The 70,104-nt window shown below is 38.9% G+C and overlaps 8 protein-coding genes and 2 pseudogenes across 12 annotated transcripts; 4 read left to right on the plus strand and 6 right to left on the minus strand.

Moving 5' to 3' along the window:
* Positions 1–5,273: 5,273 nt before the first annotated feature.
* On the minus strand, positions 5,274–10,433 carry LOC135652544 (pectinesterase-like). The gene is made up of 3 exons (XM_065173541.1): positions 9,619–10,433; positions 6,204–6,578; positions 5,274–6,124 (listed from the first exon to the last, which is right to left on the minus strand). The coding sequence occupies exons 1-3, from the start codon at positions 10,343–10,345 to the stop codon at positions 5,433–5,435; spliced, it is 1,794 nt and encodes a 597-aa protein (XP_065029613.1). The 5' UTR covers positions 10,346–10,433; the 3' UTR covers positions 5,274–5,432.
* A 1,437-nt stretch (positions 10,434–11,870) lies between these two features.
* On the plus strand, positions 11,871–15,154 carry LOC135653073 (pectinesterase-like). The gene is made up of 2 exons (XM_065174529.1): positions 11,871–13,077; positions 14,270–15,154. The coding sequence occupies exons 1-2, from the start codon at positions 12,072–12,074 to the stop codon at positions 14,962–14,964; spliced, it is 1,701 nt and encodes a 566-aa protein (XP_065030601.1). The 5' UTR covers positions 11,871–12,071; the 3' UTR covers positions 14,965–15,154.
* Positions 15,155–17,554: 2,400 nt separating this feature from the next.
* Positions 17,555–20,646, plus strand: LOC135653074 (endoglucanase 3-like). The gene is made up of 8 exons (XM_065174530.1): positions 17,555–17,921; positions 18,005–18,211; positions 18,392–18,592; positions 18,677–18,769; positions 18,878–19,039; positions 19,128–19,239; positions 19,326–19,489; positions 19,606–20,646. Exons 1-8 carry the CDS (start codon positions 17,691–17,693, stop codon positions 19,936–19,938), a joined length of 1,503 nt encoding a protein of 500 aa, XP_065030602.1. The 5' UTR covers positions 17,555–17,690; the 3' UTR covers positions 19,939–20,646.
* A 2,318-nt stretch (positions 20,647–22,964) lies between these two features.
* On the minus strand, positions 22,965–24,583 carry LOC103970900 (sugar transport protein MST6-like; annotated as a pseudogene).
* A 6,359-nt stretch (positions 24,584–30,942) lies between these two features.
* LOC135653306 (ethylene-responsive transcription factor ERF071-like) lies at positions 30,943–32,233 on the plus strand. Its single transcript, XM_065175146.1, has 2 exons — positions 30,943–31,403; positions 31,484–32,233. Exons 1-2 carry the CDS (start codon positions 31,259–31,261, stop codon positions 32,032–32,034), a joined length of 696 nt encoding a protein of 231 aa, XP_065031218.1. The 5' UTR covers positions 30,943–31,258; the 3' UTR covers positions 32,035–32,233.
* A 2,309-nt stretch (positions 32,234–34,542) lies between these two features.
* On the minus strand, positions 34,543–37,472 carry LOC135653308 (large ribosomal subunit protein eL18x-like; annotated as a pseudogene).
* A 462-nt stretch (positions 37,473–37,934) lies between these two features.
* On the minus strand, positions 37,935–47,948 carry LOC135653307 (uncharacterized). Of its 2 annotated transcripts, XM_065175147.1 has the most exons (8): positions 47,811–47,948; positions 43,838–43,919; positions 43,624–43,691; positions 41,837–41,934; positions 40,234–40,370; positions 40,013–40,080; positions 38,928–38,991; positions 37,935–38,387 (listed from the first exon to the last, which is right to left on the minus strand). In XM_065175147.1, exons 1-8 carry the CDS (start codon positions 47,819–47,821, stop codon positions 38,370–38,372), a joined length of 546 nt encoding a protein of 181 aa, XP_065031219.1. In that variant the 5' UTR covers positions 47,822–47,948; the 3' UTR covers positions 37,935–38,369. The 2 variants fall into 2 exon arrangements, with proteins under 2 accessions (XP_065031219.1, XP_065031220.1); XM_065175148.1 differs by lacking the exon at positions 43,624–43,691 and having other exon boundaries at positions 41,837–41,930.
* Positions 47,949–52,614: 4,666 nt separating this feature from the next.
* LOC135652184 (bidirectional sugar transporter SWEET16-like) lies at positions 52,615–55,616 on the plus strand. Of its 2 annotated transcripts, XM_065172968.1 has the most exons (6): positions 52,615–52,714; positions 52,798–52,834; positions 52,930–53,140; positions 53,223–53,384; positions 54,626–54,748; positions 55,373–55,616. In XM_065172968.1, the coding sequence occupies exons 1-6, from the start codon at positions 52,681–52,683 to the stop codon at positions 55,526–55,528; spliced, it is 723 nt and encodes a 240-aa protein (XP_065029040.1). In that variant the 5' UTR covers positions 52,615–52,680; the 3' UTR covers positions 55,529–55,616. The 2 variants fall into 2 exon arrangements, with proteins under 2 accessions (XP_065029040.1, XP_065029041.1); XM_065172969.1 differs by lacking the exon at positions 54,626–54,748.
* A 2,290-nt stretch (positions 55,617–57,906) lies between these two features.
* On the minus strand, positions 57,907–59,647 carry LOC103970471 (dormancy-associated protein homolog 3-like). 2 transcript variants are annotated; one of them, XM_009384255.3, is made up of 3 exons: positions 59,462–59,647; positions 59,164–59,340; positions 57,907–58,300 (listed from the first exon to the last, which is right to left on the minus strand). In XM_009384255.3, exons 1-3 carry the CDS (start codon positions 59,577–59,579, stop codon positions 58,170–58,172), a joined length of 426 nt encoding a protein of 141 aa, XP_009382530.2. In that variant the 5' UTR covers positions 59,580–59,647; the 3' UTR covers positions 57,907–58,169. The 2 variants fall into 2 exon arrangements, with proteins under 2 accessions (XP_009382530.2, XP_009382529.2); XM_009384254.3 differs by having other exon boundaries at positions 59,164–59,343.
* A 1,376-nt stretch (positions 59,648–61,023) lies between these two features.
* LOC135581928 (uncharacterized) lies at positions 61,024–66,278 on the minus strand. 2 transcript variants are annotated; one of them, XM_065173764.1, is made up of 2 exons: positions 66,156–66,278; positions 61,024–61,727 (listed from the first exon to the last, which is right to left on the minus strand). In XM_065173764.1, the coding sequence occupies exon 2, from the start codon at positions 61,706–61,708 to the stop codon at positions 61,364–61,366; it is 345 nt and encodes a 114-aa protein (XP_065029836.1). In that variant the 5' UTR covers positions 61,709–61,727; positions 66,156–66,278; the 3' UTR covers positions 61,024–61,363. The 2 variants fall into 2 exon arrangements, with proteins under 2 accessions (XP_065029836.1, XP_065029837.1); XM_065173765.1 differs by having other exon boundaries at positions 66,152–66,264.
* Positions 66,279–70,104: the final 3,826 nt, after the last annotated feature.

Below are 70,104 nucleotides of genomic sequence, written 5' to 3' on the forward strand. Positions count from 1 at the left end.
ATCTATTTCATTGCTTGGTTGTGATGGATGGAATAGGGAATTAGCTGGGTGGTCCAAAACTCTTAATCTAACTTGATTCTGACCGGCCATGGGACTGTGTCCTTGTGGTGGACTTGACGCCCAAACCTGATATGGATTGACCAAAATATCTTAATTTTTGGCTTGCAAGGCTGGAATCCACCCTCGTTCTCTCTTTGCTCCATGAGGACTATGAATAGACAAAAGGACATAACTTGATGATGGCTAAAATATTTTAAGTTTTAGATATATATATTTAATTTTTTTTTTCTGAAAAATATGTTTTTTTAATTTTTTATTTGGTATTTTATTTTCCTCTAACACCCAAAATATCCTTCTTACGCTTTCAATAAATCAAATTCCATTTATAGTCTGTGCATTGGTCCAATATGATGAATTGATCTACACGTTATAAAATAATTTACTTGAGAAATGGTCCGAACAAGACAACTGTGCAGACCAATCTGTCGAGTTGGTCCATCGAGCGCGGACGAGAATTATTTTATTGAAAGATGAGAGAGCCATTTAGTGTATTAGAAAAAAAAAAGGTAGCAAATGAAAATTTTGAAATGGGAGATATCATTTGAAAACAAATATAAAAAGTTTTACTTAAACTTTATATATATATATATATATAATTATTGAAAAAGATTTTTAATTTTGAGAATTTCTCGTATAATGCATCAACTTTAAAAAATTTTTTCATAATACCCTTTTTCATCTAAACGACTATTTATCTTTAGTCCCGTTCATCTTATTGTCATCTTTATCCTATACAATTTTTATCGTGTTTATATATAATCTTCATGCGAGGAAGAAAGGGATTCGAGGGTCATTACCACCTTCATGAATCCTACAAAACGTTGTTGGATATGTCTTTATGCATGCGGAGGCGACGACGGGTCCGATGAGGTTCATAGAGATGGTGGCGATGGCAAGAGCCAATAGGTGGGCAAGAGAGGAGCGGCCTTATGCGAATTGGAGGGTGGCTAGGCTTAGGTTTAGGTTTGTAGGCCTCATGTGAGGGCTACAAGTGACAATGATAAGGGTTATATATAGCAGGCCCTCACGTAAGAGATATGGTGAGGCTAATGGAGGCGATGATTGGTCCAATGGATGGAGGCGATGATTGGTCCAATGGAAGTTTGAGACTTTTTAATATATATATTAAAAATTTTAAAATAATATTCAGAAATTCTTATAGAGTATCCATTTAAAAAAAAATAAGCATTCTACTTTTATCAACCATTAACCTTTGCCTAATTCTTGGTTACGCCTCCGCCCTATGCCCCTCACCTCCTCCTCCGCTCCTCCATCTTGAACAGTTGCCTATTGCTCGCATAGGTGTAGTTGTGCACAAATGCCTTACTAACCATAGATGTCTTGCAAGTTAATCATATGAGTGATGACACGTGTGACTTGACATGTAGTCTTTTTACTTATTATATATATATATATATATTGTGATATCCTTAGATTTTTGCAATGAGAATCAGATCATGATGAGATCATGATAATCAGACTGATTCGCCTTTAAACACAAATCTTAAATAATCCCGGTCATAGGGTACTCTAGAGGACATCGAGATAACTGGACAGACTAGTGTGTTGTATACTCGTCCATATGATGGATGTAACTGGTCTCATAGCTGCTCATGTGGGAACACTAGGGATACATTACAGGTCCTTATTGGGGAATGAGTTCACTGATTGATCCGCTTACGGAATACTGAATGGTTGATGATACCTTATTGTCAAACAATGATTTTGTAGTCCCAATGGTGTATCTGATCCTTAGACTTGAGACACCAAGGATATTCTGTATGAGTGCTCCACTCTTTGATACCGAACTTATAGGTTTGGATGTCCCTGATCTAGCACAATCAGTTATCAGGAGTGGTAGTCAACCTTACGAGGGCTATTGAGTGTCGATAGAGGATCATCCACTCTCGATATCATAAGAGGAATGTCTCATGTATTCTTGCTCAAACAAATCCATATCCAGGGTAATTCGGATTGAGAGAGAAAGACTTCTCCGGGAGAATCCAATCAGAGCGAGACTCAAGTAGAAATCGTATGGGTTTGATAGCACCATGCCCGGTATACAATTTTTGGGATATTAAATGGATGATGGACCATAGGTACACGGTAACTGAGAACAGACAAGTCCAATGGATTGGATTCCCTTATCTCATTTGGGGACTGCGGTATAGTGGCCTAGTACGTTCGTAGTCGATGAGTCGAGTGAATTATTATGGAGATAATAATTCACTAAGTGAGAAGGAGTTCTGACAGGTATAACTCACGACCAGCTCAATATTGAGCCTAGAGGGTCACACATATATAGTAGGCATTGCAATGAGTAGAGGTTCGGATATGAGATATCCGTCGGAGCCCCTATTTTATTGAATATCCAATAAGCTCCTGAATTATTGGATCCTATGGATGAAATCCAATAAGAGCCCATGAGAGATTATTGGATAGAGATCAACTAATATAAGAGGCTTGGGTAGTTGGATGAAGATCCAATACCCAAAAGGGGAGGATCCATTAGGGTTAAATTGACATGAGATCTCTATAAATAGGAGGAGTTTACTAGTTTATAGGCTAGAGCTTTTTGCTTCCTCTCATATTTCCCTCCCCCTCTCTACCTTAGAGCAGGCTTAGAGTTTTGAGGAGCGTCATCGCAGCCCTGCTGTGTGGATCACCGCTAGAGAGGAGGGAGCTAGACCTTTTCACCCTCTCCTAGAGATCTGCAGAGATTCAGGGATATACGATCTCCATATGTAACACAATCTATTTCACACATGATTTTCTATTTCATGGATTTTTACGTACCAATCTTCACACGACGACAAACATATCTTTGAGAATTGAGGATTTTGTTTTATGCTTTTCCGCTGTGTATACATATGTGATGTCGCCCTCAAGATTTCCCAACAGGCCTCACCCTCATTAGACCTTAGTAGTTGCTTCTATCACTTGTAGGTGAGGAGGAGGGTGAGGGGGAGTGGGGGGCAGCTCCTCGCCATCACAAGCCTCCTCACTATCGATGGTTGGTGAGGAGGGCGAGGGGGTGGCTGTGCACCCTTGCTATAGATCATAGGGGTCGAAGGAGGGAGGGAGAGTTGAACTTCTTCATCGTCACTCGTAGGCCCCCTCTCACACTATCAACCGCGAGTGCGAAAAGAGAAGGGGTGGCCTATGCAACCTCATCATCGCTCATAAGGGAGGAAGGAGAGGGACACCCTCATCATTGCTCGTAGGCTCCCCTCATCATCAATTATGGGTAAGAAAGGAGGGGGTGTGACTCATGCAGGGGGCATTACGATGAGGTGAGGGCGACTACGGATCTGACTGAGGCAAAGAAAAATAATCTTTTCACATGACCAATGATGCTCTACCATAATTTTTTAAAATTGGAGGGCTATGTGAGAATTTCTTAAGGATATAGATTTATTTTTTGAATTTACCCTCTATATCATGACCCGTTTAATTCGGATTAAGATATATTTCAAAGTGCTATTGTTGAACCCGAAGAGTAGGGCCACGGTGGTCATCGATGGCCTTTCGAATTAAGCGGAACCTAGATGGATCCATTGTCAGATATAAAACATGTCTAGTGATCAAAGAGTTTCATCAACAGCTAAGTGTTAATTTTAATATAATTTCTAAACTAATGATAATTCGACTTATCTTGAGTTTGGCTATCACCCAAGACCGGCATATATAACAACTAGATATTAATAATATTTTTTCATAAGAAATCTTAATTAAAGATGAATTTATGCAGTAACCTCCTAGGTTTATGCACTTATAGTATCCAAGCCATATTTAGATTACAAAAAGTTGTTTATGAACTTTATCAATCTCCAAGAGCTTAGTATACGCAACTTGGCTCAATTTTTATATTAGTCGGCTTCGATTTTAAGTTTGACACATATTTATTCCTATAATAATAAAAGAGATATATTATATATCTATTGATCTATATGGATCATATATAATAATTCTATAACGATCAAATAATTCCTTAAGCAATTGACAAATCGATTATCAGGTCTAAGAACCTTAAACTACTTTTTGTGAGTAGAAACAATATTTATGGACTTTTTCTATCTCAAAAATAGTACATTCAAGATTTATTATCAAATACGAATATGCATAATACCAAATAAGTCACCACCTCATTCCCTACCATTGAGCCACTCAAATTATATGATGGCAATACTAATTCGGAGGCCACACAATATTGACAAGTATTTAGTTCCTTGTAGTATTTATCTCTCATATGTCCAAATATTTCATTTGTAGTCAACAAATTATTATAATTCATCTATCAACCCTCCACGATACATTGGTCTATACTAAATGTGTTCTGTGATATCTTGAAGGAACTCTCAATCATGAATTTCTCTTTTATAAACACTTATCACTTCGTCTCCATGCTTTCATCGATGCTGATTGAGTAGGCAACACTGATGATAGAACATTTATGTCTGCTTACATTATCTTCTTTGATGTAAATCTGATTAGTTGGAGTTCTAAAAAATAAAATAAAATCATAAAATTAACCATTGAATCTGAATACTGAGCCATCACTACTACTACTGCAAAATTCATCTGGATCACCAATCTACTATACGAACTTGATATCAACTTCCAATCCACTCCTACAATATACTATGATAATATCGATACCACTTACTTGCGTGTCAACCCGATATTTCACTCATGCATGAAACACACTACTATTGACTTCCACATTATTAAAGATCAAGTTGTCAAATGTCAGGTATGTATTTCTCACATCTATACTTCTGACTAATTAGCAAACTCCCTTATAAAGTCTTTCGCCCATAGGATATTTCGATTGCATTGATCCAAAATTAACATCTTGATGAAAGTTCAATCTCGTAAGGTACGATAAAAGACCATGATATAGGTAAATATGAAATGATAACTTTACATTCTTTATATATTCTAATCCCCAATCAATCTATCATTTGAAGATCAACCACGTATTTGAGTGCATGATTTAAACACATAATTCAAGAAAGTCTCTCTATAAATATGTATTTTCCTTTTACAATAAATTCTTTACATATTTATTTACATAGTGATTTACATCTATTGAGACTCAAACCTTCTTCTCAAAAGAACATAATTCCTTCCTCTGTTTTCTCCCTCTCAGCGAGTTACATATATTGAGACACAAACCTTCTTCTCTAAAGAACAGAATACGCTGGGGTATGATGCAATTCTGCTAATATGTAGTACCGAATGCAGCTACATCTGGTTTCATAAGTATCTCAGGAGAAGAACCATTCAATATCTTTATTGAGCAGCAAATATAACAAATGGACGGAACCGTGAAAGAGTTCTACTTGGAGTCGATTCCAACCATAAGTCAATTAGAACAATCCACTGTCATAAGCTACCCCAGTATGCGGTAGCCAATTATCCCCTTGAATGAAGTTTCTGACAGTAAAATTCATGGCGTCGTCGCTGCTAATGACATGGTATCCTGGCCAGGTAACACGGTTGTCCGTGTCGGAACCCTTGCCGGTGTTGTTGTACTCTGCATAGTACAACGTATCCAACGCGAATTTGCCGTTCCATGGTAGCCAGCCCGCAGGATCGATCAACGAATCCATGAATGACTCCATGATCACCGTCCTCGAGTACTTCTTCCACGGCCGGCCGAGGTACGTCTTCGACGTCCCGTCGCTGGAGGTCAGGTCACCTGCGGCGAGGAACCTGCAGAACTGCATCGACGTGCCGGTGTTCTGGTTGGGGTCGGTCCGGCCTTGCGCCGTGATGGCGTTGCTCTGCCGGTGCAAGGGCAGCCGGGAGTAGACGTTGCAGCTCTGGAACACCACCGCCGCGTTGCCAAATATGTAGTCCACGGTGCCGTAGATGTCGCAGTCCCTATAGAATTGCCTCTTGGAGAGGGTGTACAGCGTGTCTTGGTAGCCTTCGATGCTGCAGCCGTAGAAGGTGGACAGATCTGCGCCGTTGAGGACCGCGACCGCTTGATGTTTGATTGGACCGGCGGTGTTTCGGAAGGTTAAGTTCATCGCCACGAATCCTTCTCCCATGACGGCTGCAGAGCGAGAATATTACATGGACAAAAGTTCATGAGAACCAAAGCAATTAGGAATCTTGAACGAGCGGCCGCAAACCGAAGGTGGAAGAGTGGAAGGTGGTCCAGCCATCAGCAACGCTATGGTTTCCGGTGATCACCGTCTGGTTGATCCCTTCGCCAATCATCATCAAGTACGTCGTATGGTTTGGGATGACGACGTACTCCTGGTAGACTCCGGCGGCGACGTATATCAAGTGGTAGCCATTGCTGCTTTTGAGATTTTTAGGGGCCGAGTTCACGGCGTCTCCGATCGTCGTGAAGTTCCCACTGCCATCTGGGCTAACAACCACCACGTCGTGCACAAGAACGGAGTCGGTGGTCTGAAGGAGCCGCCGGCCGCTCCACCTCTCGAACAACTCTCTCTTCGGGGCCGACATCCTCAGCGGCAGCTCGCCGTGCCGACCAACCCCGACTTCGTGGAACAACAGTGCCCTCATGTGGGGGGATCTTGAGTGAGCCTGGCCTTTGTGGCTGTTAGAGCTAGCCCCAGGATATTTACCAAAGGATAATTTTAGCAACACAACAAAGACAATAAAGCGGAAAGAATAAATCGACAAGAACAAACAAAACACTAGAACACCATATATACGTGGTTCGGTCAATTGACTTTGACCTACATCCACGGAAGAAAGAGGAGCAAATTACTACTATAAAAGAGGGACACTTACAAATGCCTTAGGAAATGTTCCTAGGCCATAAAACACCTTCAAACCATAAGTAGGTTTTCTTGTGATGCCTGCTGTACTTCTTGTGGTGTCTGTGGTACTTCTCGTGGTGTGTCTAACATCAAAGCTCAGGCCCTTATTTATAGTTCCAAGACGAGACAACAAATCTAATTTTCCCGATGTGGGACTATGGGACTTGCCAAACTAACAAATTTGCAACACAACAAAGACAATAAAGTGGAAAGAATAAAGCGACAAGAACAAACAAAACACCAGAACACCAGATATACGTGGTTCGGTCAATTGACTTTGACCTACATCCACGGAAGAAAGAGGAGCAAATTACTACTATAAAAGAGGGACACTTACAAATGCCTTAGGAAATGTTCCTAGGTCATAAAACACCTTCAGCTTCCTAAACAAGAAGACTTCAAACCATAAGCAGGTTTTCTTGTGATGCCTGCTGTACTTCTTGTGGTGTCTGTGGTACTTCTCGTGGTGTGTCTAACATCAAAGCTCAGGCCCTTATTTATATTCCAAGACGAGACAACAAGTCTGATTTTCCCGATGTGGGACTATGGGACTTGCCAAACTAACAAATCTCCACCTTGGCATGTCCCAACAAAACTTGCTCCACCTTCTTCACAAAAGACCCAACGGGCAATCACCAACAATGAATACCAACCAAGTCCAAGCACTGCTTGAACTTGTAAACCGGAACATGCTTCGTAAGCATATCAACTGGATTGTCCTTCGTATAAATTTTCTGAACAAGGACCTTTCCCTCAGCAATCAACCACTTAGCGGAATTATTAAAAGAAACTGCATCTGAATAGGTAGTAGGCTCACCAACTTCACTTGTTTCTTATGCAACAGACAAAGCATATGCAACCAAATTTGCATATCTTTGTGGTGGTCGAATATCTCTCATATGACCCAAACGCATATGCCATAATTTGGTGATGTCAGAATCAGACAATGATGATGACGAGACTGCAACTGAACCTGTGACAGTAGTTCCCTGCAGAATATACAAGCTACCAGACCTACAAGCTTTCATAACAATAAGAGCACTTCTAGAAACTTTCATAACTCCACCTTCAGCTGTGTATTTACACCCAAGGGCCTCTAGGGTGCCTAAAGAGATGAGATTCTTTTTCAAATCAGGAACATGTCTAACATTAGTGAGCGTCCTCACAATACCATCATGCATTTTAATTCGGATTGTTCCTCTACCAACAACATCACATGCGGCATTATTGCCCATCAAAACAATTCCACCATTACAAGATTCATATGTGGAAAACAAATCCCTATTGGGACACATGTGATAAGAACAACCTGAATCTAAAATCCATTCATTTTTAGACTTTGTCCTTTCATCAGTAGCAAAGAAAATATTTCCAAAATTCTCATCAGATGCTACACTAGCTTCAGCGGATTCAGTAGTTTTTTCAACAAATTTTTCCTTTTGCTTTAATTTATTTTTCAATTTAAAGCAATCAGATTTAATGTGCCCCATTTTATGACAATATCTGCATTCCAAATTTCTATGTTTGGATTTAGATCTAGATTTAGATCTACTACTGTCAAATTCTCTTTTATCCATTTTATCCCTGACAATCAGACCCTCAGCCTGATTTCCTCTACTTTCCCCAGTGATATCTCTGTCTATTTGCTCCTTAGATTTTAGTGCAGATTTAATTTCCTGATACGAAACTGTTTCTTTTCCATAAATCAAAGTATCACGGAAATGCTTAAAAGATTGGGGAAGAGAACACAAGAGCAACAAAGCCTTATCCTCATCATCAATTTTTGCATCTATATTCTCCAAATCCATAACCAAAGAATCAAACTTATCAAGATGCGAGAGTATAGATGTACCTTCAACCATCCGAAGCATATACAGACTCTGCTTCAAGTAGAGACGATTCTCCACTGTCCTCTTCATATACAAGGCTTTAAGTTTGTCCCACATGCTCTTAGCCGTAGTCTCCGTAGCTACCTCCCGTAAAACCTCGTCAGAGAGGTTTAGAATGTTCTTATCCATACCCGCAAGATCTTCCTTTGACGTACCATCTGGAATGTTCTCAGCACCCTGAAGTGTCAAATCAACTCCGTCTTGAACCAGAATGGCCTCCATCTTGAGTTGCTTATACCAGTTTGTTAGAGCTAGCCCCAGGATATTTACCAAAGGATAATTTTGGCAACACAACAAAGACAATAAAGCGGAAAGAATAAATCGACAAGAACAAACAAAACACTAGAACACCAGATATACGTGGTTCGGTCAATTGACTTTGACCTACATCCACGGAAGAAGGTGGAGCAAGTTTTGTTGGGACATGCCAAGGTGGAGATTTGTTAGTTTGGCAAGTCCCATAGTCCCACATCGGGAAAATTAGACTTGTTGTCTCGTCTTGGAACTATAAATAAGGGCCTGAGCTTTGATGTTAGACACACCACGAGAAGTACCACAGACACCACAAGAAGTACAGCAGGCATCACAAGAAAACCTGCTTATGGTTTGAAGTCTTCTTGTTTAGGAAGCTGAAGGTGTTTTATGGCCTAGGAACATTTCCTAAGGCATTTGTAAGTGTCCCTCTTTTATAGTAGTAATTTGCTCCTCTTTCTTCCGTGGATGTAGGTCAAAGTCAATTGACCGAACCACGTATATCTGGTGTTCTAGTGTTTTGTTTGTTCTTGTCAATTTATTCTTTCCGCTTTATTGTCTTTGTTGTGTTGCCAAAATTATCCTTTGGTAAATATCCTGGGGCTAGCTCTAACAGTGGCTACTACACGTTTGTTTTGGGATCCAGTTCTTGAAGAGCGAAAGGGAAAGACCATAGATCTTGCTGCAGACGGACAGAGGAACTGTGCCGAGGTTCCTGATGAACCACGCGGACGCCGCCACTTGCAGGCCATCATAGCAGGTCTGGTGGTTGGTAAGGATAGCTGAGAGGATGGCGTGCACCTTCTGGGCTTGGTGGTCGAGGAGGCAGTTGGTGTCGTTCAATGTATTTACGACCGCCGTCAGGAAGTCGACGTTAAGGCCCGACAGTAGCCTGCAGTCTTGGAGCGCCAAGATGGCGTTCGGCGGCAAGACCGAGGGGTGAGCGAGGAAGGTGTTGATCGAGTCAAGCATCTCTTTGGCAGTGGAGAGCGACTTCGCGAGGGATAAGCGACCGTAGTCGTAGAGGTTGTGGAAGCCTCGATGGGGGAGGACGGTGTTGCAGAAGTCGGGGTCGAGCGTCAAGTTGCATGCGGTGGAACGGTCGATGGGAACAGACGGGAGGATGTTGGAGCGAGTGGGACGAACGAAAAGGTGGGAGGAGGAGAACAGGAGGAAGAAGGCAAAGGTGTAGTAAGCCATGTTTCTTCCAAGTGTGATGCAGAGCTTCTGGATCTTCTTCGGATGATGGCGATGGTGAGAGCTTCCATGAGGTATATATAAGCGGCTTGTAGGAGCTTTACGGTCATTCACGCCCACATGAGATGTTGTACGGTGTTGCATTGTTCGGCAGCATAGGGATCAGATATCTGCAATCTTAATTGTGCCGCCATCCCATCTGCAGATTTGACCTCAGAAATCCGAGTGCTGATTCATCACATGAGCTGCAAATTAATGAGATCACACAGTAAACAGGATGTGGAGATTTCTTGCAACAAGTCGCGTAAAATATATTAAAATAATCAATTTTATTATATAGTATTTCATGTGCTTATTGTGTAATTTTATTGTGTATAATTAATTCCTCCCACATTTACAGGATTAAATCTAATTTTATTGTGTATCAATGACTATTCAATTTTGAAGTCATCCAAATGCTGTATTTATTAGTGTTGCACTAATAAATAATAAATGGATAATAGGCGATTCTATGTTTTGATTTCTTTTTTACTCCTAACATTATTATCAAACCTGTAGAGGTTTAAATTAGAGTTTATTCAATAAAAATAATTATTTTATGTAATAGAGAGGTCATGTCATTTGTATTAGAGCTAATCCTAGAAAATTTACCAAGGGATAATTTTGGTAACCGAACAAAAACAATAAAGCGGAAAAGACTTTAACCTACATTCACTACTATAAAAGAGACAATTACAAAATGTTCTTAGGCCATAAAACATCCGAAAATACTAAACAAGAAAAAAATTTAAAGTATAAGCCCAAACTATTTAACTCAAAGCCCAGACCCTTATTTATAGGTTAAATCGGAGATACCAAACTGCATTTTCCCGACGTAGGACTATGGAACTTGTCAAACTAACAATTTAAAATCGTGTTATCCACTTAATGCTCTCTCTCTCTCTCTCTCTCTCAACTTTGTCTTAGGTACAAAACATGCGATGGGAAATGAAAATGTGGCCTCTTCGACTTGACAACTCTCTGAGATATTTGACCAGACAAGTATTCCATCTCCATGTTGTTAATTTGGCTGGACATATGTACATCTGTGTGGAGAATCCTCTGTGATCTGAGTAGAGTTGAGGAGCGACACTTCTAGAGAGATGGATTTAGTAGCTTGTTCTTCGAGTGCCATCATCATCACTCTATAGATTAAATGTAGGCCCAAGGAATTCAAGAGTTTTCTTTTTGGAATATTCAGAACTTATAATTGATACCTATTAAACTTTTATTACTTTTTTTTCTTATTTGATTGTTGTTCTCTCTAATTAATTTAATGGGATAAATTGCTTAATCAATATCCCAAGTCGAACAATCTTCTTAAAATGTATATTTGCTGTAAAGGCCTCCCCAAGTATGATTCAGAGTCCCTAATTAAGAATAGTTGCTTTTCTAATTTCCTTTTGAGAGACAAATATGAGATGATTTTTGAGAAATATGGATTCTATTTCACACTACTTAAGAAGTGGCTATAAATGAACTTTTAACGTCTACAGGGATCTCCTTCATCTCCGGGTGAGACAGCCCAACCTACTGTTGTACGCATCCCTTCTTCCTTGATGTGTTTGTCTGCAAGAGGAATCAATGAGAACACGTGAATGGCCCCTTTACTCCCCCTCTCTCATCCCCTCTTTCACTCCCGACGCAAACAGCCCTTCCCCACCTACTGCAGATGAGATGAGATCTCCATTACTTTCCAACAAGAATAATACACCGTAGTATGACGCGCCGACAGGTCTGTAGATATGGATCGTAGCGCTCGCAGTCCTACTTAAGTTGCCTGCCTTCGCCCCTCTTTCTCAACTCTGTACTTCCACTCTCCATCGTCAAGATGATCACCGTGCCGACACTCCGCACGACTAGCAGCAGCAGGAGCAAACTCCTCCTTTCGTGCGTCGCCTTCTCCTCTCTGTTTCTCCTGCTTCTAACGTTGTCCAATGTGTCAAAGCCAGTGCCTTACCACCACCGACTCCATGTACATTCACACCTCCAAGACGCCACAGACCACTGTGACGGCACCCTGTACCCCGATCTGTGCGCCTCCACACTCTCCACCATTCCGGATTTGCATTCCAAGTCCCTCCCTGAGGTCATCTGCGCCACCATCAATGCCACCGAAGCCGCCGTTATCAAGTCCGCCAAGAACTGTACCAAATACCTCCACCACCACAACTACACCCTCGACACCCGCCAACGCTACGCCCTCACCGACTGTCTCGATCTCTTTTCGCAAACTCTCGACGAGCTGCTCGACGCCACCTCCGACCTCACCGCCAACCCCGGCTCCCACGTCGACCATGTCCAGACACTGCTCTCCGCCGCCATCACCAACCAGTATACCTGTCTTGACGGCTTCGCCTACGTCGGCAAAGATGGCGGGTACCGTTCGGTCATTGAACAGCCGCTCTACCACGTGTCCCACCTCGTCAGCAACTCCCTCGCCATGATGAAGAAGATCCAGCGGCAGAAGCCGTCGCATCCGCGAAGGGAGGCTTTGGAGGGGTATGGGGAGGTGGCGGAGGGGTTCCCTGTGTGGGTGTCAGGCAAGGACCGGAGGCTGCTGCAGGCTGCGGCGAACACCACGACCCCGAACTTGATCGTGGCCAAGGACGGGAGCGGCAACTTCACGACAATAAGCGACGCGGTGGCGGCGGCGCCGAGCAAAAGCGAGACGAGGTTCGTGATATATATAAAGGCGGGGGCATACTTAGAGAATGTGGAGGTGGGGAAGAGCAAGACCAACCTGATGTTCATGGGCGACGGCATCGGGAAGACGGTGGTGAAGGCGAGCAGAAATGTGGTCGATGGATGGACCACCTTCAGGTCTGCCACCGTCGGTAAGAAACCTTTCTCTCCTTGTCCTCTTCCCAAAATTTCTTATTCGATTATTCTGCCACCTGACTGTACTTCTCACTATAACACTAACTTAGGGCCATAAAGATCTATCCACTTTCCAACTAGCATATCTATAACCATGTCGGGATAGGAGATCTAACAGTGAGCGTTTAATTCGGAAATCGCTGGCGGTCACTACAGCCTTTATGGTAGTGCAGCTAGAATTCTGTATGAACCCGAAACATTATGATATGTAGGAGATTAAGTACACTATCAGAAGAGAACTTGCACAGTCAAAATCTACCATGCAGCATTTTGGGACGAAGGAGGAAAACACTAGTAACCCTTCGATCATTTAAGTGCCACATTAAGTTGAGGACTCCACATGAGTCCGACAGTGAGTGGTTCAGTCTAGATAAAGTAATCAGGCTGTAGGTACTTAACATCTTGTCACTGAGTATTAACTCTTTGCTCTTGTTTCTGTAGTCATTTCTGCAGTCCAATGCTCGTGATCCACTGCACTTTGTTGTATTATTGAGGAGAGTGAACAGCTAGCCACACCTTTGTCCTCTGACGCGGAATCTAGAAATTATTGGACGCGGTTTAGTTCATGTAAACGAGTCCCACACGATACAGTAAGCGTTACCATTCGTCGTGGCACACGGCCTCATACTTTGTCAATTCTCATCGTGGTCCGTCCATTGACGCATGGCGTGTCCAAAGTACACATAGCAGAAACGGACAGAATAGCAAGTTTCCATTCATTTCATGGTAACCAAAAGGCATGTCGGTCACCGAACTAGCTTTAAGACGAGGGACAGCAAATCTATGGCCGTGTTTTCTGCATCCAGATCCAAAAGAGAATATAGATTTAGATCCTCAAAAGATAGGGTTGCATTATAATTATAATAAAGCTATGTATCACGGGACCCGAGAAGAAGAACGTGCATGTTTTCTCATGTCAAGAGAAGCTGTCGCATGTCGGTTTGATTTGCGAGAAACATGCTAATTAGAATCTAATAGTGATGTTTTAATTGGATCATGCATGATTAATGATTTATATGCAATATAATGATTAAACAAATCGAGTTGAAGGATTTATGAGGGTGGTGAAGAGGGCAGTCAAATGGTAGATGGAGTTTCTTCTACTGTTGCTATGCTTCTGTAAGTTTTGTGTTACTATATCCTTGGCAGCTATCGTCGGCAATGGCTTCCTCATGCGGGACATGACCATAGAGAACTCAGCAGGCCCCAGCAAGCACCAGGCTGTAGCGCTCAGGGTGGGCGCTGACCTCTCCGCCTTCTACAGATGCAGCTTCGTGGGCTACCAAGACACCCTCTACGCCCACTCCCTGCGTCAGTTCTACAGGGAGTGCGACGTCTACGGCACCATCGACTTCATCTTCGGAAACGCCGGAGTCGTGCTCCAGAACTGCAACTTGTACGCCCGGAAGCCCTTATCCAACCAGAAGAACGTCTTCACGGCGCAGGGCCGCGAGGATCCGAACCAGAACACCGGCATCTCGATTCAGAACTGCAAGGTCGCGGCGGCCTCCGACCTGGCGCCGGTGCAGTCCAACTTCTCCACCTACCTCGGCAGGCCGTGGAAGGCGTACTCGAGGACGGTGTACATGCAGTCGCTCCTGGACAGCCTGATCAACCCGGCGGGGTGGCTAGAGTGGGACGGCGACTTCGCGCTGAGCACGCTATACTACGGGGAGTACATGAACCGCGGGCCGGGATCGAGCACCGCCAACAGGGTGAAATGGCCGGGCTACAGGGTGATCAACAGCTCCGCCGAAGCCAGCATGTTCACGGTGGAGTCCTTCATCGAAGGCGATCAGTGGCTGGGATCGACCTCCGTCCCTTTTACCGCAGGGTTGAACTAAGTCAACGGCGTTTGCATCTTTTCTTGACCGAGTCTGCCTCATCGTCGTTCTCCTCCGATTGAGTGTGATGTACATCGGATGCGTGGAATAAAACGTTTCTTTGGAAGCGTTGAAGCATTCTGCTTGTTATGGTGACATCTTTGTACCGCAATCTGTTTTCAGTTATATGATTAAGAGCTACGAGTCTTTACATTGTGGGGTATGATGTGGTATAACGGTAAATAACTCGACCGTTGAAGCCCCTCAATTGGCCCGGCTGTAAGGCCAGACCGAACCATATCACATGTGGAGTAGTGTGAGGCTTCGGTCCAAATTGGGTTTGATATAAACCGCCTATTTGTCCAAAGCCGGCCCGACCGTTGGGCCTCTGCCCGTTGATCAGATCTGAATGTTTCTATTCAAATGTCAACCCACGGGTTTGGCTCATCTGATAGGAAAGGATCAGTAATTGGACTCTTGACGTTCCAGTTTGGCTTTTAGATCAGAAATGTCAAGGAAATAAGAACGACTGATTGAATCGAGTCAGACCAATTAGTTCGCTACCAATTGCAAATGCTGATCAGATTAATTGTATTCACGCTGTTATTTCTATAAAACATTAAAAAGTAGTGAGATCCTGAAATTTAGCCATATCTCTCTCTCTCTTTAATTTTTAATTATTATTATTATTTAATAGATATAACTACTAATTTAGATGCAGTTTACGTTCAACATGTAATTTTTCTTTTTCCGATTTTGTTAACTCCACTATTAATTTCAAGTGTTGTTTACGTTCAACATCTCTCCCATTTTAATTTATACGAATAATATCGTTATTTAAGGCAAATCAAAATTGATCATCAAATTAAAATTAAAATTAAAATTGTTATTATTATTGTTGTTGTCGTCGTCGTTCCTTTTGATATGGTCATGATTTAAGGTGTGGAATCTGCCTTTTATTACTTAGAAAAGAAAAAAGAAAGGGGAAACGAAGGCTTCTGCTACCGAAGTGGGGCCCATTGGAATCACACAATCATTTACTTTCTTACTTTCCATTTGATTTGGTTGGTCTTCAGCTTTCTCTTTCCTTCTCTCCTTCATCTTTCTTTCCTCTAATCCTGCCGAGATCTGCTCGAGGAGAGAGACAGCACCACACCCCAAGAGGAAAGGAGTAGAACAAGCGACTAAATCCGCCATCCACGGCGGAGACGAGCAAATAAAAGCCTTATATTCCTTCCAATTGCGGCGCCCGAGGTGGTCAAACGAATTGATCTTTGGGAGGCGCAGTGGAGATATACCGCCATGAAACTCAAAGGCTTCACAGAGAGAGAGAGAGAGATAGAGAGAGCGTGTTAGTGGGGGCACGGCATATTGGACACATGAGACAGCACATGACCCAAACCCTGAAGCCTCATGCAAAAAGAGCAGCCCAGCATAATGTCTCTCTCTCCAGTCAAATCTGTCCTCTATCTTTATTCTCCTTTTTCTTTTGTATTTTTTCCTCCCTTTCTATGTTTCTATCCCACAATGATTTTGTCAACATGTATACAACACTGTCATTTTATGAGAGATTGGTGTCGAGCTTCCGCTGCTACAAAGAAAGTTCTCTACAAAGATCAATATTCAGAAAGCTCGTGTTGTATGTTGCCGTCTTCTAAGAGGAGAATTATGAACAAGTAGCCAATATTTTCTTTCCATTCTGGTTCTCTGTTCTATCCCTTACTGTAGCAGCAGCTAATGGGGTGCATGTAATCGAGTAGAATGGTGGTTGGGGTTGCGACACGCGATGTTGCGCTTTTGACCCTTTGGCAACACTGTCAGCTCACCGCATAGGATGCGCTCTCTCCCTCGCAGTGGTGGAAGGAGACCAACCAATCCCTAGTCACTTGCCTTTTCCTAACTCGGCATCCATCAGAGCTTCTCCTTCAAAGCGAGAGCCTCGTTTGCCCTCATCCAAATGCCACAGTCGTCCTCGCTTAGGAGCATATGGAGCAGCATTAGATGGGTGTTCTTGGGGAACGCTCCTAGGATTCTTAGCTTAGGCGTAGTTAAGAGTCTTGGAGATGTCTAATCATGTATAAGCTCTGGTCATGCGTTATTTAAGCCTTGCATATCCCTGTGTGGTCTCTCGCATTGGGTGTCACAGGATTTGGTAGGATTCATGTCTGTCACCTACTGCTTGCTCCAAGTAGCCAGCAGGCAAATGTAAGCTTCTGTAGAAAAGTGACTGACGACTGACTGACAACTGAGTTCTGAGTAGAACAAGAGAGCAAGGCATCACATGTGAATGTGAACCAGTGCATCGGGATACATGAGAAAACTGAGATTAAATGACCTTTTATCAGAGGGAAATGTATGGATTTGTGCTCATTCTTCAATGAAAAGAACACACAACTTCAGAACAATTTAACCTGCTACGCCATTAATCCATATGAACACATCTAGATTTGGCGGCCTTATTAAATGTCTAAGCCGATGTCGTTAAATCTGCAAACTGCAACAGCAAGAGGGAATAGAAGCGAGGGCATGTTCTTTCATTTGACCTGTTGGTGCAGTGAAATGATATGGTGGATTTGAAGGTGTGAAGCTTTAAAGTGTTAAAACTAGTGCTAATAATAATGGCAGAGCAGAGGAGTAGCAGAGTGGTTGCTTTTGGCTCTATAAATGGGGCTCTCTTCTCAGAGCTCCTCGGCTGTGGTCGTGGGCTCAGTTTAGTTGGCTTCAGTTGAGGTTGGTTTTGGAGGCCAATGGCTCACTCCCGTCCTTCGTTTCTCCTCCTCTCACATATCCTTCTCTCTCTGTTTGCTTCCGGTGCCATTGGCTCTCCAGGCCATCATGGGCCTGCGAACCACAACTACCGAGACGCACTCTCCAAGTCCATACTCTTCTTCGAAGGGCAGAGGTCGGGGAGGCTGCCTGCGAACCAGAGAATGACATGGAGGAGGAACTCTGGCCTGTCGGATGGCTCCGCCATGAATGCAAGTGCTCTGGACTTCGTTCTTCTTCTGGTTTTGGTGTTGCTTGTAGGAATCTAACTTCGTTTCGTGTTGACAAAATGTAGGTGGACTTGGTTGGTGGGTACTATGATGCAGGGGACAACGTGAAGTTTGGCTTCCCCATGGCTTTCACCACCACCATGCTGTCTTGGAGTGTGATAGAGTTCGGCGGGATGATGAAGGGTGAGCTGGAGAACGCCAGAGCGGCGGTCCGTTGGGCCACTGACTACCTCCTCAAAGCCACTGCTCATCCGAACACCATATATGTTCAGGTTCAGTTCTCCTTCATGATTCCCTGTTCCTTTGCCTCTTCTTCTTCCGGTACTCTCTGTTCCTTTCTCTTGGTGAAGACAAAGCGGTTCTGTAATGGAAAAAAATCCAAACTTGTGTTGGTTTTAAGAAAAGAAATCCGATACTTTGTGTCACGTAGCCATTGTGTTGTCGATCTGTAGGTGGGAGATCCAAACAAGGATCACGCTTGCTGGGAGAGGCCAGAAGACATGGACACCCCAAGAACAGTCTACAAGGTGGACAACAGCAACCCAGGCTCCGATGTCGCGGCCGAGACCGCCGCCGCCCTCGCCGCTGCTTCTCTGGTCTTCAGGAAATCTGACCCAGCTTACTCCAAGCTTCTTCGGAACAGAGCTATCAGTGTAATATAGCTAAAACCATCTTTCAAAAGCCTATTGCTACCAACCAAAATATTCCCTTCCAAACACTCTTATATTGGGTTTCAGGTGTTTGAGTTTGCTGACAAGTACAGAGGTTCCTACAGCAATGGGCTGAAGAATGTTGTCTGCCCCTTCTACTGCTCTTACTCCGGCTATCAGGTTCCTTTCTTCTCTTCCATTGGATGCAAAGAGCATAAAAAGCTCCCCTTCTCCACCTCTGTTTTCTGGTATAGACTATGAACCTCTGTTTCTTCCACTGGTCAAAAGGATGAGCTGCTTTGGGGAGCAGCATGGCTTCACAAGGCCACCAAGAATCCGACGTACCTCAACTACATCGAGGCCAACGGTCAAACCCTCGGCGCTGACGAGTCTGATAACACCTTTGGGTGGGACAACAAGCATGTGGGAGCCAGAATCCTCCTCTCCAAGGTTAATATGACTCCCATCAACCTTCCACTATTGTTTTGAGTGATGGGCTGTGCTTATAGCTGTTCTTCTTCCGGTGGCCTTGTTACAGGCCTTTCTGGTCCAAAACCTGAAGTCTCTGCACGACTACAAGGGCCATGCTGACAACTTTATCTGCTCCCTCATCCCGGGGACACCCTTCTCCCAGACCCAATACACTCCAGGTTGCCTCTTTACCCCTCTCCCTGAAGAGATACGTCAACATGTTCTAAGCTTCAGCGAAGTGATCTGAATGTATCTTTGAACACAGGTGGGCTGCTGTTTAAGATGGGTGACAGCAACATGCAGTACGTGACCTCCACCTCCTTCTTGTTGGTCGCCTACGCCAAGTTCCTCACCTACTCCTCCAAGGTGGTCTCTTGCGGCGGCACCACCGTCACCCCCCGCAAGCTCCGCTCCATCGCCAAGCGACAGGTGAGTCCTCCGTGCACTTAAACCATGGGGAATGATGTTCTTGCATCGGTGCCCTGCGGGATTAACCCGTGCTGGCAATAACCCCGTTTTGTGTGGCCGGTGGCGGCGCGGCCCAGGTGGACTACATCCTCGGCGACAACCCGCAGAAGATGTCCTACATGGTGGGCTACGGCGCAAGGTACCCGCATCAGGTGCACCACCGGGGGTCGTCCCTGCCGTCCGTGGCGGCCCACCCGTCTAAGATCCCGTGCTCCGCGGGTTTCACGGCGCTGTACACCTCCGCCCCGAACCCGAACCCGCTCACGGGCGCCGTCGTCGGCGGGCCGGACGCCATGGACCGGTTCCCAGACCAACGGTCAGACTACGCGCGGTCCGAGCCGGCCACCTACATCAACGCCCCCCTCGTCGGCGCCCTCGCCTACCTCGCCCACTCCTCCGGCCAACTCTAATCCCAGTGCTACGTAACAACTAAGTAGCATAGCCTCTAAGTCGAGCTTAAGAGCTTCGTAGTGTGCGATGAAGGACCCCGGTGCAGCTAAGGAGGCCATCGGAGGGTTTGTTTCTAGGTCTAATTTGGATCAGTAGACGATTAGGGAGACTGCTGTCCATCTATCTATGGCTTAGACTCGGTGTTCAATGTTGTGCGCGGCCTGTACTACACAGGGCAGCCTTTGACCCCCAACCACTTTTTGGGGCTTCTACTTCGTTTGCGTTACCACTATTAACATGGCGTGGGGTTTGTCTGTGTTAACCATGAGTTGATGTTTCTAATTACTTATCATGATAAGGCTAAGTTAGTTCTTCACAACCGGTCTCTTGCCACAGCCAATGAGGAACACTTATCCCGGTACCAAGTAGCATGTTGAATCTCCTGTCATCCACTCCAGAACGGGAACATAAGATGGAATAGTATCCTCTCTCTCTCTCTCTCTCTCTATGGATGTCATTGGACCATCAAGCCTCTCGATTACAGTGGAGACGAAGCTGAACTATCAGTAAATATCCAGGAGAAGTCATTTGCCAACATAACTGTGTAGGTTAAGTATCCAAATAAACCTTTACTGTAAGATGTCAGTGGTTAAACAATCTTTGGTTGCCATAACATGAAAAATGATAAGCTATTCCATCAAATCTTAGATTTGATTTGACATCTGAAATCAGAGCACTGTAATATGCTGCTTGATTACCAGTTTCATGGCAAAGCTCTTTGCGACGTTCCATTGAAGATGGATACTCACATCTGAATCAAAAAAGTAGTGAGGAAGCAGACGCAGGGTTTTGATTAGTTGAGCAACATGTGAACTGCACACAGATTTTGCCCCCACTGACGGAAAGAGACTGAACCATATGCAAGACCCAAGCATGTGATGTGGTCCTCCCTTCTTCTTCCTGTCATCACTCACCAGACTATATGCATGTCTCCCTGTGGAACCGAGCCAAGAACAAGGGTGCAGCGGCTCTTACAACATGGGAGCAGCACCCTGCAGTCTTTTAAGCCCCCTCTTTCTCTGTCAACAATGGCAGACCAACAAACATCCCACCGCAACTCAGCTGAGGCAAATCCACTCCATCTTGGCAACTATCCCACATACTAAAGAAAAAGAACCAAATACATAGAAAGCTGCACACACATTATTGACAAGTAGAGAGACCAGAGGACACGAGAGATTCCTGATCACCACACGGAGTAGTTGCTGAGAGCAGCGTGGAGGGACGCAGGGCAGTTTGCTTTGACACCTTTATCTTTTCATTTAGTTAATGCAGCTTTGGAGTAAGAGGCAGCAGAAAAGTCAGACAGAGCATGGGATGAGGACAGTTCTTTTTTCGCAGTACAAGGTGCCATTCATTAATGTCTTTTGATCTCGGTGTTTGAGGATCCAAAGCAGTAAGAAATGGCTAAGAATCCATCTATTGAGGAAGAAAGTAAGTGAGACAAGAATCTTGAGCTTCAACAAGTGGGCAGATGCAGGATGGGAACTGAAGTAATAGCATTCACGGATACATAGCACCCATTGATCCACCTTGTCAGCCATTACTGAATCACAATGCAAGCATGACCATCTGCATTTTGTGAACAGAACATCGATGGAACAGTCAACATCAGAGTGCTCATAGCAGATTGAGAGAACAAAAGGAACACTAGAGATACAGTTCAACTTGGCCTTCCCTCATATCCAACAGCTACAGAAACACTGACATTAGATCTCACTTTACCATAGCATTCGTCCTTGCTGTGGAGCTTATGATACCAGCAAGACAACTGTATTACTGAAAGAGAGAGACAACAAATAATCTTTTCAAAAGAAAAAAAAATATTTTAACAATGCTTGTCAAAATATGATTAGTTAGTATACATATATACACATAGTCTTAGCACTTAAGCCTTTTAATTTTGTTAATAATACATATGAAAATCTAATTATTTTTCTTATGTATACCTTTCTTTAATATAAATATATACGTGATATATGTCGGTAGAGTTTACGGAATTTCTGGGAGTGAAATTTTAGTTCATGGACCAAATGTCACCAATGTTTTCTTGACTAGTTTGTTAATCTAACATAGAGTTAGAAGTTTAATTAGCATTGTGAGTTGTAACAAGAGACTTTGAGATTGAGAGAGATGTGATGAAAATGAACTTTTAATTTTTCTTGTGAATTTTAAATTTCTTTGTTCAATTTATATTCATTTTTTTAGTCGGTAGAAGTAAGATTCCATAACTTTGAATATATCTCCTACATTATTATTAAAGGTAGATAAAGAGAAGATGAGATGTTCAATTTATATTCATGTTCTTGTTCTCTTTTAGGTTTCAAGTGCTAGTGATGGAGAGAAGAAAGACTAAAAATCAAAAGAAAAACTTCAGAGATTAACAAGCGAAAAACTTTAGGTAGATTCCATAACTTTGAATGTAACATTTAATGTAGTTTAGTAAATCTCTGTCTATATTCATTGAAAAAATCATATATTTTAATATATAAGATCAAATATAAGATTCTTGAGTTATCTTTTACATAAATTTTTCTCTCAATTCTTTTTGGAAATCAGCAATCAAAGTGTCTTAACTCTTTCTCTCGTTAAGACCAAACTCAAGATGTGTATTTATTTATAGGAATAAACCATAATTTATCAAGGAGCTTTAATTTAATTAAAACTCTATCAATTAATTTAAATATAATTAAAATTTCTAAAAATATTTATCAATCTTAACAGCAAGCAACTACATCATAATAAGACATTCATATCATACAAGATACAAACTTTTTCGATGTTTTTTGTACATTTCATTTTTGATAAAACTTTGCTATGAATAAGATGTGATGAAAACAAATCATATGTACATAAATGTGGTAAGGGTGTGTGCAACATATCAATTCTTGAATCTCCAATTAAAGCACTCGCATACGTCCCATTGTGAATTGGTCATCCATCTCTTCTTCCTTCCTTTGCCAATCCATGACACAATGGTGACGACCTACACTTTGCTTTTGCCTATATCCAAGTTTCCAACATGGACATCCTCATCGGCGATAGACTTGTTCCAGAACCAATGCTTCTCCCACAGTAGCATCGTCTCTTCGATCGGCACGTTCTTCGTCTCGGCGAGAAGAAAGCAATGAATAGCGTGATGACCAGAAACCATCCCCCGAAAAAGTAGAAGAGGCCGAACTTCAAGTGGCAGAGTGCCTTCAGGAACACTTGAGCGATGATTAATGTGAAGAGCATGTTGCACGAGACTGTGATGCTCGACCTGCCGTTCGGATCTCCAAGGGAAAGATCTCACTGGGCACCAGCTAGCCAAGAAGAGGACGATGAGGCTCGCATGTGTCTTCGACAGGTTGCTTGCTTGAATTTGAGTGTAATCAGGGTGCCTACAATCAACTACAACAAGAAAGATGGCTCGCTTAACCGCAGCAGATAAGAACAGAGCAATGGCAGTTAAAAGATTTATGGATCTTCTTCTATATGTTACTACTGTGCACTCAGCAATATTTGTGTGGTCGTCAGCTGTAATAGCTGACTAATGAACATTCGTGCACCGGCCTGCAGAAAGAGTCGGCGCTGTCCCTGATAGGGAAAATAATGGTCGGATGACGCGCCGTGACGACAGCCCCTGCTGTTGAACGACGACCTCCGACCCCGCAGGGTTGACCACGACAAGGCAGGACAATGACCTGCCCCCCGCCCATACCCTGCTACGAACCGCTCCACCACGTGACCCCAGCAGTCGCGTCAGACGCCATCAGAGGTACCACCTCACTCCAGCAGGCGGTCAAGTCAGGTAATGCCAACCTCCTCTATAAATACCCCTAAGTCCTAAACAAAAAGGGGAGGCTCTCAACATACTCAATACTCGGAGGTTTCTCCTCCTCCTGAAACCCCTTCCACATCTTTCGCTAACTTGATCGTCGGAGGGGTCGGGTCGAGCACCCCGACCCGACCTTGGTGCAGGTACGAAGCCTTCGGAGATCACCGCCTTCGGAGACTCAGCGGGCTCGAGGAGACTCCCCATCCTTTGACCACCACCTTCCGGACCCGAACCAAGCCGCGACGACCTCAGGGCCACGGCTGAACAGTTACTGACCGTAACAGTCCTGACTTATCCACGGTCGCGATGGAGACAAAAAGGTGGCGAAGACATTGACGAGGCCACTGATCACAGCGGACATGAGGGAGGGAGGCATCATCGCCGAAGCCAATGGTCTCGAACGACACCGGGGCATAGAACATGATGACGGTAATGCCAGTGAGTTGCTGGAAGAAGGGGATGAGGACGGCCACGGTGAGCTGAGGCCTATACTTCCTCTGCATTGTGTTGCTCCAAGGGTGCTCGATCGTCTTCGACTCCTCGCTGCCCGCAACCATGTTCTCGTACTCCTCGTCGATGTCATCGATGCCGCGGATCCTTAGGAGCATAGCCTTGGCCTTCTGGTTGTGCCTACGCTCGACGAGGGAGTTGGGAGTGTCAGGGAGGAGCAACGAGCCTATGGTGGTGATGGCGGCCGGCACAGCGGCGAGGGCCAAGCTGACACGCCACGCCCAACCTTCCTCGATCTTAGCAGTAGCAAAGTTGATGTGGTTGGCGGTGTTAAAAGTTCAAATATATCTTTGGAAGACCTTAAATTATTATCTTATTTTTTTAAATTAGATTTATTAAATAAAATTATAAGGATAAGACACTCTTGATTTAAATTATATTTTATATCTATAAATATATGATATCTATATGTAAAGATTCATTCAAGTCTCAAGTAAATATTTAGTCTCGAGGTCTAAGAATAATTTAAGATCTCTATAAATTTTTTTTTTGTTGAAAAGTTCAATATAATATTTTTTTTGTCATGGTTTATTCTTCTTATATTTGACTTGATCTTAAACTAATGGTACCTTGTTATTATTATTTGAGAAAGGACTGTACTTTGAATGTGATCTCTCCTTTTTTTTTCATATGATAACAGAATAACAGGGGTTAATCTATATTTTAAGATTTTCTTGATGAAAAAGATAACCTTTTCGATTATAGATTATTATAGTTGCATTAGTGGATTTGATATTGAACTTTTCAATCAGTCTAACTATAAAATCTAAAATATTTATTTACAATAATATCTCATAGGAGAAGATCTATGGGATGAAGGAGACGCCATGAAGAGATAGAGGACATTAAATGAAAAAAACTAAATTTATATAAAAAAATCTATTTCTCATGATCGTTTTGAATATGTTATTGGTTGTAAATAAGTTTAAGTGATTTGGATCACTCTTGATACATTCAAAAAAAAAAAAAGATTCGGCTTTAGTATCTGAAGAATGATTTGATATATACTATCCAAGATGATCTATCAATTTCTCAATATTTTTTGAAGATTAAAAATTTATGTTCAAATGTATTACTCTTAGATCTAGATGAGCCTATTTCTAATACACGAATAAATATTATATTATTTATGGTATTCGAAAAATATATGTTTCTTATGTTACATCTATTTAATGATAAGTTCAACAATCATCGTTAGTAGAGTTAAAAAATCTTCTTACTTCTTAGTAATCTATAGCTCTGACGAAAGTTTTTACTTCAAGAGAAGATAAAAAATATTTTTTTATAAATAAAAAAGATAATAATAATAAAGATAAAGAGATAAATGATGATGCTAATAACAAGTCAGAGTCTTCTTCGAACAATGGTACAAATCGAAAGAAGATCCAGTATTATAGATATGACAAGTTAGGTCATATTAAGAAAAGTTATCGTGTTAAGATTAAAGGAGAAAATATTACAAATAAAGAAGATTGTTTCAATACTATTGATAAAGATTGGGACAAATATTTTATGACTAAATCTACTAATGCCATGACATCTATCAACTTCGAGCATCACTAAAATTTGATTCAGGATATGATGATCATCTCATTGGTGATGATATCAATGCATCAATCATCATCAATATGAAGGTAATGAAGCAATTATCACGACATACAATACTATTCATCAAGTGGAAACAAAAGGTATCGTCATAACATTAGATAAAGATAATATTCTATTAGTGTATAGTGTTTTAGGTATAAAGAAAAATCTCTTCTTTGTTATAAATACAATTGATGCTAAAAATTATGCCTAATTAAGTCATGTTTCTTCACAACATAAAAAAATTAAATGCAGATGTAGTATATACTAGTAGAAGGGTCAAATATTTATATATTTTATTGCATCAACCTCTTATGTTAATAAGATGAGTACAAATGATGGTGCATGGCATGCTAGACTTGTCATATAAATTTTCTCAAATTAAAGAATATAATATAGAAAAGTCTAGTTAATGATCTTTCTAATCTTACTACTTTTAATAATAAAGTTAGTGAAGATTGTCAATATGGCAAAACATATAGGCAACATTTTGATAGATCACTTTCAATGTGTAAATTTTCCTTTGAGTTTATTCATAGCTATCTAATGGACTCAACTCAAACACCATCTTGTCCAGGTTCATATTATATACTTCTCTTTGTTGATAATTTTACAACGTTCACTAGAGACTATTTTGTGAAGGAAAAGTCAAAAGTTTATTCAAAATTTTAAGAGTTCAAATTAACAGTTGAAAGTGTTCTTAAAAGGAAAATTAAAAGGTTATGCATCGATAATGACAAAGAGTTCATTTATAATAGTTTCTTCTTATTTTACAAAGAGCATTACATCAAAAGAGAATTTACAAGTGCAAATACACTATAACAAAATGGTGTGGTAACGGATTATTCAACATCTCCTAGAGACTTATAAGTGTTGGCTTCATGTAAAGAATTTACCCAGAGTGTTATAAGTAGAAGGTATAACATATGTAAGTTATGTTATTAATCGAACTCTCCTTAGTTCAATCAATCTGAAGTGAGCTTATGTTCGGTGAGAAACCAAATATTAGTTATTTCCTAATATTTGGTTCTTCATGCTATGTTCACATACTAGACTCAAAGAGAAGCAAGCTTGATACTAATGCCAAGAAATTCATCTTTATTAGCTATGATGAAATGAAGAATAAGTGTTTGATGAAGTTTCTTCTTATTATCCTCCATAAATAGTTTTTTTGAAAAATATCAATCACAAAAATGGAAGTGGTATGGGTTCAAAATCTATGGTTGAATTTCATTTATCATTTAATGCTTGTATAAATTTTGGTTTATCTTCTTCCTCATCTGCATCTATTCCTATTATTTTTTCATCACTAATGGTAGAGCAAAGTGATAGAGAGAGTAATAATGTTCATTAAGAGGAACATTCTATATTAAGAAGATAAAAAAGAACAATCGTATAGAGATAGAGATAATATAAGCATATGTGACTATTTCTTTTCTGAACCAATTGATGATCTTGAGCTTAATATTTTGAAGCTGAAGGTGTTAAGGAATGGGAGGATACCATGAATGAAGAAATGATGGCTCTGTTGAATCTCGTATTTTGATGATGAAACCACTTGATATGTGTTTATGATTTAATCTGCATTTTGAGTGATGCAGGATGCTTCGATCAGGATAAGACAATTAAAGCAGGAAAATCATGTTGGGCCAGAGGAACATGTCAGAAGATTGGACGTCAGGCCGGTGGATCGGTCGACGTATCGACGGAAGGCTTCGGGTCGTGGATTCAAGCATCGGACCAAGAAAAGCGGGTATTACGCCAAGGATATCGGAGTTGCATAGTCAATTGATCGATTGGGCAATAGGCCGCAAGAGAGGACGATGCGCCGAAGAATCGGACGAAGCGTCGAGGGACCAATGACATACCGGACAACCTGATTAATTGCTTAGGAGTAATTGTCTAGATCGAAATTTTATTTTACATGTGCATGATTAACTATGATGGCTTGAAGACATAAAGCAAGTCTACCGGAGTCAAGTTTGATGGGTGTTCGAAAGTCCGAAGATTCATCGGAGATGCTATCGGAACCAACCAAGAGGAAATCAGGGACTTATCGGAGTTTTCGGAAGTCCGTCGAAGAGATCGTCGGAGGTTCACAAAGATCACCGAGAAGGCTCGGCTACTCGCTGAACTCGCCACAAGATCGGGAACCTGCTAGGAGTCCACCGGAAGAAATCCGAGGGTGTATCGAAAGTCCGCCGGAAAGCTCATCGGAAGAAAACTCGATGTTGCCAGTTATAAGATCAGCTTAGGACTATGTCTTAACTTCGTAGTTTGCATGTAATTTAGGTTAGGATTAAGGGTTAATCCTATAACCCGGTTAGGGGCCAATTGGGCCAAGTTTGGATTGGTTTGAGCCAAGTTTGGAGCTTAATCAGTGAGCTGAAATAGTCTAGGCGGTGGCACCGCCCATAACGCAAGAGTTCCGGTGGTGGCACCGCCAGCAAATTGTTGGATTGGGCGGTGGCACCGCCCAGCACCCGAGAGGTCCGACGGTGGCACAGCAGGACTGGGCGGTGGCATCGCTAGTACACTGTCAGACACTGACAGGCGATGGCACTGCCAACACCGGAAAACCCAAAAGTAATTCAAATTTGGAGCCCAAATTTGAATCCTCTTGGGGCCTATAAATACCCCTCAATTATCAGCAGAGAATACAACATTTGAGAAAGATTGAGATAAAGCCTTAGCAAATTTTTTAGCTAAGTCTTGTTTTCAATAGTTTAAGTGTTCACCTCTCTCTTTCTCTTTGAAAATATGTAAGAGTGTGAACCACTTGTAAAAGGTTGTAAGAGGGGTATTTGTCCTTCCCCTTCAAAGTGATTTGCTAGTGGAAGTTGGGAGCCTCATCGAAGAAGGCTTCGCAAGTGGATGTAGGTCATTTTGACCGAACCACTTTAAATTGATGTGTTCCTTGAATGTGTGAGTGTTTACCTTTCTTAAACCGTTATTTACATAGTAGCAAGCTTTCGATTTTTATTTTCTCACTTTACTCGAGCTACTTTCACCAAGTCATTCATTGTCAAATCGAAATCTCTATGCATTTACGAAATCGTTTTCAAACTTACGAGTTTTAATCCGCTGCACTAATTCACCCCCCTCTTAGTACCGCTCCGATCCTAACAATTAGTATCAACGATACCAAATAACTTAGAACAAACCCAAGCTATCATTGGTCACGCTCTCAAGATATTGCCTACCTTAGCCACATCCAACAACAACTAACGAGGGGCAGAAGTGATAAGGTGAGGGCACAATAAATGAGGGTGAGAGTGGAGGCGAATTGACCAAGTAGGGTGGAAGCTATAAATAAAGATGCAACGATAATAACAAAGTGAAATTACTCCTATGCTCGGTTAGAATTGACCCAACATTGTGAAAAATTTTGGTATAATAGGAGAGGACTACTATAAAATATCATGTGATGATTACATTAGTTAACCTTAAACAACTTTATGTCTAAATATCATCATGCTATTAGTGAGAAATATTCCTTAATATATTCGATAATAAGACTTATGTGCCAATCCTCTCATTTGTAAAGATATCAATTAGCTTAACTGTAAGATCGAATCCCGCTTTCATCATTTTAAGAAAACACCCTCATTTGTCTATTGTGGTGTGTGCCTATCGTAAGCGCTTCATTCAGCTTCAACTTAGTATATTCTTAGTGTCATTACCACATTAATTATTGTTATATGCATCATGTCAAATGCTTCATCAACAATCAAAATCGACTTGTACTCCAAGCAAAGCAAACAATTCATGACAATACTTGTGGACTTGTACAGTTCACACTCTTTTGCTTTATCCATCAATTATAGTGTGGCAGCACTTTTTATAAAAGAAATATTTATATAGAAATAACATTTTACTATGAAAGTTGGTGAGGCAGCTGAACCTCTCAGTCCGCTATTATAATACTCTTTTCTCTGTTTGATGGATAGGTTTGCCATCTCAAATATACATGATTGGATTTGCATCAATGGAAATAAATTTCATATGTAACATATGTATATGTATATGATTCCTTTGGCGAAATGCATAATTCCATACTATACATATTCAAATTTTATGTTTTAGATTTACGAACATGAGATATTTGATTTCATATAATAAATCACGACCTGTTTCCTAAACTAACATGTTGTCTTGCGGTCATCAAGAATTTAATTGCAAGAGAAAATTTTGATTTCCTGTTCGTTGTTCTTCCTCGATGTGATAAACATATTATCCATATTATTTGCTCGGTTACCATTGTTTGGGTGACTTTTCATAAAATTTCTTTTCAGACTTTTCTCGAAAAGTGTTTCTAATTTTCATTCTTTCCCTTTGGTATCATTATTTCTTGTAATATCATAAATATCTCTTATCGTCACCCGTCAATTTATTGTCTTCGTGTGATCACTTTCGTCCTATCATAATCATTTTCATCCCACTATCAAACTCCACTGTGATTTTATTTTTTTTTCTTTTTCTTTTCTCTTCACCTAAGATTATATAGACCGTGATGTAATTTCACGATAAGACAAAGGTGACAATGGCGGGTGAAAGCAACAAAGGAGTGATGGGGCCTTATGAAGGAGATGAATACTCGTATGATAGGGTAGAGCGAAGGCGATCATATTGGGGTGTCCGAGTACAATGGGGTGGAGGTGACGAGGTTATGTGCAGGATTTTACGGTAAGATGAAAACGACAAGGAAAATTATTTAGAATATTATATAAGGAAATTACTGTGACAGTGTCCAATGAGCAAAATCACTTGCGATGTACGAGCAAAGTCACATGCGATGTACGACTCTTCTCAGCCAGCCTCTTTGGTCTAAAAGAAGTGCTCAAAATCTAGGAAAAGATCTAAAGAAGTTCTAGAAACGGCGGCGGAAGATTCTATGTGCGGTTGGTTCGGCGCCGTCGGTGTCGCGCTCGGGATCCCAGTGGAGATGAACATATAGATTAGTTTGTTGAGGTTGTCATCAGCTAAGGAAGGAAGATGGATAGCTTAATATAAAATGGCAGGCTTGGGTGGAAAGATCGTTCAAAGTCGTGCTCTGTACACTGGCCAACAGCCCAGATCGCCACTTAAACTGGTCCACGCGCAATCTAACCATTCAATGCAATCCTTCGTTTCGACAGTAGCGCCGCCATCAGCGCGTCCATGTCTCGTATATAAGTATACTCCCAACCACGGCCTCTTCTCCTCTGTCTATTGCTTTACTCTGCATTCATCTACTCTCCTTTCCTATCGTTCACGAAGGCAGCGGCCTTATTCCTTCTTTCGACACTCGTTCCCTTCTCATAAAATTCCATCTTCCAAGCAAGCTAAGTAGGAAAAGCATAGCAGCCAGCTGAACAGCAAAGATGTGTGGCGGTGCCATAATCTCCGACTTCATCCCTTCCCGCAACCACCAGCACCGCCGCCGCCGTAACCCTGACAACCTCCTCTCCGCGTCTGACCTCTGGCCCAACTCCGACGCACCCCTCCATGTCCCTGCTCAGGACAAAGGTTCTCTCTCTCTCTCTCTCTCTCTCTCTCTCTTTGTTGTATGAAAGGAGGCGTCTTGATGGCGTCTTTTACTAGCGCAGTGCCTCGGAAGCGGGAGAGGAAGAACCTGTTCAGGGGGATACGGCAGCGACCCTGGGGGAAGTGGGCAGCGGAGATCCGCGACCCCGTGAAGGGCGTCCGCGTCTGGCTCGGCACCTTTGCCACAGCCGAGGAGGCCGCCCGCGCCTACGACCGCGAGGCCCGTCGCATCCGCGGCAAGAAAGCCAAGGTCAACTTCCCCAACGAGGTACAGCCCGGCGAGGCCGACCAGTCCGTCCCCTGTAACCTCGCCCGCACTTCCATGGAACCCAAGCTGGAAAAAGCCCCTGCCTTGGCGGACGGCGGCGACGCCGAGGTGAGGAGGCTGTCGGAGGAGCTCATGGCTTACGAGTGCTACATGAACTTCTTCGGGATCCCGTACATGGAGGGCGGATCTGCCGCCGAAGCATCGTTAGCGCCGGACAAGGAGCCGGAGGCGGCGCTGGTGGGGATCACAGGGAGTGCAACGGAAGTGTGTAACCCGCCGGTCTCCTCGGGCATGGAGATGCTTTGGAGCTTTGAGGACATTCTGCCAACATCATATGGTCCGTAATATATGATTACTGTCATCTCTTCAAGCGCTGTGTTGTACATTTCATCATCTCTGAGGTTTGTTGTGGTTCTTCCGAGTCGGTAAGAGTAGGATTTCAGGATACTACTGTTCCTGCTCTGTTGGTTGATCTGTTGTCGCTTTTGTGTTAGAGACTCTTCCATGTGATCTTTCATTATTCCCAAGTCAAGGAATTGCTGCATTCTGTTTCGCTCTACCTCTATGGATACATGCAGTTCGAATGAACACCAAAAACTCGCCATCATTCTGATAGAAGGTTGAACTGCTTCTCGCATCAAAAGCCTAATTAGCGTTCAATGCAACTGCATGAGAAGCAGGGACAAAGGTAGGTAAATAAAGTAGAACAATGGCAGAAGCTGGAAGAGATTCACAATCATAATTGATCAGAATTCCTTTTCTATATTTAAAATATGGTCTTGTGGCATCATCATTCTCAATGTATTTATCATACGGTAGATTGATCTGAATGCTTTTAGCATTTGGACTGGTAATGTTGCGGTCGTTTTAATTCCATGCTCGTCTCTAAATTGAGATTTCGCAGCTTTTTGGACAAGAACATAATAGTCTAGTGGAGAAGTTGACCATTCCTGTGCTGCCAGAAACTGGAAGCACATCATTTCACCGAGCTACGGCTGCCCCCACTCTGTCATCGCTTGTTAGGCGCCTCCGCAGTTACTGTACGGATTTGAAGTGGGAGGTGGGTGTAGCTCAAATCGGTGGGCAGCTCCTGTTTGCCAAAACAACGATGGCAAATGCTACGATGGGAGAGGAACTTAGCTGTATCATAGCAGCCTTCCTAAGAGCAATCCCAAAAAACACGAAAACACAATGGGAGAGAAACTTAGCTGTTTCATAGCAACCTTCCTAAGAGCAATCCCACAAAAAAGAAAATGGGAGAGGAACTTAGCTGTATCAAAGGCACTGAGTAATTTGGTTTATATGTTATTTGATATCAAATGATAGTATTTATTCAAAATGAAAAAATCAAATGTAGAAAAGAGTAAAAAAAATTAAATTCATTATTGACTGAAAATTGTAAATCTTGATGGAAGATTATAAGGATTCATCTCTATAAATATTGAAGTCTATGGATTAATATTATCATCGAATAAAGAAAAATTATTCTTCAAGTCAAGAATATTATTTTCTTCAAAATAAGGAACAGATTATATATTTGATTTTATACGATTATATTTTTTAATATTTTTTATTCTTATACCTAAGTCTATAAAAAGAGGTTAGAATATTTTAAGACATGAATTAGAGATGAATCATAATTTTTTTCTGATACATGCGAAGGTGTAAGGTCTTGGAGTTTACTTCTTATGCCAAAGCGAGTATAGTAGTTATCTTTTTTTATTATTATTTTTTTCTCTCTTTATCTCATTATCATCAAAGTCCTACATTAGTCTCCTACATTAGATTTATATATTTTTTATTATCTGTGTTTTCTTTTGGTTTAGCTATGAACTCAGGATGAGTTCTCGAGCAATTTAGTTTATATATTATTTAAATAAATTTTATTAGTTAGAGATATCTTGCATGTCATAAGGTGTCAGATGACAATATTTATTTAAGATGAAAAAAAAAGAGTGAAGAAAATCAAATTCGTTATTGATCCAAGATTTTAAAGATTCATCTCTACATATTTGAAAGTTTATCAATTAATAATGTTGTCAAACAAAGAAAAATTATCTTTCAAATCAAGTCAAGAATATATCTTGGGAATAAATAGATCACATATTTGATTTGATATGATTGTAATTTTTTTATTTTATATATTTTTTTTATTCTTGTACTTAAGTATATAAAAAGAGTAGAACATTATAATGCATGTATCATGTTCTTTTTCTATTTATAGATGAGCGGTACAAAATCATAATTATATTTCCGATGGTATGATGCCATTGTCCTAATAGTTATCCTTCTTTTTTTTTCAATTATCATTCTATTATTATCTCTTTTCTTTTCTCTCTACCTCTTTATAGAAAATCAAAAATCTATCACTCATCCTATATCATAAATCATATATTGGCAATTTCGATCAAGCTGTTTTGCTGCTTGTATTTACAAATTCTATTATTATAAAAGCAGGTAATTGTTCAGTAGTCCGATTACTTAGATATATAAGCTATCAAGCATTAAATGCAAGCTATAACTTTCTGCCTGCTTTATGCTCTACAGCCATTTTGACCATCAATAAAAATTCTAATATGCCAGCTTTACTCCAACAACAGAAAAGAAAAGGAGTTGCATGTGAAGATGGCAGCAGCTATATAAAGAAATATTTGTTCATCACCGTTGAATAGATGCAGCTATATAAAGAATCACGAAGTCTGCTGGCTTACCGAGGCACATTGATTAAGGTTCGGCACGGTGATGTTCATCCTCGTGCAGCGTTGTTGGAAAACTCACTGAGCTAAATGTATACAGAACCATCTGGATTCAAATGGCAGATCAAATAAATGTGATGCCTTGGACCAAAATTAGTTAACAGCTAAAATTATCAGGCTTCTTAGAATGGTACTTGTTCAAACAAAATGTCTACTCTGATGATAATAGTAAACCCTTAATGCTACAACAGCAGCATTTAGTAATGACCAAGAAGTAACATGAACGAGATGACCTCACTTAAACCCGAAATCCTGTGGAACTCCTGGTGCCTTACCAAAGTGTTTCAAAGCTTCCCTAGCATTCTTTGGACCCCGAAGGAGTGAGTACCTGTATATAACATTAAACTAAATTCCGAGAAACACAATCAAGCTATTCTTTTCCATATTTGCTTTACATAATTTTACATGTCAGGTACATATACTGGTCGCACAATGAGGAAAGAGAAGTAATTTGCATAATGCTAAGGTTAACAAATTTCAACAATGAGGTAAGCAACAATTCATCAGAAAATCATAACTAAATATAATTTTCAAAAGCACATTCACACACAATAGACATTTGACTGGAGCACAAATAAGAAATGGTCTGAACAGCAATGAATATGATAAAGCATCAAGTTTTGCACCTAATAACAGGTCGATAAGATTACACAATCTAAAACTAGATTCATGATTAGGTAGTTAATAGTCAAACTATTCCATTATGTTCATATATGATGAAAAATAAGCTGCTATATTCATAAGAAACATCTAACTAAATGCAACTATAAGCCTGATGTTCAACCTCAAGTGTGAAAAGAACATGAGCAGGACATGGTGTCTCTAGGAGAAAATCTTTAATCAATGACTTTGAATAACAAATTGAAGCCACCAAACTGAGAGGATAAACAAGAGAGGATTTTCAGAACACTTCTATACCATTTAATAACCATTTTTTATCTCCCTTTTCCAGAAGTTATCAGAAACAAAAGTAATCCCTAGCATCATTTTTATTTTCTGAACAAATCTCCAAAACCGAGAATTAAACATGTTCGTTTAAGATTTTTTTGTGTTCTGTCAAAAGCATTTACAACTTATCAGAGAAAACTTTATAGTTTTCATAATTTTAAAAATTAAAACAAAACACTGAAAACAGAGTGTGAGATCTGGATTTTGCAACCTGTGCAGTTCTAGTTCCAGATATTGTTCCTTCAGCAAACAAAACTCCTTTCCTGTTGCAATGTTTTGCTTTCAAGGAACCAAAACAGAGAGTTTCCTTTTAAAGAATATGAAAGTCAGAAACCATGCTGAATGGAGCATAAAACAAGGGGATTCAAGATTGATTTTATCAGAATGAGCATGATGGAATTGTTTACTTTTAACATTGCTCTAAGTAATGGTCAAAGCAGCCTCAATAATGGTATATATTGAATATAGAACAGTGACAAAGATTTTGACAAAGATTTGGGTTCACTTATGCTGTTTTTAGCATTAGCAGACTCTACACTATGCACATAGCAGATATTCAGACCTAATGGTCTCTTTAACCAACAGATCCATATGTTTCGGTTAAAGAGGTTAACCTAAAATTTAAAATTATCAGGCCATACAAATATGTTAAAAACTTGAGTGAACAAGTTAACTTGTTTTTGGACTTTTAAGAAATAATTAGTGCCCAGATAAAAGGAATTTTGGACTTTGTATCTCAATCCTTCTTTGTAGCTAGAAAATGATGATAGTCCACAAACTCATCACTCACTGTCTCATTGACCTACACTGTACCCCTGTGATCTCTCTCTCTCTCTCTCTCTCTATCTATCTCATTTTCTCATGCTCAGTTTACCTCCCTGCCCCCCTGCATATATATTTCAATTTCACGCTCCTGTCTCAGAATCAATCATTCCTTGCTTTAGTCCATGTGGAGGATAGGCTCAATGTAATGTTGATGACCATGCCATATATTGATACTACATTATTCGTGGATGATCATGTTATATTTTGGTAATATATAGCATATCAACTTTGTAAACACTTGTCTGGTCATGCTACATTTTGATATGAATAAACTGATTTGCAATAATACCATGATCATCCAACAGCTACCCCACACAGTTGTCCTCCCATGCAATTATAGATTGGTCATCTTGGTCTCCAACAGAGTAACCATAAGCAGAAAACAATTTCTCTTATAATTCAGTAGATACTAGTTCAGTTACACCTATGCACATAAAAAATCATCAAAACCACTCGGATTTTAGAGAAGCCAATAGAATGATTTGAGAAATGAAGGCAATAGAAGGAGGTAAGTGCTATGTATATACCGTGTTTTGCCCAATTGGAGCTCGAAGAGCAAGCTGATCAAAAGTCAAGCATTCCCCGCCAGCCTTCAGAATCCTAGCCCCTTGCGGTCTCCATGAACCTCAAAGCCGTCACCTTCAGCGCCGGAGCCTCATAGACCCTCTCATCATCAGTCACCGTCCCAACAACCACAGCAATCAGCAATCTTATCGTCCTGGTCCAAATCAAATGAATTAGGAGGGTTCCAATCACAACATCCACCTGAATCCCACAAAATCTAGAGAGAAAAGCAACAAATAGGAAAGGCCCAACCTTTCCATTCATGAAAGTGACGAGCCTCTTGAGGGAGATTGGCGGCCTATTGATCTTGCTCATGAAAAGCCTCTTCAGTTATCACCGCATCGAACTTGCTTCCCGTCCTTCGCACTAAGAACCTGGAGAGCTGATCCAACAAAGAACACAAACCAATCCACCAGTTCAATTTCAGATCTGATGTGAGAATCTCTGTGTCTATGTGTGTGCGTGAGAGAGAGAGAGAGAGAGAGAGAGAGAGAGAGAGAGGGGGGGCTCAGATCAACCAAAGACGAACACTAAGAGCGATGTGACCTTGACGAGGAGCATGAGGTAGACATCGTCGGACATCGGGGCCGTGCCTCTCGCCTTCTTGCTCCGGCCGCCGGCGACGAGATCGATTCCCTGAATCGAACCAAGGACGTGGAGGGATCCCGAACGAGAGAAGAGGGAAGAATTTCAGGCAATTGAGTCGAGATGAGGGTATCGAATTTGATCACCATGACCGCTCGCTGCTTCTCCCTCCTAGCGCGTAGGGTTTTAGCGCTCCGGCTCCCAAAGCATCGTTTTTCTTCGAGACGGTGTTTGCCTTGCTCATTTGCAGAGATTGGGTATTTACAGTACGATGGTGAGATTTAATCCGTTGGATAGGATGACGGGTACTCTTCACCAATCTTCTCAAATCTGAATATTTATTTAACATAAAATTTAGTTTAATATTTTAACAATTCCACCATTCGCTATCCGATGTTAATTTTGACTCGATGATTTGGGCACCGTACAAAATATTGTAATAATTTATGATTTTTCATTTGTAAATTAGTGAAACTATGAAAATTAATTTCATAAATATCTTTTTGTTACTCTCAAAATTTGCAACGCCGTGGACAGATTTGGTAGCGATGTTAGATGTGATTGCTATAAGATTAAAAGAGCCATCATGGATTATTATTACATTCAACTCTATTAAGTATAAATAAAGAAAAGCTCTATCTCCACTCTCGGTTAGCCAAGATCAACCAGACCAAAGGCTACAAAGAAAATTATTTTAGGTGCATGTCTCCAAATACTAGAAATAAAAGTGACAATAAATCTACAATACGGTCTTATAAAAAGTTACATGCTAATGATTGACTAATATATTCAAAACACTCTCTAGTACTAAGCTGCTACAAGTAGCTTCCAACACCCTCCCTCCCTCCCTCCTTTTAGAGCTGCAAGTTGCTTCTACAATGTACACTATTTAGATTTGATGAAGTGATTGATTACTTTGGCTATTGGGGGAGAAAGTTACAAGCTAGAATAAAAAGTTTGCCTGGATTTTTGTGACTGGAAACATAATTCGAGTCATTTCCTTCATTCCAAACGTTCCATCTGTAACAACAAGGAAAATTAGGGCTCGTAAGAGAATATTAAAACTCATAAAAACAGGCATTGAAATAAAACTGAACATCTAATGCTATATATAATCTTTTCTCAAATCAAATGTACAACAATATAGATTAATTATTACAAGCATCATTCTGCATGTTTTATTACTTAGCATTTGATAACACAGCTCATGCAGACCCATCAGCTCTACAAACAAGAATGTATGCAGGTATTATTATACAGAAGATGCAACTAGTTTTTTGGTTAACAGGCTTGATCGAGGTGAACTTGTAGATAATGGTGTCTCTTAGACAGAAGCAAAGGTGCAAGTCCAGTGCATCAAAGACAGCCAAATTTCACAAGGAAGAGCTACATTCCCTAAATTTTCACGAACAGACTATGATGGAAGAATAAGTATCTCATATATCTACGTGAAGGAACAACATAACATGAAAAAGAATAAGATCTTGTATAGGAAGACAGCATGGAACTTTTTAAATGTTTTTTTATTTCAACAAAAGAAAAGAAAAGAAGAAAGCACACCTTCCAAAGGCCATCATTCAGATAGTGCATATTATCAACTGCAATACCCTTGTTGATAGTCTTTCTGCACCAACAGCAAATAATCACATCCTAACATTACATGCTACAAAATAGAACAAGCAAAGACCACAGATTTGAAAGTTAGGTTTTGACTGCTTTGCATGGTGGCATTAATGCTCACTTGCTGACCGACTGAATTTCTGCAGAAAATCTAATTACACATGCCATTAAGCCGAAAAATATTGGCAATGCCTTTCAATGGCATTGATGACAAATCTAGATTGAACGGTTTCACCTTTTTAAGGTCTATTGCCACTACTGCATTTTTTCTGAACTCTGAACTCACAAATAAGGTGTAATAATTGATAGAAAAAAATAACAGAAAAGACATTGATGTTCACATCCACAATTATTAAGTGATTGGTTTTAGATCTTTCTCTATGAATTTTGCTACTATTTCTCTATGTGGTCCATGTTTCCAAGGTCACAAATGATGTGGCCCATCGGCTTGCCAATTTTGGGAGAACTATAAGCTTTCCATTGTTTTGGTCTTCTACTGACCCTCGTGTAGCTTAGTTTATAACCCCAGGTTAGTCTTTAATAATATTTTCCTTTCAAAAAAAGGCCTTGAACACAACTCCAAAGTGATCGGTTTCTACCAATTAATACTGCTCTGCGATCTATAAGAAAGCAAGACATTCGCATATAAGATAACAATCTGCTGCCTTTGGTACACTCAGAAGAAACCAATCACTTAATTTCTGGTCTACTAGGAACATTTTAATGTTCTGGGATACAAATCTAAGGTGATTTGTTTCGAACATATATATAGATGCCATAATAGCAACTAAAACCATCTTTACCACGTGAAACATATTTCAATTTCCAATTTTACCCCTTAGTATGACTAACAATCAATCTGCATGGATTTTACAACTTCCAATGGAGATTTGGTGTTACAAATAAAAGGTTCAAGAGAGACAGACACACTATTGAGATGAGGATTTAGCAGTTCACAAAGGTGTAATTTCCTACCATATAGCTTCTACCACTGAAAGCAACAGGAAAAACACAAGAAAACTCACATGTCTTTTGCTGACAATTTTGTATACCCAATAGCCAATGCATGTTGCTTTCCTTCAGCCATTATTGCCTGAAAAGAAAACTTAAACAACTGAATATCAAGCTAAAAAAACCAGATACTAAATCAGATCATAGTTTGCAGTGAAGATTGGTCCATTGAAAGTGCATTTAATCTAAGATGTATTCTCAAATACTGCTGTCTATTTTTCTGCACAATCACTACCACAGGGGTTTCCTCCAATACTTCCTCATCCAATGCACCACCAGGGGATGTGAGACCAGGACACATTATGTTTGCACCTGACAGGACGAATTTGATAGCACCTCTATCTACTTGAAACTTCTTCATTATGTCTGGATCTGAAAAGAGTAAAATTTCAAGAGAAAAAGAAGAAAAACAATAATTATGCAGTTATAATACCATGTTTAGATAGAAATGATACATGAGAAGCACTCTTTTTCAACTTCTGCAGGATCACATACTATCAGGGATGGTGTGGCATCTATGAACCATGGACATGAACATGGTAGAGCATCAGTGGACCACAATTACCTGCTTATCTGACTTAAGTTTAACCCAATAAAGTGGGTTTGGGTCCTAGAACTGGAGGCATTGAGTAATAGGATCAGGTATGATTTCTCAATCCATAATGGTAGTAAGCTTATATCCGATAACCAATCCAAACTCTGAACCCACTTAGATAATTATTAGGCTTGAATCTGGATGTGGATTCTGCATTCCTTGATAGATTCTGATCATGAATGGATCTATCCCAGTAACACCCTTGGGCACAGGATAAGGGCAGAAATAAACATGCTAACATGAAAAATCTTTGTAGAATAGGACATGACATTTATAGATATGTATCTTTTACATATTGCTAAGTTTTATACATGAAGATGCAATTATAACAATTTATACAATTTTATAATTGTCATACATGTAACTTCAAAGAAGAAGAATAATTATTTACATAAATAGAAAATCATTGCAAAATAATTAAATCCATAAATAAAGTAAATAAATTCATAATCATAATATTGGGTAGCTTTGAAACAATGCATATGAAAGTTAGTGTCACTAAGATGAGGATATTGAAATAGATGTATAAGGCTACCAGAAAAGATAGAATATGGAATGACCACATTTGAGAAGAATCAAGGATAGTTCTAACTTCGATTTGAGTATATAATGAGAGAAACTTGTTTAGGATTGTACCAACGTGTACATAGATATCTATAGATGTATCAATCAAGAAAGGCGTGTCAATCAGAATAGCGGTGCAAGAGAAACTTCCTAAGAAATGATAAAAAGAGATTTGATGACTCCTAGTTTGACTAGTATTGTTGTCATAACTCCTAGACAAAGTTAGATGGCAAGAAAAGATCCATCGAGGTGATATCAAATAGTTGGAGCCACATGAACAATATCTCAAAATTTTGATATACCAAACAGCAGATAATATCAAGTTTTACAAATTTGCTATACATGGAAATAAATATGTGAAAAAGATAGACCTGTTCTTTCTTATATACTTTTCAATTATCCAATAAAAAAGATGGTCCAACATGGACATACAAACAAGTACTTTGAAGTGTCCATGGTTCATAATGGAACATTGTTGATTCCATAATAAATACCAATTAGAAGATTGGTATTTGACTAGCCATATTTAACAAGATAAAGGATATATGGATCCAAGTTAGATGATTTTATAATTAGCTAAAACATTCATGCAACAGGAATGTTCTTTACTTAATATACCCAGGGACCAAAAACTAAGCTGCAAAACTTGAAAAGTAAAATGATACAAGTGATACATTACATTGATGAAGAAGCCTCAATGTTGGCATATAAGGTCCATCACGAATGTTGAAAAAAAGTGGTACACTATTCACCAGCACAAGATTGAGATGATTCTGACTAGATGAAGAAAAGGAAAGGAATGATAAGGGAATGCACTAGCGCACTTGAATTTAGTTTAGAACTCCAAATGATTGGCGATCAGCAATAAGGTAGCATGCATATTTAGACAAAAATAGTCATAACTTTCATCAAATAAAGAAGTTCATTTTAATAATCGAAACAGTCAATGTTTCAAAATGATAATATAACGAAGTTGACAAGCAAGAGAACAGTATTAAAAAGGGGAACTCTTTTACTTCTAACAGTGAACACAGAAGTTTTCTGAAATACAAACTAAATTAGAAAAATATCAAAGTCAAAAGACCCAATCCATGTAAAATCCAATATACGGACAACACAAATATTCAAGGCAGAGAGAGCCACTATTAAGAACAAGATCCGTTGTAAAAGGATAAAGTGGAAATCAATGCATCGACTTTGGCATGAGCTATTCCAACAAGAAACTCTGATTTATGTTTGCTTCATAATAGTATTCTCTAACGAATTTTCTTTATTATTTTTGTATTGAATTTTTGAGATATGGATTAGGAGTCCAGTTGGAGTTGGTAAAGCGGCCATGTTAAGATAACTTAAGATAAAGAAAAACAGACTAGATTATGTCCTATTTTATACAGTTCATGAATCTTCTTTTTCCTTTTTCATGCTTGGTTGCTTGAAACTGCTTTTTCTTCCTGTATTTTAAATTCCCAGTGCTTGTTGTAATTCTTAAACAACAAGTGTTTGCCAAATTACCTGAATCACTGGAAAAAATTGAAATTTAGATATTCATTCTGCACTACAAAACATTCCTACAGATTTTCATATTTAAGTCTTCCTCTTTGCCTAGATAGTAAAACCTTCTTTGCAGCCGTAATCTTTTAGGGATTGCATAAAGATAGAACCAGAGTCTTCCGTTTCGCCCGGACTGATAAAAAACGGGCAGCACATATCAGTCCAAGCACTGACTGATATGCGAACCCAACCCGGTCCGGTCCATATAAAAGGGAAAGTGGAAAACCCTAAATCCCACTTCCGCATCGCCTCCACTTCTCACATGATTGGTGTTGCAAGCCTGCAACTTCTCACCACCACAACCTCCACTTGCCACAATCGACATTGCACACTGCCATGCAACTGATGCTACAATCGCCGCTTCTCACACAGGTAGCTATTGACAACCTCCGCTTGCTGCGACCACATCGCACACCACCATGCAAGATATTTGCCCTAATCACTTCTTTGGTATGTCTCGTCTCCTCTTCCTCCTCCTTCATCCTCCTCCACCGCTTCCTCTTTCTTCCTCCTTCCTCCACCATCCCTTCCTCTTCTCCCTCTCTTTCTTTCTCTCCTAAACACCGACACTTGGTATACCATGTGTCGGTACATCAGTACGGATTGGTACATACCAGCTTGACAAATCTCCAAGACAGATCCGATATCTGAAATGGCAAACCTTGGATAGAACAACCTTAAAGATGTTTCAATGTTAGCCAAACAAAAACAAGGCACATGTTAATGTGAAGCAATTAGCTAAAATGATAATACAAGTAAATGGAAATCAATGATAAGTATAATTATCTAAGTCAGCTTAAGTAGCAAGACATGATATAGATGCAATAGTATAGCAACAAGTAGAACTATACATGATCCTCTTTCTTGACATCATCAAACATTAAAATAATGTATAAGCAAAAATATTATACTAACCATTTTGCAACAATCAGTGGTGCCTTTTTTGGTAGTATGTCATCTAATAAAGGTTCAAAACCAGGGTACTGTTAATGGAGTAAGAATATCAGATAAAATTATAACAAAGAACAAGGAGATATATAATACCACCAAAGAACATGGTATATAATAGTTGCACTGCAGAAAAAGGAAACATATTGGAGAAGCTTCAACACAACAGAAAACTGCAAACCTCATCAGCAATGCTTTGACGAATCTTCCTTTGTACGGATGCCTTCACTTGGTTTTGTGCAGATATATCCTCAAAGGAGAATCTTCAAAACATTTGGAGATTGGAGAAAACATGCTATTTCAGTCAGCAATACATGATTCAATAAACATGAATTTATTAACTAAAAATAAGCATAAATTTAGTTTTATAGAGATTATAAGCAAAAGATAAATAAAATGAAATGGCATACATACTCTGAAATCCATGCAAGAAAAGCAAAAAACAAGAGCACCCTTAAAAGAACAATGAGTTTATAGCTTTCAGCTCTTCAACCACCATTCTTTTTGAACCAATTAAATGCACAGTTGACACTTAGTAAGATTGAAATATCTTACCTGATATAGCAAGTTACCAAAGTGATTCATAATTAAAAAATAATCAACTTTTTTATAAATAAAAAAATCAATCATAGTGGTGTACCATGTACCTTAGCCCATACCATGACATAGAATGTTCGTGTTCTGAATGATCGTACCCCAGACCATCTTAACTTAATAAAATATAATCCCTGTATGGATATAGAGATATCATCAAGTAGAAAGGCAGTATTATAATCTCCACTAATCATTATAGGTTATTAATTTTCTCAAAAAGTCATCAAGATTATCTCATAGATTGTCTTCAATATGATAGCTCTATCTGGAAATATATGGCTAAGTATTCCATATATAAAAGTACATCTCAAGCAAGATTCCCAGGGGTCTTTTTTTTAAAGATCAGAGGAAAGGTCAAGGAAGGTTGAAATATAGAGCATGGCATATCAAGAATCTATTCATTAAAATGATTCCATAGCCAAATTTAGCTTCTAAATCCTCTACTATCTCTCCTAAATATTATCCAACTATTATACCTCTATTAAACCAAAAGAAATGCCCAAAGAAACCTCACAAAGAGTGCTAAATAGGTTCAAGCCTATAGCAGTAATGCTCCATTAGTCCTCACCAAAAAAAAGGAAAAAAATTATATTTGAAAGAATTGTAGCCGTAACAAAACTTCAATGCACAATTCATTTGAAAACTGATGACATAATGTTCAATTGAATCCAAAAATACCTGGATCACATGGATACTACATGGCTATCGGCTCAGATTGAAATTTGGATCAGGATTTATATATCTGGAAAACATTTGGATTCAGATTTGGATGTCCAAATATATATGAACTAATGTTAATCAATCTATTACACTAGTATGACACCTAGTAATAAGAAAAAATAAAAAGTGTATAAGCAACCTACTTGTTCATGCTTCAATTGACTTTTTAAGCCAATCCAACTACCAAATCTTTTTCTTTGTTGTATGCTGATTGTTGCTTTTTTTCAGTTTATTTGAAATTACTTAATATGTATGCAATTCACAGAATGTCACTTAGTAATATTCCAATCACTTGATTGCATAGTTTTTTCAGTTTTTTAAAATTTATTTTATATGTATGCGAAAATCGAAATGTGTTTTAGTAATAGTCCAGTAACTTGACTTCATATGCATGTTGATTATATCTAATTTCCTTCAGCATCCATCAAAATCAATATCCATTTTGGAACATTTAAATTCATATCCAAAATATAGTTTGTGTTTGCATTTGTGCAATGATCAACATGCATCAGTAACCATCATATAATCCATAGATGGTCTTCATCCACCCCACTGACTATCTGTATCTGCATTTGTGTGCACTGATTAAAGGTGGATATCACCATTGTTCTTATCCATTTCTGGTCCATTTACACCCCTACTATAATATAGATGGTCTACAGTAGGCTTGTTCTACTCCCAATTCAAATATTGTGGATTCTAACCTAGAATAAAGTCAAAAAGGGGCAGTGGAAGCAGGATAACAAAAACACATTGGACCATGGAACAAGCAGCCATATCCCATGGGCCGTGAGACTCCCTTAATAATAGTACTTATTCCCATATGGCAAATTTACTTGAAGTAAGAAACCCATGCTTTAGTCTCCCTCTAGCATGGTTCTTATTTATCAGGATACTTGTTTATTAATGTGGTCAAGCTAGATATCTAGCCTTGTGACAATATTAGAATTCTCTATCTGCAATCATCTAGCATTGTTAAAGCCTTGATCAAGATTTGAAATTTTGTATCATACCGGTGTATCGAGCTTTGCTCGGTACATTGTACCGAGCAGTACGCCTATATATATATAATTTTTGTATACAAAAAATATAAAAATCAATATATAAAAATATAAAATATTTTTTAAAAAAGGCGTATGAAACCTAGGCCATGTCGCCTCCTCGTCGCCTCGTCTGCGGCATTTGGCGAAAAAGGTGGCGAAGACGTCAAAGGCTGTAGACATCTCTCGCTTTCGGCGAAGAACATAACGAAGGTTGCAGACGTCTCCAGCCTTCGGCGAAGAAGGCCACAGAGTCGCAGATGAGGCAATGAAGGAGGCTGCCTCTTCCGCTGATCTAGCCACCACCTCCCTTGATCCCCGTGCCTCCAAATCCTCCTCTTTACGACTCTCCTAGTTGTTACCTCCTAGATCGGGATCGTCGCGGGAGGGTGACGCCAGATCGGGATCGAGAAAGGGCATGGAAACAAGTTCGCGCCGAGGTTCTCCCAATTTTCCCACTTCTTCGAACACCCTCTCGTTCTTCTTCTTCCTTCTTCGATGATTCTCCCTTAGCCTCGCCGTAGCCAGGCCGCTATATTGAGCGGACCGCCCGCTACGTGGGTGGACCAATACATACCACCCGTAAGGGTGGTATGATTCGAAATCGCAAATCTTGGCCATGATTATTGTCAAGCTTTCAATACCATAAGACTTCATGCTAACACTTCACTTCAGTCTCTGCTGTTATGATAGGTTTATCTACTATCCGTTTTAGAAAAGGCCTAAACTTGGGAACATTCTCAACATTACGTTCTTGAAGGTGCCCTAAAATTATTTATTATTTCATCCAAGTTAGACCCTGAACCAATACATGATTGTGCAAATTATGAAGAGCAAAGAGCTTGTCTCCACATTGCAGATTATTATAGAATTTTAATCAAGCACCTACTTTTAACTCTTAAAGTATATACCTCAATCAGCGACAAGCTAGTCCAAGTTCATGATGTTGAATCGAACTGTTTAATAGCTACAAGCTTTCAGTCACTTAATAACTCTAATAATCTCTCCTTCCCTTGATCTCCATGAATATCGATACATGAACCTGCATTTCTTTAGTTCTTTCACAGATAGCAAAATTGTTTGCAACTCAATAAAAGTCTCCACAAAGAAGTAATGCATAAAAGTCCAAGACTAAATTCACTTAACAATCAGAGCTACTAAAATCATGGACCAATCATCACATTCCATGCATGCTCAGCATTCTCAGTTAACAAATCCAATAAAACAATCGACCAAGCCACAGATTCCTTGGATGTTCTGCATTCTAAATTTGAGGAAGGGCCCAGCAATACCACGGTTATGATGCAGAGAAATCAATCCCCCTTAATCTTGTTTCTCCTATGTACGTTTCAAAAGATCCCTGACCCCAGAGATGGTTTGGCCTACTCCTCTTTGTTACAGCATTACTTTCCTACCTCACAGAACTCATCAGCTGCGTTAATAATTATGATTATAGGCCACTAACCAAACAATTTTCCTCCCATCAACAAAGCCTACACTCCTACGTCCCATATATAAAGATGAAAGGCTTACCAACCAAGAAATCAAATTGGCAGACATCCCAACGCCTTACGGCTGCAGCACGACAAGTAATTGAGCCTAAACTTCGGCGGAGGAAACCCTAAAATCACAAGCATTCATGGCACCAAGAGAAACAAAACCCATAGCAGATCGATAGAAACATGTAACACCACGATTAGCGATGCCTGATCCCACTCAAAAAGAAACAACAGATTCTTGAAGAGAAAAGAAATTTATAGACACCATTGACGAAATTTTGGGTTTAATGGGGAAGCTCACTTTTTGAACATGGTGTGAAGGGGAGAAAGATCGAACGACAAGCAACAGAACGCGGTGACAGACGAGGAAGGCTATGTTGGAGTGCGGGCAGGGAGAGAGAGAGGGCTGCGGTGCGGTGTCGCGTGCAGATGAAGCGGGACGGAACGGCAAGCATAATAAAGCTGAAATGTAGAAGATAACGGGCGTCATAATGTACATGTAACGTTAAGAATCATAAAAATCGGCAAGGACGGTAACGGCCGTTATGAAATGCAATGAAGACCGGGGTAAGATCAGACCGATGAACAAACAGGTAAATACTCGTGTTGGTGGCAGAGGAGCCTACTCTTACGTAAGGTGTCATCAGTTGAAGGACGTAAGGTGATCTTAGGTAAGGGAAATATATTACGATTTGTGTAGATTTGATTTTTGCACAATGCAGGGGAAAACATAAACAAGTTGGTGTGAGAAAAAAATATCAATATAAGAAAGTTCATATAGTCTACTCTAAATAATTGATATAATGACTTATTTTATATTTTTTTGTTATTTCTATTATTACGTTCTATTATTTCTCTGTTTTAGGATGTTTAATAATTTTCATGTAAACTCAAAGATCTTAAACAAAAATATCACTATCCATTTTGTGTCACAAACAGAAGAAAAAGTGGGACATTATCAAGATCCTAATTAAAATTATATGCATATATAATTATGATTTAGATAAATATTTATAATAAATTATTATTATACTTAATTGGGAGGACATTATCAATCATTGTATCCTTCACATAGGCTAAAAGAAAGAAACAAAAATTATCCTTTATCGATGGTTAAATATTGCTCTTCTCAAATAATATTTCATATAATATTTTAGTTTTTCACTATCATGGATAAGAGTTAACTTTCAACATGGTGAGAGAAATCATTTTTTTTTATCACTCACGACTATACTCACCTACTTATATTACTAACTTGAGCATTAAAAAGATCGGGTTTGGAAACCTTTTACCGATCTTGGTCTCCGTACAAGTGACACCTCAAGAGCTTAGGGTTTCTACCTCGATCGTACCTTACACACAGTTTGGACCACATCGGGCTGGTCAAGATGCCAACGACATCTTATTATAACAGTTTTGGTATTATAAGGGTCTGATGTCGCAGAAACACCCACTTGTTCCCCTCAATGAATGCTTGAGCGAAGATACTTTATCCCCTACTTGTAGTGCTCTCACCCAAGGGGGCCAATAGCCACCCTTTTGGCACATCAGTGCATCCACCTCGGTATAAACATTGATATGATACTGGTGCTTCTTCAATAACCCTAGTCTCTCACCCCCAAGGACGACCCTAAGCCACTTACTTGTCCCCCTTGAAATGTTCTTAAATCTCACTTAATAAGTACAACTATTAATAGGTATAATATAGGTCGTCATTCTGCTTTTGTCTTGATTGGTCCAACAGACGATGCCACCAACTTAGTCATAGTCTCGGCTCCATTACCACCGGCACCTATCAAGATTCCCTAACTTGACGCGATAATAACATCTCAAGAGCTCTCAAGGTCTATCGAACTATTATCGAAGTACTTTAATCCCCAACCATGAATTTAGTGAACCGCACCACCTTCAGTTTATCCTACCTAAATCTAAGGCCTAGTCAGTAGAGTTAACAGAGGATTCTCTACGAATCCAACTTTGGCAAATGAACTATCGTTTAGAGGAGATGTAGTGAGAGCTCTAACAGTCAAAAGGGAAAGTGTTGTTTGACCCCACCTCAGGTCGATCATCGTTCACCTAAAAAATCCAAAAGGAATCGACTCTAGTAAACTTTTGTCTCCCATCTTTGGAAGCGTTCAATATTAGTGCCAATCTGATGAAGTACATTATAATTTTTCATGCTCAAATATTATTATATGACACTTCAAATGTTCTAATGTGTTACATATTTTTGACCATGTTAAAAGACTCAGCATGAGAATGGTATGCTCACTTAAAGCTAATATTCATCTATTCTTGTGCCTAGCTAGTAATGGAGTTTAAACTTCACTTTCTCGGGAATATATGCCCTTTGCCTTTAGCGACAACACTCCTCGAACTTAGGCAGGGGGAGGGGGAGAAAGAAATGCCTATAGACTTCATCGCGTGATTTATCAATGAAATCCAACGTGTTGTAGATACTCATTCATCACTCATTATACAAATCTTTATGATGAGGCTCGGGCCCTCTTATCTTTTTTGGTCTTTGATAGAGAGGCCACCAGTGATTGTACCTAAGGTACTTCAAATGGTTAATTCATACATCATCATCAAGGTAATGGTCTCAGGCAAACATAAGGAGTCACGTAAGAGGCCGAAGCAGAAGTAGCCACAATCAGCCTTGACCTCAAGGTCATCGCAGTGGAGGAGAAATAAATAACCTAAGTTATCTTGCCAAAGGTCTAAGTTAACTCATCTAAAGATGACTAGAATTGAAGTTTCCCTGTAGAAAAAGGAAAAGATACTCTCGAGGGATCCTTACATAATGAGATCTTATTAACGAAAAGAGATAGATCTAAGTATTATCAATTCCATTAAGATTATAGCCACAATATTAAAAATTATCATGATTTGAATAAGCAAATTAAAGAGCTCATATAATGAGGACACCCCGAGCATTTTGTCTGAAAGCATTAGGAACTCTCACTCCTACCTTAGGGTCTGATGAAAAGGCATATTGATGTTATCATTGGTGGACTTGTCTCGGGAGGAATAGCTCCTCGAGTTGTAAGACTTATGCTTGAGTTACTATTAAAAGACGCTCAAGGACAAAGGGTGACCTAGAGATAACCTTCAAAGCGGAAAAAGCACATTGGTATTGCCCCGGTAAAGGGTAGTCTGCATATCGATATCCTCTCGACTAATATATGCTACTCGTACCAAGCAATATGAAGCTCGGTAGGGGTAAGTTTATTATATTGGTTTGATATGTGGATGATATTTTATTTGCTAATAGTAATATTAGTTTATTACATAAAATTAAGATATTTCTTATCAAAAATTTTAAAATAGTTGATATGAATGAGGTAGCTTATATTATTGGTATTGAGATATTTAGAGATAGATCTCAAATATTACTAGGACTATCTCAGAAAAAATATATTGATCAAATTTTGGAGGGATTTAGTATATAACTTTATTCAACTAATAATATACCTATTATCAAAGATGAAAAATTCAATCAAAACTAATGTCGTAAGAATGTCTGGGAAAAAAAATCAAATAAATGATATTCCTTATGTAGGCGTAGTTGAAAGTCTATTATATACGAGACTATATATCAAATTTATAATTAAAATACTGGGTAGACAATAAAACAACCTAAGAATGAAATATTAAAAAGTTATAAGAAAATAATGATATATCTACATCAGATAAAGGTCTATATGCTCATATACATAAGATTAGATCAGCTTAAAGTGACGAAATATTTAAATATTGATCTTGTAAATTATCTCGATAGTAGGAAATCTACTTTATGATTATATTTATGTTAGCTAGATAGGTAATTTCTTGAAAATGTGTAAAACAATCGCCTATTACATCATCAAGAATAAAAGTTGAATTTATGAAATATCATAAATTAATTTTTATTATTGTAAAATTTTATCTCAGAACTTAATGTGGTCGACTCAATTATCAAACCATTGAAGATATTTTGTGATAACACAATAATAGTTTTCTTCTCTAAAAATAATCAGTATTCAAGTAGTTTCAAATATATCAGGATAAAGTACTTGGTGGTTAAAAAAAAATCAGAAACAATAAATGTCAATTAGGAATCTAGCACTACTTTGATGATTGCTAATTTGTTTACTAAAACTTTACAACTTAAAGTGTTTAAAGAACTCATAAAAGATATAATGATGTATGTTTAAATGGATCTTATTATTAATTTTTTATTTACTTAATTAAAGTTATTTATTTCTATCATATTATTTATATTTATATACATGCATATTTTAGTTGAATTGATTATACAAACTATAAAGGTCATTATGGGCTATATTAGATAGTTAAGTTTAATAAAATATTATTATACTTATTGAACTTCTTGACTTATTTTAAAAAATTTATGGTTATATATAAAATACTTTTCAAAATTTTTAAGATTCAATTATGTAAAATTATCTTAAAATAAGTTTTTATTTATTTTAATTTTAATTTTTTTATATCTTATTAATTAATGGGCTAGGTGAGAGAATATCATATTATGTGACCCTACTTAATTATGTAAGACATATTATATATCTAATTAAAATTTGATTATGGTTATCGATTATATATATATATATATATTATTTATTTATTTATTTATTTATTTATTTATTTATTTACATAAGATAGATAAGAACTCCAACGGACTCAATACAAAAATATACGATAACAACACAATAGTACAAATCAGTTCTAATCTTTTCTAATCTCTCTTTTTTTTTTTTCCATAACTCACGATAGTCCTTAAAATATTAAAAAAACAAGAAGGAGAGTAATTCTCTTGTAGATCGATGTTATTGCGTTCTACGGATTACAAAATATATTTTTAGATCAGAAAATATTTTTTAAATAATATAGAAAGTTAAGCATCATAATCTTTGATATATTACTATTTGATTTCATAATTTAGTATTAAAATTTTTTATATAATAATAATATTATAATCGTTTTTATGCTATCGTACATGAAACAATAGCGTGAACAGTGCTTTCACACACTGTGGAGATCCTATTGGCTCAAACGTGGCGAAACTTGGGGTTTGTCCACGCTTATTTATATACGTACTCCATTTGTCCACGCTTCTCTCCATCTTCTTCCTATCTCTCACCCTTCTGCTCGCACATCCTTCACCAGCAATGGAGGCCTCGCTGCTGTTCGTAGGAATAGTTGGTGAGCTGTAGCTGTTCGATCTATTTCTCACTTTCGTTTCAGATCTCTTCATGTGATTAACTGCTGGTCTGTATCGTTGGTAGGCAATGTTATCTCAGTTCTGGTCTTTGCTTCTCCCATGTAAGTCATGCTGGTCTCTTTGCTTGGATGCAACTCCATGTTATATCTCCATATGATTGCATTCGTGAACGGACACTGTATTCTCATACAAACAGCAATACATTTCGGAGGATAGTGAGGAATCGATCAACCGAAGACTTCGAGCCGTCTCCCTACGTCATCACCCTCCTCAACTCCTCCTTATGGGTCTACTACGGCATCACCAAGCCCGGGGGGCTCCTCATCGTCACCGTCAACGGCGTCGGCGTCGTCATGGAAGCAGTTTACGTCGCCCTTTTTCTGCTGTATGCTGCTCCACCGCTGAAGGTACGCAAGTGCTTGTGGTTGCTCAGATCGACATGCTAGCTTTTGTAAGCTTATGATCATGAACTCTTGGGTGTGATCGAAGGCTAAGACGGCTGTTTTGGTTGCCGCGCTGGATGTTGGATTCTTTGGAGCTGTGGCTCTGGTGACGAGGTTGGCTGTCCATGGGAGCTCGAGGGTGGTGGTGATAGGATTCGTGTGTGCCTTTTTCAATGTGCTCATGTATGGATCGCCCCTCTGTGCAATGGTAAGATTACTTCTTCCAATGTTACTTGAACTCTTCTTGAATACTTGGATTAGAGGGTCGACAGGTCAACTGAGGTATTCATTAGATTCAAGTTGAAGATTAGAATATCTTTATATAAGCATATAGGATTCCCATCTGCTGGATAGTTGACTTTCGACATGACATGTTGCACATGCTAAAATGAGAATAAATTATTGGCTATAATCTAAATGTGGATGATCAAGATTCAAAGGTCGCTTCTATCAAACGAAGGTGGCGAGAAAGCTCATCTTAACCATGGATTGGTCGTTTGCTTGTGACAAGTAGAAACAGCTTTTTTGTTTTGTTAGTGAGTGTAGCTTACAAGTTGCACCAACTCATTGCATATGACTTCTTTTCCTGGAATCAAGACACGTTACGTGATCATCGTTTGCTGTCGTCCTTCTTTAATGGTTTCTAAGCTTTTATAGAAGCTGTGGAAGAGGGGGAGGGGGGTTGCTGATGAGGTCGTTGTTTGGTTCCTTGAAGGCACAGCATGATGTTGCGTGTCTGTGTCGTCTTGTTGTTGTGCCGTAGAGTTTGACATGAAACAACCGATCACATAGAGCACGCGAAAGAGGAGAAAGATTAGTCGAACAACAAAGATTAAGATTAAATGATGAATGCATACATGGAATTAATTGCAATTTGGTAATTAGTTCATCTGAATTGGGGTCTTTTTTAATTTATCTCCCTTTTCGTGGCCACTATTATTCGTTTAGAGTTGGTCTCTATCACTTGCTTTTTTATTTTCCCATTTTTATATCAATTTATAGAGTTAAATATGATGGATAATATGAATTTATAGTCCATGCAAAATATCCTCAAAGGCTAAAGATAATTTCATCTTTTTAGTTTGCATTATCATTAATTCGATATGCATAAATATATTGATTTTTTTCCTAATAAATTAAGCTTTTAAAATTTGTGTATTGATTGAAATCTTCATTAAGAAACCTTTTTTATTATGTAGGTTTTTTTAATTTAGAATCCAAGTTTTTCCTATAATTGTGTACTCTAATTTGCTTATAGATATATTTTAGTGATAACAGTACCAAGAAAATGGAAATAGCTTCATGTTTCCTTGACAATTATTTTAGACATAGTTAATTAAGATGTCAGATTACACAATAACTAAACTTACATTGGCAGTGGTATCTTGCATTTGTCTTGATTACATTAAAGCACTAACTTTCTATGGACTTGCATTTTCCAAATACAAGCAAAGAAGTGTGATCACAAGGAGGAGTGTGGAGTATATGCCATTCCTTCTTTCATTCTTTCTCTTCCTAAATGGTGGAATTTGGACACTCTATGCAATACTTGATAAGGATATCTTTATTGGGGTATGTTCCTATTTGCTGTGTTTGATCATCTTATCCTTGTATAGATTCTCTTATTACAAGCTTATTTTGGTAGTACAAGTATACATAGAGGATGAGTGGAAGTAGAAAGAATCAAATCTAAATTGGTATAAAATTAAGCATGAGAAAATCACTATATGTGAGAGAAATAAGAATAATAATGCAACAAAACAAGATCCCCATATGTCAATGTTGCCACTGAATCTTTTTCCAACACAAAGAACAATATCCCTTGAGAGTATTTAAATTAACTTTTTGTTATTTTAATAAAATTATATTAGTTTTCCTTACCTCTCATAACACATTAATTTAATCAACTTAATTTGTCTAAATAGAATATATTATAATGTTTTATCTTATTCTATTCTTTATAATAACTATACCTAATTATTCATAATTATTCATACATATATACATACATACATACATACATACATACATACATGTTTCATATGTTTAGTTTTTATTTTTATAAGCGATTCTAATGATAGAAAATAATAGTAAATTGTTGTTTTTTGTTTATCATTACTATGTGGTGATGCATTAATAAAAAAATAAATGGATTTTGAATTTTGCTGAAATTTGACAATTTGTTTAAACATGCAGATACCAAATGGCATTGGATTCATCCTAGGAACATCTCAGCTAATCTTGTACATGATCTACATGAATTCTGAAGCCTCCAATCTATCAGGGGAATCATATCAAGAGTCCCAACAACAACGGCTTATTGTGGCAAACAACGAAGCTAACATCCCTTAGATATTTGATCCCTTTGTACTTCATGATTTCTTAGAATAACAATGTTCTCCTAATCAGGTGTTTATCATAATTTATTTGAAATTTAAAATTTTAATTTTAATTATAAGAATTTGATGAGTATATTATTATTAAGTTAGTTGAGTTAGTGATTTAAGCTCAAGAAATTAATTAGCTTAATTATTAAGTTAGTCGAGTCATGATAAATGATATCAGAATCGATCTAGTATTAGGAATGATGAGAAACTTCGATAGAAAATAAGAGACCTCAACACCTTAGCTTAATCTCACATTCGAAATAAGATAAAAAAAATTAATTATATTATAAGGGATTGATAGGTATATTATTATTATTATTTTAAATATAAATATTTTAAATTAATAATTTAATATAAATTAATGGATCAATTATCTCATCCATATAGATCATGAGAGTAGAATCATCTTCATGCGTCATTATATGTCATCAGACATTAAAAAAACAAAAAAGAAACACCCTTTTAATAAATTCCTAATATAAGTCCTAATCCTTATAAAATCTGAAAATACCCATGATTTCAGATAACTAGCAGCTTTTCTAAACCACTGGTTTCTGAAATGAACAGTTGATGTCATAATCCTTCTACCAACCTATTTCAGTGTATAACTAAGACTTCATTAGCAAATAGATATATGTGATTCATTCATTGTTAATTGCATCATGAGAGTGCGTGCAATAGGTAGAAATTATGGCAATTGTGACGTTCTTTTTCAACCAAAGGCATTGAATTATCATTATGTTTAAAACCTAAAGAATTGACAGCCATTAAAGGTTGATTGTAATATTCCATCCTAAAGGTAGTAGTTGATTGCAATGGTATATGCCTTGATGGGGGTGAAATAGCAATATCCTTTTATCTCAATAAGTTGATCATCCATTTGAGACATTATTAAGGCAACGAGATGATAAACCTCGATCATTTTGTCATGATGAAAGACATAAGAAAAATATGAACTAATTATAAATTATAACTAATTATTTTTAACATCCCGATCCTTATAATTTCAAAAATTATATTAAGATTCTCATACTTATAAAAATAAAATATTTAATCTTCTTTTTTCTTACATCGTCAATTCTACTAACGAAAATATCACAGAATTTACCACTCTGTCTCATTTCAATTCACCACTAAGCACGTGTAGTATTTTCATTAATAAAATTGACGAAGTAAGAAAAAATAAAATTAACTATTTTACTTTTATAAATATAGGAATCTTAATGTAACTTCAAATAGGAATGCTAAAGATAACTAATTACATAATGTAATATATAACTAACTCAAAAAATACTTTAAAGCAACAATGACAATAAAATATTTGTAGGTCAAATATATCCAACCAAAGTTTGAAAATGGCTTCAACTAGACACTTCCCCTTGCTCTTGAGAACTATTAGATTTGTCTCACAATTCCTCTTACCAATTGAGTACCACATTAGAGTTGAGGGAATACTATAATACAATAGTCGTACAATTTTGCAATGATCAAATGAATGAAATAAATCAACCAAGTGGATCTTTGTTTAAGAACAAATCTACCTATCATGTACGTCTTTCTGAACCCTATCATTACCTAAATTAGATGAAATAGTACAACCATTGATTCATTTTTATATTCACTTGAAAGAATGGGAAAAGAAGCATCTTTCTTGGTTTTCATACATAAACAAACATGTAAACATTATCTAACATCTTGCAAACATATGCACAAGCATTAACATAGTCCAACAAATTAGTATTTAGATTCATCAAGACTTCAAACATTACCTAAACTGAATGTCACATGGAACAAAGAGTGCTGGAAAAATTTGTATATGTAGTTATGTAATCAATGGCTCACTTGTTGGTATAGAATAGTCAATCAGTAGCAAATTACTGCTTGGAAATAGAATAACCAATCAGCAACAAAAATAATTATGCTTTGAAAATAAGTAACACAGACAAAGTTGCATTGAGAAGCAGAGAAATGTCTTAATCAAATGCACTTGCGTTGGTCCTCCCTTTTCTCATGATGCTTGCTTTATAAGTAACATTAAGATTCCCTAAACCAGAAGTCTCACTGTCAGGTGCTAAGTCTTTATTCAAAGAGGTGCCCCCCAGTCCACCTAACTGATAAGATCTCCACATTTAATCTTTGTACAGTTTTAGACCTGGAACTTACAAATAATTGAAGAACCTTACATCATTAGGATCTCTCTCATGAGAAATTGAGAGAGAATTGGCACTATGCTTCATGGATGTTCTGATCCAATAAAAATCATATAAGCAATATATATATATATATATATATATATATATATATATATATATATATATCTCCAGAAACTGCATTCACCAGTGATTAACATGCAAAAGACATCATAACATAACAAGTGCCACTAACAACAAAGAAGCAAACAGCCTCCCCAACCCTACACTTAAAGAGAGCTCCTCTATGGACTCTCACCCCCTCCACAGTCCACACACCTAGAATTCTACAAGCATCAACAAAATAGGTAGGACATCAGAGAAAGAAACCCTGACCTTGACATGCATCTCTCTTTCTCCTGGAGAAGGTTAGTAATCTAATAAGAACACAGGAGAGAAGAGGGAGCTCAGCACAGCTCAAACCTCATGAGGAGCAGCAGCATCCTGTGTTCCGACACCCACCATTCCTCCTCCTCCTTCTCCTCGTCCCACTCTTTCATAAGCATCAAATGGTGATTTCCTCTTAAATCTGTTCCACTCCCTGCCTCCTGGTTAGTAACACCAGGAAAGTACTCGGTCAACCCTAATATGCTAATAATGTTTAGCTAGATTCACTATATCTTCACGTAATCTAATCGTGCTTATAACAATACGAGATGTTACATCATTAAGCAGTAAATAATTCTAAAATGCATGTCGGATGGTACCAAGACAAGAAAACGAACCTACATCGTCATGTCCAGAGAGCATTAAACAAACAACATATGTGTCATCACAACTCTCTCAAGTGTGAGGCTACTGAACATTGTTAAAAATTGGTACACTAGAGGTAGATATATTCAAACATATGCAATCTTATCATCAATCTGCTCCTAACAATTCAACACTTATTAGTTTTGGATTATTATTCTTGTATGAGAAGGTCGAGATGATCCACATATACCCTGAAGCTCCAAACTCTTTATAATGGATCAATTACATATTATCTCCTGTAATTAATTATCTTTAATATTTCGATTATTATACTTTCAAAAGTTACATTAAGATTCTTATTCTTAAAAAATTAAAATATTTAATTTTAATAAAATATTTTTTGATTTTTTTAAATTTTGTGAAATTATCTTTTAACTTTCATTGATTCTAATATAAATTTTAAAAGTACAAAAACAAGATGCTAAAAGTAGCTAATTATAGAAAGTAATTCATAATTAGCTCCTCACGACAGATTAAGATTGATTCAAGGTTGTTAGTAATATATGTTACTTCTTGATGATTAAATACCCTAATTAACCTTGCAAGGATGACTACGTCGGGACACAAGCAAGGGACAAATAAGTAAAATCGAGAGAATATATTCCGGATTATCCAAAATGCCCTCCAGATTACCCTGATGAAGACACGAAACCCTCACCGGAAAAGGGGGAGATGGGGGGCGTAGATCCCGCGGGCGAAGCCGGCGGTGTGGCATTCCCCGGGGACGGGCACCCGGCCGGCCTCTTGATCATGATGCTCCGCGTCACCCGCACTGCGACCTCGTCGCCGCCGCCGGTATCCGATCCGGCGATCCCTCGGCCCGCCGCCGCTCCCTCTGCTGCGGCACCACATGATGACCATCAAAACCGTCGAACCAAAGGCAACGCATGAAGGGACGCCTCGGATCTGAGATCAAGTCCAAGAGTAGGAAGAACCAAAGAAAGAGGAGGCGAGACCTTTGCCGCCGGAATTGGAGCGAAAGCCGAAGGAGGAGTGCTTCCGGAGGCGGCCGAGGCCGGTCTCGGGGCGAGGCCCGGCGAGGGTGTCGTCCCAGAGCTTGTCGAGAAGGCCCATAATCCGCCCCCGAAATCACGGAACTGCCCCTGAGGAGAGCTCAGTGGTGAGCAGCCCCGCCGATAATAGATCTCTAGGCGAAGACGAGAGGGGCATTTATAGAGAGACTGCGTCAAGGCGATAGACCGATCTGCACCGTCGATTTAGATCAGGATAATGACGTGGCGTGAGGAAGAGACCACCGTACAGGATAAGATCGGCTGGTTCGTGGGTTTGTTCCTGTGGATTGCAGGAAACACGCTATTGACTGTATAACTTATGGAACGAAGACGCGTCATCTGCAGATTACGTGTCAGCTAGGCACGGGTTGAGGACCAATGGTTAAGTTCGTGGGCGAGTACGAGGGAAAGGGGGAGAGAGGAGAGATGTGGCAGGGAGGTGGGGGCCAGTGGTCGTACGAGTTAGCATGTAGCATCACGTGATGAGAGGGATGGGATCTGATGCTCGGCTTCACCGGAAGAGAAGACGGCAAGTTTATCTTGACACGTGTTAAACTTTTTGCTTTTCTCTATGAGTTAAAATAAATGACATAATTGAATTTAAATTTAATAAAATAAAATAAATAAGAAATAAAGGAAAGTTAAACTATCATGTTCTAATTTAAAAAAATAATTATATAAAAACTTTAACAGTTGATCGTAAGATCATAATTTTAAATCTCGAAAAGTTTTCCTCTGTTACCCATTACAATAAAAAATATATAATATATTTTTTTTGTATGAATACCAAATATACTTTTGTGCTCACGTCCAAATTCCCTTCATCGACTAGGTTTAAATTGGAACAGTGTTGGAGCACCTCACAATGGAATGGATTCACGGGCACAGTCACAGTCCGTATGTGTTAAGAATCCAATGTCCTTGGCGAACAAAACACCTTAGTAAACAGGGAATAAGTATGGCTTCCACGAGAATAAAGGGAACGGATTCCTTCCGGTGGCTGACACATCGCACCGAGTTCTTCATCTTCACTGCATGATTGTGAAGGTTCCATCGTCTTCCCCACGCCATCCGACTCTCTTGATGGGGGCAAATTATTATTACGCCAATTATGATATGATATATACATCACTTTTGTTGATTACTGTCGGGTGTTTACGTGCACTTCCGAAGCGAAGTGCGTAGGAAACGCTGCTAAGAATATATGGGATGTGGTGAGAAAGATGTTTCCAGGATTGACATTATTGCGTGTCGTAGTCCGTCTTCAGAGGTGTATGGCGTCTTGTTAGGCTGTGTCGTGAGATGCCAAGACATCAAGAAAGCGGCAGCACAAATTGTCTTTCGTATTAATTCAGATTATAATATGCTTCATAGTAAAAGTTCTCATGAAATCAGCCTCCAGGCTGTTGTCATACACCACCAAAAATTGGCCAAAAGGAACATATGATGATTCTAGAACTCATTAAACCAAAATGTTGATAGCAGAAATTAAAAAGGCTTAATCATATCAAAAACCAAATGACAGGATAACTTTTAAATACTTTGTTATTTTACAGTGACATCTGATAAGTTGGACGTATGTTGGCGGATAATTGATATGCAACTCAGGAACTAGTTAAAGAACACATTGTTCTTAGCAGTCCAGATCTAAAGAGAATCATTTCCAAGTGAGCTAATGAACTACTCATGTTCATAAAATCGCTCTAGTTCATTTTCCTCCCCATCTTCAGAAGAGCAATTGCGATTGAATGACAAATCTCATGGCAGACTGTTCCAGTGCAATGCCTCAATGGAAAGTAGCATCATAAAGCGGAAATACTCCTGGGATATACTCAGGAATAGACATCAAAGCAGCTTCACACCAGCATCTCGGACGGAATCTATGACAGCCTTGACCTTTCCATGGTATTTCTGTTCCCTCTTCAAGAACACAGAAACAGCAGGGATACCCTTAAGTAGCAGACGCTCGCCAAGAATCTTCCCAATCTTGCTAGCTGCTGCAACATCTCGTGTGGACTCCATGACCGGCCTCAGCAACTTTTCCTTTGAGCTTGCTGAGGCAGCAACAGTAGCTGTAGGGGTGTGGACGACCTGGGTGTTGACATATTTGTTAGAGAAATGCATCCTGAGCACATATGGCTTAAGGTACATGATGATCCTTGGTGGCCTAACTGGAGGAGGAATAACCATAATTGTAGTAGCTGATAACCTAAAAGGATAAAAAAGAAGCATTAGATTCTAAAACCCATACAGCACATACAAAAAAATAAAAGAAAAGAAAAAGGAGGGAATTTGTAAAATGGATGATCATCTGATCATTTAGTTGTGCACATCTCAAAGTACAGAAATGCAGTGAGATCTAATTTAATAGATCAACATGTAAAGCAGAGATGGAAAATAAGAGAGAGTTCCAAACAAACTTGACAAGGTTTCAAAGTCATGTTACTCTCAACGGTAGTGGTTTTTAGAATTATATTGCACTAATAAATGAGGTTGTGTAACTACAAATAGTAGGCCTAACAATGCTCTAGTTTCATGCTGAAGCTTTCAGATATTTAGTGCTATAAGATGTCACAAGACCTCATTAGGACTTCTGATGTATACCTAGTTTCATGCCGAAGCCTTCATATATTTGGTTCTATCAGATGTCACAACAGCTCATTAGAACTTCTGATTGTAAACATATTTTCATGCCGAAGCCTTCAATACCTGTCATCTGATATTTATTTTGGGCAAAATAATGCATCGCTCTCAGTCATAAGTAGTCGGAGAGATCATGGAAGAAAGAAAATCTAACTCACAAGCCAAAATGCATGTAGGTCTTAAACAATTCATGTGTTATCAGAATATTGACTTAAAATATTATCAGATATGGATACGCAACAAGTACTTTATATTTCTCAGCCCCTCATCATAGGCACCAGTGAGATAGCCATCATGATGCTTAATCTTGGCCAATCCTAGTGTTCAACCAGTTAATCAAGCCAGCTCCACCTGCTTTTATTACTAATCCCAACTGATATCAAGCCAATTACATCGATTTGTCTGATCTCACTTGTACAAGAAATCTGCAAATGACCAGAGGACATGCCTACTGCTTTTAAAAGGCTGGTGTAGTTAGACTTAAACCTCTCTGTATTTCAATTAAAAAGGTACTGGTCCATGGTTCAATTCAAGTAATGTGGACGAGTGTTGCTTTAAATCATATGACCAAAACCGATCCCAATCTTATCAACCTTGGTTGCAAACTTTAAAATGAAGATACCAGAGAGAACATTCAAGACAGCTCTAAACATGGCTAGAATCAATGGTAAATTTTCAAGTAGAAACAACACTAACTCAGACCAACAACAAACTATCTTATTCACACACTCCATAGACAAATTAAACATAAGTTTAATTTTGATGAGGTCAATAAGTTTTTGCTATATGCACCTGTGAGATTGCAATCATAATATTTGGAGGCATTGTTCCCCATGATTCAAGCCAACTATCTACAAAGTTACGGTGCAATCCAATGCAGACTAGGAGCTCAAGCAAAGTAAAATCAGGTTAGCTTTAAGTTTAATATAGTCTTAGTCTAAATTTAAGTTCTAGAAGTAGTCTAATTTTTCTTGTTCTTCCCTTCCACTATTTTTTACTTTTTTTTACAATATAAACTTTATACTGCCATTTTGTGATTGGGGTCCAAACAGGTGGTTGACATAATCTCTAATCAGTAACCTTTAAACTTAACAAATTGACCTAAAAGTTAAACAGATGGGTATTATTAGTTTCATAAGATGCTGATTGAGTTTATGTCCAAGCGTCACATAGTCTCTAGCTTTGATGACCAATGGTTTTTGGGAGATCATATGACAGTTTCAGCCGTCGTCTATATTTTTCTTTCCCTTCTATCTTATGTTTCTTCCTTATGAACTTCTGTACTTTTTTCATGTACTAAATTGTGATAACAATAACTTAATTTTGCAACTATGGTTTCTTGCAAAGCTTTATGGTGTTAGATTCTCAAGGGTCAAAATTTATCCAAGTAATAATAGTGGATGCCAAAAGTTTCATGCAAATTAGAAGCATGGATTATATCATACAAAAACAATATTACAAAGCTTTTTACTGAGGATATAAAGATTATCTTAAATATGCAAAGCTTATATGATTGTGACCTCAAATAGCAAGGCATAAAATACTGGCCGATACTGATTGGGATGAGCCGGTATTTATGGATCTGATAACCAATAGAGACATGGACTGGACAATTTTGCTCAATTTGGTTCGGTTGAACCGTATCGCTTGGTAAGCTTATGGTACCAAGCTTATCGGATAGAAAAAAAACCAGTACAGGATGGTAAGCCTACCGCTTGATACTGATATTCCCTTTAATACTAACAATAATCATGTAGTTTGTCTTTCTCTTTTTATTTCTCTCTCTCTTTCTCTCCTCAACCTCTTCCCTACGACATCACCATCTCTTCCTAGAAATGTGCATCACCACATCCTCCTTCTCTAACTCTCCTTCCTCCTCCTCCCCCACCTCCTTGTCCTCCTTCAGATGAACCTGTACCGGTTGACATAAGGGTGTACTGAAACATGGTATATCCAACCATCTTGGTATTGCACTGATCCACCCAAGAGTGTCATCTTAATGGGATTCTTTACCAATATAAGAAAGCAACTAGCAACCATCCCATGCTAGAGTGTGACATTAGTTAGTAGTAGTGTAAAAGATGGGTTTCTTTTTTTTTTTGTGAAAAAGATGGTTAAATGAAGAATAGCTAGCATTGGCCAGGCTGGAAGACACAGATACAAAAAAGGCTTCAAAATATTAGTCTAGCTGCACACTATAAGATAAATCAATGTGACTTATGTATTTTCTCAACTCTCAAGAAAACTTGATGCACATAGATAGGTAAATGCACATTATAGATACAACCAACCTGCATGAGTCATAAGTGCTTTTAAGGAGATATATAAATTACCAAAAACCAAAGACATTTTGCAGATAGGTCAATGAAGATGGTAGTACATATCAATTGTAGACTTGTGTTGGTAGAAAAAACAATAGCATATGCAATCAAATGCAAAGTTGTTAAAAAGAAGGGATGTCCAACTGATAACGGAAACTTATGCAAAATGATTTTGTACCTACTGTTATCAACTGAAAATGGAATATGTAAACACAAACTTATTATAACATAGTAGATGGCATATAAACCACATTAAACCTCAAATCAATCATATTAAACCAAGAAAAAGAACCATTAAAGATTTTAATTCTTCATATTTTCAAGATGGACTTCTGTTCATGTATTCTTTTTGCTATAACTCATCTTCTCACATACATGATTAACATGTTCTTCCTAAATTTCCTATGTACTTTCGAGCTCTATGTCTATTATCAACTAATAATGGAATATGTAAAAAAAAATTTATTATAACATAGTAGATGACAAATAAACCAATTAAACCTCAAATCAATCATATTAAATAAAGAAAAAGAACCATTAAAGATTTTAACTCTTCATATTTTCACAATGGACTTCCGTTCATGTATTCTTTTCGCTAGAACTCATCTCCTCTAATACATGATTAACATGTTCTTCATAAATTGCCTATGTACTTTGGAGCTGTACTTCCCTTAAAGAGTTGACTGTCAAATTAGATGAAACCTTAGGAATATTTGCCAAAAGATTTCTCTACTCTCAAGTTGAAGTGATTATACCTTTAAGGAAATAGCTATCAGACTGGACGAGTTCAAGAGTAGGTCATCTCTCATATCTGCATTAGATTTTAACTCAATTCCCATAAGAAATGTTTACGTCTTATCTTCCTATGTAAGGTTTTTGGAAACCCTGCTCCTTGATATCTCAAAACTTCTAAATATCTCCAAATAACATTCTTAGCCTTCAAAGGGAGGGATAGACATGTTCCTAAATTTGGTAAAGAGATTCCATCTTCAAGTCATGTTCTGTATCATGATCTACAAGATGGTGAATAGAGAAGACCATCAGATAAGCCAGCATAAAAGGTTCTGATCCTTGTAAAAGAATGCCACTTCTTTTCATTATTTTCATAGTGGAAATGCCTAATTGAACAGTAATACTAAATAATCAACAAAAGCAAATTCAGCGAAGATGCTATGGCACAAGCTAAAAGTCCAGCGCCCTAAGCTCTGATGAAGGTAATAACATCTTCGAATGAAAAATGATTTACATAATTATCACTTGAAAGCAAGATGATTGTGGAACCAATAGAACTGAAATGATAACAGCGATAACCCTATACCGTAGCAAGTTGCCCCCCCACAGTTCCAGTATTACGAGAACTGAAAAGGCTTAATAAAATTACTAAAAAAATAAGCCAAAAAATATAAGGGAACACAGTCGTGCTTCCTCAATTTATAAACCTATGGCTCAAGGAATCACAACTAGGGGTCAGTTCCAAACAAGTGAATTCAGACAATCACAAATCATCACAATGTCATTCCAGATTTCAAGCAACCCCAACATAACAAGACGTACGAGAACGCCCAACAAAAGATCATTTGTGTCTAATCTCAATAAAAGAGATCATTTTAAGATCAATCTAGTGATGCAATGACTGAACTACACAAGATTTACAAGAATGAGAGAACACCTACGGAAGAAATCGGGCGGAGGGACAGGAGCGGAAGTAGCGGTCGGCGGCGCCGGCAGCGAAGTCGAGGCGTGGGATATTAGGGAAAACCTGCGCGTGGAGTGAGGCCGACGTCGAAGGGGTGGCTTTTAAGAGATGGAGCCCGACCCGTTAGCCCTTTTAAGAGATGAAGAAGTAGTAGAATCGATTCGGTTCGGCTTCAGCCCGAGCCCAATGGCCCGATCCAATTAAACCGTACGGATACAATTCGACCAAAATAACTCGTCCAAGCCAATTAAAACCAAATATTAAGAAAATTATATCGGAAGACTCCCCTTTTCTTTTTCTTGTACGTTTGTGGCATTTGTTATTTCTCCAATTAAGAACTTCTTTTCTTGCTACAAGTTCTTTCTTCTTTCTTGTTTCTCCATTAAGATCAAGCGGCCTAAGATCTGCTTCAACCCCCTCATCTCCGAAGCAGTTCCTTCAACTAACTGGATGGGATGGAAAGGTCAAAAGCCATTGCCCGGTTTCTCCCCTTTCATCTCCTGCTTCGATCATGTGAATCTAAAAGTGTCCTTCCTCGTAATCTTTCACGTAAAAAAGCATCCAATTCCAAGGGGTTGAGTGCTTGGCAAACACACAGCAAGTATCCAGCCACAATCCAAGGAATGCAGGTGTATCGATTGCAAGCTGGTGTCATTTTGGTGGAACAATAATGACACCTTGAACACTCTCCATTGCTCTTGTGCTCGAATAGGGCAGTCCAAATCATGCAACCTTCTTTAACTCCATGCAGTGGAAAAATATACAGTGACATGAATGCTTGCCTGCCCACTACCAACTCTCCTCAAATGCTACAAAACACAGGAAGAACGTATGAAATATGACAAGAAAAGCTGTGTTTATGCTACAAAAATCCTTTTGTTGTATGGAAATATCATGCTAAATACAGATTGTATATGTGTTGCATAAAAAGCTTTTCACCTTCGTGGTAAACACACATGTGGGGGATGATGGATGATGTGATGTCCGTCATACTCCGGTGTTGGAGAACAGCCATAACTCAGTAACAGAAGTTACTCCGAGCCACATTTATATATATGTCTCTCTCTGTCTATATTTATATATATATAAATATATCTCTATCCATCCATCATTCTATGTGTCCATCATATGATCTTGTCCATACGGCTTGTGACTCACGCAACCCCACCGCTGTGTCTCTTGCAAACTCCTCCACAGCTCAATCCACAGTCCATTACTGACGCCAGAAAGAGAGGGAGAGAGAGAGTGTGTGTGTGTGTGTTAAGTACCTCACTCACAGCCTCTCTTTTCTTCCTTTTGTCCTTCTCTTTTTATTGTTTCGATTCCTGCAATGATCATATATCCATTTGCAACCTCCATTTTCTTGCCAAAATCTATCATTTTTAACCATTATTAATTCTTTTGTGAACATATACGAGAAGCATAACTAAATATAACATATATAAGGTTCCCTCATACTTTAATTGTTTGTAAAGGATCATGACGACTGAGTTTGATCATTTAATACGTTCTTATTCTTTCAATTACTTCAGTATAATCTTCGACATATAATATATGCTATACTTGAGAGTAATTTGGTTGTTGGAAACTTTTTCCAAGGATGATGATGAAAATGTCGACGCAAAAAGACAACCAACTATGTTGCCTAGTTGTCTAAAGGTACCACTACATGATGGGTTAAACTAAGATTAGATTCCAGAGATAATGTATTCTACTTTACCCTGTCCTACTTCTCGTTAACAGTTACTTTCTTGTCTTCTCTTTGTTTGCAGATGAGCAAAGCTCAAAGCCATCATATGTGGAGCTTGTAATGCTGTCAACCTCAGCTTCATTGACATTGAGCAACATATATCTAGTGTTTTGCATGATAACAGTGTGTATTAATTACATATGTGGGTTGTTTACTTGTTTGTACATCTGACGTGCATGTATATATATATGTGTATGCTTTGTGGGGAAGAAGGTGAAGTGTCACTTGTTCTGTGGGAAGTATTCCTACAGACTTCAATTCTTCTATTAATATGGGAGTGAGGAATGGCCTCCACACCATTCCCAGCACTACTCAATTGCTCCTCTCCGCCTCTTCCTGTAAGCAACCCCAATTCGAGAATCCATCTCTCTCTCTCTCTCTCTCTCTCTCTCTCTCTCTCTCTCTCCGCTTTCTTATAAATGGAGGTGCCTACTCTTTCCCTCGCCATCCCTCAAAGAGCCCCAAAGCTGAACCAGGCTGCTTCTATGGTGAGGCAGCCCTTGTTGGAGAAGCAGGGCACGTGCAAAGCCTCTCTCTCTCTCTCTCGCTCTCTCGTCTAACTCTCCATCTTTGCACGTGCTCCCCTTCTCCAACATAGGCTTCTCACCTCCTCCATCTCCCGCAAACCAACTCGTCCTGCAGGTATGAGAAAGCGGCTTCTGTATTCAATCATTTATGTTCTTGACTTGTTATAGGGTGATCCATGGAATCCTCGAAAGTGTTCTTTCTCCTGTTCTCCATGGGAAGATCTTACCAACTCAAGAACATAAACAAAGACATGCATGCGCCTCTAAATCTCTTTCTTCTTCTTCTCTACCTTATTTGGCTTCTTGTGCCAAGGCAAATTAAGATGAATATATATGTATCGTATAACGTAGTTATACGTAGCCCATGTTTGAGTTGGTATCGAGCTTGAGACGAGTTTCCGAGCACTGCTCTGGGTAGTGGCCACACGTGTTACGTTGGCTGGCGTGGTTTTGACTGTTCCTGTGAAGCTTAAATGGGAGGAGGAGATGAACAGGGAGAAGTTATTGCACTCCGAGAGGGAATAAAGAGGGGACGTGATGGTAGGTTGTGACGCACACGCAACGCACGCATCACGAGACAGAAGCTGTGGAGAAGAAGCAGCGGCAGGGGGAGAGGGTTTTCCGGGGGACAGTAGGGTTTTATTCCCGAAACAGGAGCGCGAGGGATTCTCGGGGGATTCGGTGCTGGTTTTGATGCACTGATGTCCTCAACACAGAGGGTGAGGTAAAACACCCCCAAAAGCTTTTCTCTGGCTTCATGGGGAGTGGCCGGTGATGAGATAAATACAACATTCCACTTCGTTAACCATGGCCCCGCTTCTGCTTACAAGTCTGGGACCTCGGTGGCCAAAAGATCCAAAACCTGGGAAATAATTCCTCGGTACGAAGGACAAGCATTTGACAAGCAAGCTAGCTAGCTGGGCAACCCTGGTTGTGGTTGAGCCAACACTCCATCTGCTCGCCCAAAAGCACCAAAAGACGATGCACCGACCAGATGTCCAACTGCTAGTGTCCTAAACCAACACCCAGCATCATTGCATGGGATACATTTCATGTGTGCCAGTTTGGTTTGGAGCTTGTTTCTATGCTATTGATCTTTGGCTCATCAGTCTCGATCTCTTCTCCTGCTGAAGAGGATCAACACAAACTCATTAATGATAGCCCTTTGGTTTGTGATCAGTTACGATGATTGGTTGAAGGACAATTTGCTGCTCATCAGTCAATCCTCTCGGAGATATCCCCAGCCATGACGATTTGCAACGCTTTTTGACAGGATGTCAGGCCTATCAGATGCAAAACCGTGCACGGCATCGCAAAGAGTAGTAGTGGTCGTGCTTTCTTTCACATGTATACGTTGATAAAGATCATTTATTGCGTTTTAGGAAGAAATATCAAATGTATTTTTTGCATGAGTTCTCCGCTGTTGTGACTCTGCCATGAGAGATCTTTTCTTCTAGTTTCATGGTGGCCATGAAAACAAGTTAATCTCTAATATTTATCTTCTTTACCAGGAGTTCAATAAAAAATTGTTGATCTCATTTATCGTGATCATATTCATTTCTATAGATTATGAAAGAAAATTTTGTAATTATATAATTATTTTTTAAATTATATATTGATTAAGGATTAGAGAATATAAGGAGCGTAAA

Source organism: Musa acuminata, chromosome BXJ3-11 (genome assembly GCF_036884655.1).
Source record: "Musa acuminata AAA Group cultivar baxijiao chromosome BXJ3-11, Cavendish_Baxijiao_AAA, whole genome shotgun sequence".
Taxonomy (NCBI): domain Eukaryota; kingdom Viridiplantae; phylum Streptophyta; class Magnoliopsida; order Zingiberales; family Musaceae; genus Musa; species Musa acuminata.

Coding starts and splice junctions, on each gene's coding strand:
- LOC135652544 (XM_065173541.1), bottom strand. CDS start 10,345: ATGCAACACCGTACAACATCTCATGTGGGCGTGAATGACCGTAAAGCT. Junction 6,579..9,618: donor ACAAACGTGTAGTAGCCACT/GTTAGAGCTAGC, acceptor TGTTCCACGAAG/TCGGGGTTGGTCGGCACGGC. Junction 6,125..6,203: donor CTTCCACTCTTCCACCTTCG/GTTTGCGGCCGC, acceptor CTCGCTCTGCAG/CCGTCATGGGAGAAGGATTC.
- LOC135653073 (XM_065174529.1), top strand. CDS start 12,072: ATGATCACCGTGCCGACACTCCGCACGACTAGCAGCAGCAGGAGCAAA. Junction 13,078..14,269: donor CTTCAGGTCTGCCACCGTCG/GTAAGAAACCTT, acceptor TATCCTTGGCAG/CTATCGTCGGCAATGGCTTC.
- LOC135653074 (XM_065174530.1), top strand. CDS start 17,691: ATGGCTCACTCCCGTCCTTCGTTTCTCCTCCTCTCACATATCCTTCTC. Junction 17,922..18,004: donor CGGATGGCTCCGCCATGAAT/GCAAGTGCTCTG, acceptor GACAAAATGTAG/GTGGACTTGGTTGGTGGGTA. Junction 19,490..19,605: donor GCTCCATCGCCAAGCGACAG/GTGAGTCCTCCG, acceptor GGCGCGGCCCAG/GTGGACTACATCCTCGGCGA.
- LOC135653306 (XM_065175146.1), top strand. CDS start 31,259: ATGTGTGGCGGTGCCATAATCTCCGACTTCATCCCTTCCCGCAACCAC. Junction 31,404..31,483: donor TGTCCCTGCTCAGGACAAAG/GTTCTCTCTCTC, acceptor TTACTAGCGCAG/TGCCTCGGAAGCGGGAGAGG.
- LOC135653307 (XM_065175147.1), bottom strand. Junction 43,692..43,837: donor GTCAAAGCATTGCTGATGAG/GTTTGCAGTTTT, acceptor CTCCATTAACAG/TACCCTGGTTTTGAACCTTT. Junction 40,081..40,233: donor TATTGGAGGAAACCCCTGTG/GTAGTGATTGTG, acceptor TTTTCTTTTCAG/GCAATAATGGCTGAAGGAAA.
- LOC135652184 (XM_065172968.1), top strand. CDS start 52,681: ATGGAGGCCTCGCTGCTGTTCGTAGGAATAGTTG. Junction 52,715..52,797: donor GCTGTTCGTAGGAATAGTTG/GTGAGCTGTAGC, acceptor TATCGTTGGTAG/GCAATGTTATCTCAGTTCTG. Junction 54,749..55,372: donor ATAAGGATATCTTTATTGGG/GTATGTTCCTAT, acceptor TTAAACATGCAG/ATACCAAATGGCATTGGATT.
- LOC103970471 (XM_009384254.3), bottom strand. CDS start 59,579: ATGGGCCTTCTCGACAAGCTCTGGGACGACACCCTCGCCGGGCCTCGC. Junction 59,344..59,461: donor CTCCAATTCCGGCGGCAAAG/GTCTCGCCTCCT, acceptor GTGGTGCCGCAG/CAGAGGGAGCGGCGGCGGGC. Junction 58,301..59,163: donor CCCCATCTCCCCCTTTTCCG/GTGAGGGTTTCG, acceptor GTTACTAACCAG/GAGGCAGGGAGTGGAACAGA.
- LOC135581928 (XM_065173764.1), bottom strand. CDS start 61,708: ATGGTTATTCCTCCTCCAGTTAGGCCACCAAGGATCATCATGTACCTT.